At 42.1% G+C, this 72,089-nt stretch overlaps 2 long non-coding RNA genes across 3 annotated transcripts; one reads left to right on the top strand and one right to left on the bottom strand.

The window, feature by feature from the left end:
• Positions 1-32,529: 32,529 nt before the first annotated feature.
• Positions 32,530-43,647, bottom strand: LOC121831325 (uncharacterized). The gene is made up of 2 exons (XR_013049856.1): positions 43,610-43,647; positions 32,530-33,040 (listed from the first exon to the last, which is right to left on the bottom strand). It is a non-coding gene; the product is annotated as an uncharacterized LOC121831325 (long non-coding RNA).
• A 58-nt stretch (positions 43,648-43,705) lies between these two features.
• Positions 43,706-61,378, top strand: LOC121831324 (uncharacterized). Of its 2 annotated transcripts, XR_006074686.2 has the most exons (4): positions 43,706-45,120; positions 48,913-49,074; positions 53,141-53,254; positions 60,937-61,378. It is a non-coding gene; the product is annotated as an uncharacterized LOC121831324 (long non-coding RNA). The 2 variants fall into 2 exon arrangements; XR_006074685.2 differs by lacking the exon at positions 48,913-49,074 and having other exon boundaries at positions 60,937-61,377.
• The last annotated feature ends 10,711 nt before the right edge of the window (positions 61,379-72,089 follow it).

Here is a 72,089-nt window from a genome sequence, read left to right as displayed (position 1 = left end):
CATGCAGGATGTAGACTTCCTGGGAATTACATCACATCCCAGAGCCTCACAACCAACTCTAAAACAGAATGACCAGTGCTCCCATTACTTCCTGAGTCCTGAGGTTTTGTATGAATTGACTGAATAACAGGAAAGTAGCCCTGGACCACCAGGGAGAGCAGCATTTCAGGGTGAGAAGAAAGAGGCTGCAAAGGCCCTGCAGTGGGACAGAGATGAACAGTGTTCCCAGAGACAGAAGGGCAGCTAGCTGGCAGGACCAAAGAGCAGGGTGGTGACAGAAAAGAATGAGAGTGTGGTAATGGCCTAGGAACAGGAGGAGGAGAGAAACTGTCCCTTCCACATCACTGTGAAGGGCTTGTACTTACTGTGTTTTAAATTTATGGCATAGTGGGGGAACCACTGGGGAGCTTTAAACAGGAGCGGAAGGTGGCGTGGTTGAAGAATGTGGGAGGCCACTCAGGCAGTCGAGTGAAGAACCAATGGTAGAGAGCAAGATGGAAGCATGAAGGGCCAAATGAGATGACTCAGTGTGAAGAACATGCTTTCTGCCAAACCTGAGGCCCTGACTTCAATTCCTGGTACCCACACAGTAGAGAGAGAGAGAACCCATCCCTGAACACTATGTTCAGACCTCCACACACACAGCATAGCATGTATGACCCCCCCATACACACACTAAATTAACTTATTAAAATTTGATGAAAGAATTAAATTATCCTATTAAAAAATAGAAGCAAGGAGACTCCATTTACTTTCTACCTGGTGTCTTACTGAACAGTTGAACTCTGATTTCTGGTCCTAGCATTGCTGTTCAGCAACTCAGATTACCTCTCTTCTTCCATCCAGACAGACCCAAGGCTTCTTGTGAAGGTTAATTTTAATTATTATCTCGACACAATCTGGGATCATCTGGGAAGAGAGTCTCTATAAGGGATGGTCTAGATCAAGGTGGCTTGTGGGCATGTCTATGGTAGGGTTGTCATGATTGCATAATTCCACCCATTATGAGCATATCATTTCCTGGGTTTAGGCCCTGAACTTACCTGAATTTAGGTGAGAATGTGGGCAGAGGCAGAACTCAAGCAGAGCAACAAGCATGTCTGCATCCATTCTCTCTACTCTGTAGATGTGACTGACTGTATCAAGGTCTTGCCTTAACTTCCCTCAATGATAAACTGTAACCTGGACTTCTAAACTGAACAAAGCCTTTCTCCCCTAAGTTGCTTAATGTCAAGGTAGTTTCTCACACTCAGACACTCTCAAAGACTCAGTCTGTCCTACTGTTAACACTAGAACTATCCTCCCACCTGCCCAACTGGCTCTGCACAAATTAAGATAGGCTGGGTCTTCTGGGTCCCCAAAAGGCAGTACTCTGACTCACAAATATCACTTATAAATCCAAAGATGTCCTAAGATCAATGAGAGCAAAACAGGAGTTAACACTACTGTTTTAGTTAGAGTTTTTTTTATTGCCATAAAAAGACACCATTGACCATGGCAACTCTTATAGAAACAATTAATTGGGGAGACACACTTACAGTTCCAGAGGTCCAGTCCATTATCATCATGGTGGAGAGCATGGCAGCATGTAGGCAGACACGGTGCTGGAGCTGAGAGTCCTACATCTTGACTCAGAGGCAATAAAAGGTGACTAATACACTGGGCAGTAAGTATCCTGAGCATAAGAAACCTCAAAGCCCGCCCCTAAATTGGCATACTTCCTCTAACAAGGCCATACCCACTCCAACGAAGCCACACCTCCTAATAGTGCCATTACCTATTGACTATGGGGGCCTAATACATTCAAACCATCACATTCACTCACCAAGCCAGAGCAGAAAACCCGCAGTGATGGGTTTTATGAATAGATGGTGTGGTAGTTTGAATGTAATTGGCCCCCATACGCTCATAGGGAGTGGCACTATTAGGAGGTGTGGCTTTGTTAAAGTGGGTATAGCCTTGCTGGAGGAAGTATGTCATTGTGGGGGCCAGCTTTGAGGTATCTTTTGCTCAAGATACAGCTCAGTGTTTCAGTCAACTTCCTGTTGCCTTCCGATCAAGATGTAGCCAGCACCATGTCTGTCTGAGTGTCGCCATGCTCCCTGTCATGACAATAATGAACTGAACCTCTGAACTGGGGAGCCACCCCAGTTAAATGTTTTCCTTTATAAGAGTTGCTGTGGTCATGGTGTCTCTTCACAGCAATAGGAACCCTAAGACTGATGGGTTGAAGGCCCCAAATGTTCTTTGTCAGAGTGGTTTGGAGGGTCCTTCACAGATAGAAGAGTCATGGGAGAAGTTGCCAAGAAACTGCCACCCAGCAAACATCTCCCTATCTTGCTGGCTGGGATGAAGCTGAGGCCTATTCCTGGGCCATGTGGGACCTGCTGGCTGCCAGGTTCATTCGTTAGTGGCCGGACATTGAACATACAAACTGTGCAATTTCTGTGTTAAGCACTACCTCCCAGCCATAATGAGGGCTCATAATTATATTTTATATAAAGCCAGCAATACACTGGCACAGAGTTTGCAAAGGGGCCCTGATTATGAACTGAGCTGAGGAATCCATAGCACAATCCACACAGCCCCACTATACATGTGGGGTGGGTAAGAGATTCCCCTCCTGGGGACATGGGCTCCAGGAGACCAGGAAGGATTTCTGAGACTGGTTCTTCTCCAGGATAGCCTGATGAAGCCACCAGATCTAGGAGGAAGCGAAGTTTTGAAGTTTTCATTTTCTCAATCTCTCTCCAACTAGGTGATATTTATATAAAAATACATAATATTTGATACTGTTTTTGTTGGATTTCTTTATGGCAGCTACCCCCTACACCTAGACTTAGTGATGAAATAATAAAGGATGTTTAGACATCTGATATGAAATCTGACTCTAAGTTGGTCTCTAGAATAAGATCCACTGCTAATCAGCTAGGTCACTCTGACTCTTTTTTTACACATCATCTCTCAGAGCCTTGGTTTCCTTATCCACAAGGTGGGAGTAGCATTTTGCTAGCTTGGTGCAGAATTGTTCTAAGAATAAAGCAAGAGCTGATTTAGGCTTCATTTCACACGTTTTGTAGATGTTTATTCACTTAAATCTATCAACAACATTCTATATGGATACTGAAGGGTTAAAGACTAAAGACATTGGTTGGAGGTCATAGAACAGGTTAACTGAGGAGCCTACATTCAAGCCTGGGCAATCAGAACTCAGTTCTGATGACCTAGCCTGGTACCTGGGACAGAATCAACCAATAAAGAATGGTGATTCTTGTCAGTTCATAAACTGCAGGCCAGCTGTGCATGGATCTTTGTTGCCCTCAACAAATCTAGAGTATGATTCATGGTCCTTATTAAAAGGAAGAGAGATTCCTCTGAGGAACTCAGTACAGGGGAAGCAATGCCTGCTACCCCAAGAAGCTGGCTGCCTAGGCTGTGGAGGAGTCAAGTGCAATCATTCCATGAGCATACAATTGAAGTAGTAACAGCAGGAAAGTGACCTGGGGAGGAAGATGAGAAATCTAGACTCTAGTTCTCAGTCTATCATAGGCTCCTAAGCAAGGGCAGCTGTCCTCTAAGGCATGCCAATGCCAGTGTGAGCTAGCTCTAGAATCCAGATGGAAGGAATAAGACACAAAGGAGAGAAGCCATGATATTGTTTGTGCTGACACATGGCTTAAGCTAAACAAGGAACTTTGGGTCCCCCTTTGGCCCGGATTCCTTCTCCTGGTCACTCCCCATGTTTGGTTGGTCCGGTTCCTTGTTCAATGCAAGAAACCATGGTAGACACAAGATCAGGGAGCCAGGGTCTCCAGACCAGTTAAAGCCCCCTTCTGGCCTCAATTTGTCCCGTGTGTAAAATCCGGGAGGTCAATTAAATTTTAATGCCTCTAACATCTTGAAAATTCAATGTCCCCGAGACTCAATTCACCCATAGCCATAAATTAATATCCTCAGGGCAAACAATTTCATTTAGGTCAAATGATTCCTTGCACATAAACACGAGAGAAATAAAGACACCCCCCATACACACAAAACACATAACACACACACACACACACACACACACACACACACACACACACACCCCTCTTCTCTCTCTCTCTCTCTCTCTCTCTCTCTCTCTCTCTCTCTCTCTCTCTCTCTCTCACACACACACACACACACACACACACACACACACACACACACACACTCCTGGACACTCTTAGTGCTTATAGAACCCACCCCCACCTCAGTCACACACAAAGGCACACAGACAGTCAAGCAGAGGCACAAACACCTGGACTCTCTAAGCTGCTCCTTCCCCCACCCACTCTCTTGTTCCCGCCCCCCACACACACCCCTTTCCAACTCCCCTGCTGGGAAACTAAGGGGGGCCAAGGCTTCCACTGTCAAGTTACCTAAACTGATGGACTGGTGCCACCCAATGGTCAGGATCAGAAGTACATCCTTGGTTTCAAAGACCCAAAAGGGATTGGACAGAGCCCAGGGTCATTCAATCCATCTTCCTCTGTCTAGGGAGGCAGTGTCCAGAACTGCCCTACATAGACCAGGCTGCCTATGGTCATAAAACTTTTCAAAGGTCAGGGGATTGTCGCTGACACTCTGGGAGGCTTTGGGCCAGGCTGGAGCCTAAAAATATTGGGTGCAAACTGTGTGCTCAGCACCATTCTAGAAGCTTTATCTGCAGTCTCTTTTTGATCCTCACACCTGCTGTCTTTGCAGGGTATGTTTTACTGTCTCTGTTTTAAATAGCTACAACCAAGAGGGGTGACTCGGAGACACATCTTCAGTTCTGCCTGATCCAAAAGTCAATGCTCTTTTCAGTAGCCACCTGGTCACCCTGAACGTCAGGTTTGTCATCTCTACATCTTGGAATCTATTCATTCATTCATTCATTCATTCATTCATTCATTCATTCATTCATTCATTCCTCTAGTGAGTGTTATGGAAGATAGGATCCACGTTAGAGACAGAATTCAGAGGGGCACCAAGGTAGGACTTTACGTAGCTCCTAGTCTTCAGGAACCAATCAGCCCCGTGTCTCTCTGAGTCCCTGAATAGCTCTTCTTGGCTAAGTTGAATAAAAGCCCCCAGAGAAGTCTAAATGGTAAAAGTGAAGAAGCCGCAGCCTGGAGTGGAAGGCATCCAGCCCGTAGAGGAGGAGGGCTGCCAATGTACTTGCCTAAGGACCCCTTGATGCACATTCTTTCAGTCTGGGACTGCCCGAATCCAGAGCCCAGACACATTCCAGGAAAGAGTGGAAGGAACCGTAGTTATCTGGTTTCAGAGCACTGACATTTGCGTCACAGGTAAGAGCCGGAAGCAGAACGGCACATCCAGTGCATAGACGTGGTTTGTTGTTCTGCCACCTGTGGCTGCTGGAGCCCAACTCCAGCCTGTGTTCCCGCTCAGCTGCTCCTCCACTGAAGGCCTCCCAGATTCCTACCACTCAGGCTCCAAACACTCCAAAGTTCCCCAGCTCCTGATCTTTGCTTGATTATTTTTAGTAATTTCTGGAAATAGAACTAGAATAATAGAATCCTAGTATGTGAGGTACCAGAAGAAATCACAGTCCAAGCTGTGTGGAAAAAAAAAAAAGAGGCCCAGATATAAGGACCTGTCCAAGATATGATATGGCATAGTACCACACAACTCATTCCATGGACTAACTGGGTGCAGAACTCACATCCACCTTTCTAGTGTGAGAATCACTTTCTGCCTTTCCTCTTCATCCTTGTAAAATCAGACCGTGATGGGAGTCTGCATCGATTCTAAGTCATCTTTTTGCATTCCCTTTCCTCTCCAGTTCTCCAATCCAAGTGTCACTAGAGTATAAACCCCCTGAGGACAGAAAATGTCTATATTTTATCTAGAGTCTTAATTCTGACACAATGATTAATTCTAGTGTGTCAAGAAATGCTTAATCCTGGCATGTACATATCAATATTGGGTGGATAGATGGAGCTATAGATAAATGGAAAGAAGGGAGGGAAATAAAATGGAGGTACTGAACATCTATACCTACATTTTACCTAGTTCTTCTGTCCCAGATTACCCACACAACCTTGCCTATTATCCAAAGTGGTGTCAGAATGCCTCATTAAAAAAAACTGATTCTCTTCTGTGTGAAAGTAGCATTCAAAACTGGACCTGGTGGCACAGACCCATCATCCCAGGCACTCAGGAGGCTGAGACAGAAGGGTCACAAGTACATGACCCATCTGGGCTATGGAGTGAGTTCAAAACCAGACTGGATAATTTGGTAAGACCCTGTCTCAAAATGAAAAGAAAGCTGGAGATATAGCTTTGTGGTAGTGCTCTTTTCTAGCAGGCATGAGACCCTGGGCACACTCCTAAGCATCACATACAAAAGGCATCTGAAAGTTTCCCTACAATCTGGCGGGTAAATTGGGTAGCTTTTACCATACGTAACAAGGACATCAAAGCACACATATACCCACCCTGAACTCCAGGAAACCTTGACAACTCAGCATTCTCTGAATACAGCAGATATGTCTTCAATCTCTTGGTATATTCTTATATCCTCAAATTCCTTTCTGCCAGGCTCAAAGTCAGTTAAAACCCCCTCCAGCCAGCTAAACTCAGTTCAAATGCCACCTCCATGGAGCCTTCCCAATTCTCTGAGATTGCTATGTTCAGAACATGCCGTCTCTGGGCTTTGATAGGCACCATACACCCCTCGTTCTGTCCTTACAAAGTGATCTTGTAGGATTTTCACCTGGGAATCACGGTTGGCCATTTTCTGCCCAACTCTCCCAACATGCTCTCAGCTGCAGAGCTGACACATGAAGTGCTTATTCAGCGTCCCTTGAATTGATGTTCCTCTTACCACACCATATGTTCCAGTTGCCCCTGAGGGTTCAGTTATATTTCATTCTAAAACCACTTAAGTTACTTCCTAGATCGTTATAAACAAGAGCCCTTCAGGAGCTGGACACAGTGTCTCCAAAGAGCCGCAGCTTTAGGGCAAGGACAAACTAGGGCTATAGAGCTAAACACAATACATAAGCAAACAGATACCCTTCACACCAAAGGGAACCTGGGAAATTAACTAGATCTAAATTAACTAGTATGAGACTTGAAGAACCAAATTCTGAACAAGATTTTTTATCTTGCAATTGGAGTTGTATATCGAAGAATAATATTACAGGAGGAAGTGAGCTCTCTGGCCATGCAGATATCCAAGCAACAGTTGCAGACAAGCACTGAGGAAAAATCAAAGGCCTTGTGAAATTAATGGGGAACCACAACAATGGTCAGACCATGATTCAAAAGGCCCAGACCTGTACCAAGCATCTATGATTCCATCAGATCTCCAACAGTTGCCCAAATGATGTATCAAAATCTGAGTTGACTTCCATTGTCCATTTCAACCTTTCAGTTCAGTGCCCTCATCCCTCTCTTACCTCAAGACCTTTGTTACCATAGAGGTCTTTATTGGTAAAAGATCATTCTATAGCCTTCTTCAATGCTTTCATCCCACACTATGGGTCACTTGGGTCTGGGTAGAGTTTTTATACACACCACCTTCTCAAAGGTCCTCCCAGCATGATAGTGGTCCCTGTGCCCACAGAGGGTACTCGTTCACTACAATTTCATTTCCACTAGTTTCTCTCTTCTCTTTGTTCATTTCCCCTCCCCCTCCCCCATCATGTACTGATCTCTGGGATCACTTTCCAAATAACCAATGTTTACCCACATTTTTGCCTGAATGTCTACATTGGGGGAACCTAGATCTCAGAATCTGTGTTGGTGGACGCAATCCAATCTTCACAGTGACAAGCCAAAAGTCAGTGTCTTGTGATTACTCATCACTAGATAGGAAATCCAGTTTAACCTTGGGTACAGGACAAACTCGAATGAACTTTTTTCAACACACGCACAAAAGTTGCTCCAATTGCATAGTGTTGAGAGTCTGCTCTCTGTAGCAATCAACTTAATGATCCCAAGATGAGAACAACCTCAATCACCCAGGTAGTCTGTAAGTCCTTTCTCAAGTGTCTGTGAGGAATAAACTACATGACACAGGTAAAGGCAGTGTGAAAGAGATGGAGCTTGGGATTATGCAGACGCAAGCCAAACAATGTCTAAAACAGCTGTTCTCAACCTGTGGGTCATGACCCATTTGAGGGTTAAATGACCCTTTTATAGATGTTGCGTGTCAGATGTCCTGTGTATCAGATATTTACATTATGATTCATAACAGTAGCCAAATTACACTTATGAAGTAGCAACAAAAATAATTTTATGGTTGGGAGTAACCACAACATGAAGAACTGTATTAAAGGGTCACCGTGTTCGGAAGGTTGAAGACCACTGGGCTGGTCTAAAAGCATGAAAACTTGGAGAAGCAGTATTGGAGTCTCCTCTAGGGCTTGTGGAGAGAGCCCAAGGCTAATGGTAGTGTGTGGTACTGGATTGTTAGTTTCCAAAACGACATGGGGATACATTTCTGTTGTTTTAAAACACCAAACTTGTGGTATTGTCTTACAGCATGTCTGAAAAAAATGGATATAGAGGTATTATTGTCCTTGTTGGTTGATGAGGCAGGCAATTAAGAATCAGAGAAACACAAGCTACCCAGAGTCACACAGAAAGAGCATGGTGACGCCAAGATTGGACCCAGATCTTGCCAACAGCACAGGAGCCACTTCTAACTACCACAGCGAGGGAAATAAGTGGGACGATGTGTCTGGCACTGTGCCAAGCACATGATGAACAGTGGGAGGCTGTTCATTTACTTACTCTATTGAAACTCTCTCCCCATTTGCCATCCTATCCACTGACCATTGCTAGGTGGCCGAGAGCTAGTTGGATAACCCAGACCCTGTTCATCCTTAAGCTGACATATCATCTTTCTTAGAGTGGGCTTCTGCCTGTGATACAATGGCGCACATCTAGAAGGTTCCTAGGGATCAACTTGTCGGATAAGTATTTCAGCACCATGGCAGCTGGTGGAAAAGATAGATTGGAGCCTGTGCCTGGAGTTAATGTCAGTCGGAATTGAAGATGTGCCAGCCTCATCAGGACAGATTCTTTAATTAACCTGCTAATCCTGTCAGGATTGGGTTCACTCTCTTTCTCCAGAAATGTGTTATGTGTCTCTTCTTTCACCACTTTGTCATGTGTTCTATTTCAGACTCAAGGTGTCCTTTAAGGCAGCGCTTTAAAAGACTCTCTGCCCTCCAAGTCAAGCTGTTGGCAAAGTGGCCCCCAAGCATTCCCATTGCGGAGCCATGCCTGCTCTCCTCCAGCACCCGCCCACAGCAGAGGAGCAGTGATCTCAACACAATGCAAACAGTGATCACAGAAAAATACCGCATGTCTGTCCCTTTCCTGCACATTGCAAGAGATGAAGGGGGGGAAAGACCCTGATAGTACAGGCACCTGCTTTGGGGGAGGGGCCATAGAGCAAATCTGGTAACTATAGACTTTCTCAATAGTTGTGTGCTTGTGCAGAAGCCAGAAGACAACCTCAGAAACTTTCTAATTAGAGCAGGCTAACCCAGGGATCCATCTGTCCCCTCCCCAATATGCCTTTTATGCCCACCTATTTTTTTTTACTGTCGGTTCTAGGAATCAAACTCATGTCCTTGTGCTTGCTTGGCAAGCATTTTACCAATTGAGCCGTCTCACAAGTACAGAAAATCATAGTAATTTTAGGACCAGAAGAGAATAAAATCAGAAGATTGTTTGTGGTCTGGGGAATCAGCTCAGGATCCCCAGTCCCAGACTCCACTCAAATGGCTAGACATAGGAGAAACGAGTACCCTCTAAGTCCATTTTCTGTTGGTATATATAAGTGCTCTACAATGATTTATAGTAAATAGTGAAGTCATTCAGTTCATGGTTCTGAAGGCTACAAAGTTCAAGATCAGGCAGCCTCATCTGGTGAGGTCTATACTAGTGAAAGACATACAGAGTTGACACATGGTATCATAGAATACTTGATCTCAGGTCTCTCCTCCTCAGTCACTTTGGGTTAACACTCCACCCTTATGGCCTCATTTAACTTTAATTACCTCCCAAGGATCCCATTCCAAACACCACAGCCAGATTAAATTATCAGCCCCTAGTCTATCACCACAGACATTTTTCAATCTGGGCTTTGATTGAGACATTGAAAGTCGAATCCTTCACACTCTAATAATCCATTTACCTCATACCAAATGGGAAAGTCCCTATGGAAAACCACAATTTTCATTAAATTCTTTGCAAGCCCTAGTGTTCCACAAATGAATTCTGCAGCAAAAGCAACCCATTTCCCATCTTTAGAACACAAAAAGTTAATGAAGCGGTGGTGGCGCACGCCTTTAATCCCAGCACTCGGGAGGCAGAGCCAGGCCGATCTCTGTGAGTTCGAGGCCAGCCTGGGCTACCAAGTGAGCTCCAGGAAAGGCGCAAAGCTACGCAGAGAAACCCTGTCTCGAAAAACCAAAAAAAAAAAAAAAAAATTTCGACCAGAAATTTTATTCCCACAAGTTTTTCCTTAAAACATCAGATCTGGTTGTCCCTCGGCTGCTGGAAGAGGCTCATAGAAAGAGAATGGATGGGAAAGGAGACATTATTAAGATGGGAGCTCAGATAATGTTGCCTTTTAGTTGAACAGGTTGTGGTCTTTTTACTTCATGTGAGAGCTTAGGAGAGGGGACGTTCGCAGTTTGTTTTTCCTGTACACGCATTTAGGGAAAGACTCTTTCAAACCTTCATTTAAAATGGTTGTGAGTTCCAAGGATTCCTCAACCAAACAATTGCCTGTAAGCATTGAAGCAAAGCAAAAACTAATTCTCTCTCACACATGTACATGTACACACACACACACACACACACACACGTGCGTGTGTACGTGTGTGTGTGTGTGTGTGTGTGTGTGTGTGTGTGTGTGTGTGTGTGTGTGCATTCCACAGAACGAAATGATACTCTGGAGATTATAAATGTTTCTATATGTGATGAATGGGTAGATGAATGTATAAACTTTCCTCTCAAAAGATATCCTTAGCTGTACTGTACTAACTTCTTCCTTTTGTCTGCCCAGTAGACTGTGTTGTAGAAGAGAAAGCTTCTAAAACAATCCAGTGCCTGGTTCATTGAGAAGGACACCAGAAACCTCAGTGACTTCCTGACAGAAAGTCACACAATTCTAATTACGAAGAACATCAAATGCCAAATAAGGCATGGTCTACAAAGCAGAAAACCTGCCTTCTGCAGAATACATCAATCTCCTCTAACTAAAGAATACCCCAGATAAAAGTAGATGAGATATTCAAGAACGCTAAGTATGGTCTTGAATTATATTCAGAACTGAGCCAAAGGGATGATGCTAAGAGAGAGAGAGAGAGGAGAGAGAGAGAGAGAGAGAGAGAGAGAGAGAGAGAGAGAGAGAGAGAGAGAGAGAGAGAGAGATTATTGAGATAATTGGAGAAATTTGGAACAATGTCTACTCATTATATCAATGTTAAGTTGATATAGTGACCTTGATCTTAATCATTTTATTAGAGTTGCATGAAGAAATATTCTCAGGAAGCTCAGTGACATGTTCAGAAAGAAAGGGGCATATTTTTAGATTATAAAGGAAATGTGATAAAACATGAGAAATGATTCAAGTTCAACTGGAGAACTTGAATCAGAACCTTGAAAATACTCTTTTACTATGAAAATTTTTGGTTAGGTTAAATTTATTTCAAATTAAATCTGCAAATAGCTGAAGGGTAGCCAGGCAAATCATAACCAGTTCTACCTTGGACTTCCCACTGGTGCCTCATTCCCTTCCCTTATCACCCCCACAACCTCCATTTAAAAAAAAATCACCACTCCAAAATAGAAAGAGCAATTCTGACACCACTAAGTGAGCAAACATTAAAACAAGGCAGGAAATGCCTGCTGATGCTCTTTAGGTGTGTGGTTTGATAGGCAGCAGAGATGCACAGAACAAAGATATCAGCTTCCTTTGGCTGGGAAGATATATTCTTCCTTCTTGATAGTTCATAAATATTTAAGTTTAGAGAATATCCCTCAAGAAGAGATTATCCATGGAATGAACTATATGTTCTTTCCCCAAACAGTCTTCAGTGTGTGTGTGTGTGTGTGTGTGTGTGTGTGTGTGTGTGTGTGTGTGTGTGTGTATGTGTGTATTTAATCAACCTGGGCCCAAAGTATCTACCACCTTGCCAAACAAAGGGCCTGAGAGTGTTCTGGATTTGGAACTCAAGTTCACTCTCTACCATGACAAAGTACCCTAGCCTGGGCTGCTTATACAGAAGCAACTTATTGTCTCAAAGTTATGAAGGTTGGGAGACACAAGCCAAGATGTTGCAGTGTTGGTCCTTTCAGCATGTGATGGAGCAGTTAGACTACACCTTTCTCCTTAGCTTACAGATGGCCTCTTTCTGTCTGTGTATGCTTTTTCCATTATCTACCCTCTGCACATGTCCCTGGATCTAAATAACCATCTTCCAGGAGGTTCACATTGGATTCTGACCTGCCTTAATGACAGAATTTTCATTTTATGACCTCTGTAGAAACCTTATTCTTAAATAAGGTCACCAGTTAGATCTTTAGCACATAAATTCAGGGAGGATGCAATCCTAAACACAATGCCAACTATGAGCTGGACTCCATTATCATGTACCTGAAAACACAAGGTGCTCAGTATTCAACCATGCATATTGACTAGCCAAAACTCTGCTCTGATCCATTCCAAAGACACAGCTTCATATTCCAGACCCTACACACAGAAGATAAACCAAACATGACAGACATCTCATAAGCAGTCAGATCAACTGTTTTCTGAATTGTTAATGTCGTAAGTCAATTGTTAATGTTGGAACTGTGGGCAAACCTTGTGTTGGTGACTTCCTGTTCCTGTGACAAAGTATCTGCAGTAGACACCAGGGAGAAAGATTTATTTTGGCTCACAGTTTCATAGCTTTCAGCCCACATTCAAATGGATTGAAGACAAAGGAAGAATATTGTAGCTATGGGCTATAGCTAGAAGCTCACTTCATAGCTGCCAGGAAGCAGAAAAACAGAAGGGGACAACAGCAAGATCAAGCCCCAAGGACACACCCAGTCCCCTACTTTCTCCATTTAGGCCCCACTTCCTAAAGTTTCCACATCCTCCCAAACAGTACTGCTGGCTGGAGACCAAATATTCAATAAATTAGCCTGTGGGATACATTTGTTTTCAAAACATAAGACCATTAGCACTTGGAAGCTATTGTAGTCTTCCTAGTTATAGTAATAGAGAGGAAGAAGACAGAGACCCAGAAAGAGAATTACTAATACATGGAGGAATAGTCACTTTTTTTCTCTTCCCTGTGACAAAATATCCTATAGATTCAATAGGGGAGAAAGATTCACAGCTGGGAGAGCATAAGAGAGTTTATGGTGGTAAGAGCCTCTGTCCACAACTACTCACAGTCAGCAGATCTAGAAGCCAAGAACTGGGGCTAGAAGCAGAGTGGATCTACAACTCAACAATGACCCTTACGTGCTCCATCAGCCAGCTAGCCCTGTAACTTACAGTTTCTCCAACCTCCTCAAACAGCGCCACCAGCTGGGGTCCAAGTGGTGCAACACATGAGCCTGTAGAGACATTTCACATCCAAACCCAGCATGTGTGATGGGCATCCCACTCTCTATTAAGGCCTGCCTTGGAGGGAGACTGAGAGATTGCCTCGAGCCTACTGCTCCTTCAACTGACTTAGATCCCACAGGCCATTCATAATGGGGCTTTTCCACACTCTCAGGGGGTGATTTTAGGGGAATTTCAAAGGTTGTTATGAACCCAAATGTTTTGTCTTACATCTTGTAGCCATATGCACATTTCCAAAGAGAAATCAACTCATATGACAAGTTGATAGATTTATGATCAATCCAGGTTATGGGTAAAGAAAGAGATAACAAACTAGCAAATTCTCTTTCCATGCCTCAATATCCTAGAATTTTTCTTCTCTATGGAAACAAAGACCTATGCTTAAAGACTCCAGCTGCCACGGTGCTAAGAGACTTGACATCTTCAAGATTTGAAACACAATCCCAACTCTAAATTGAGCCTTAAAATAAAACCCAGCCATCTACTCAAGAGCATCAGAGTTCTGCCCCAGTCCTGAGTTCGTAATAGGCACTCAACTAAAGTCTATACTGTGTTGAAAAAAATATACCTTCCATTATGATGCATTTCCTCATTTTTCTTTCATATTGAGAGTGACAATTTCCATTTGTGATGATCAGCCACAACATACATGCAAATGTGCTAAGTAAAATTAGGTGTAGCTGAGCGAATGTCTTTTAAAGACATTCTGCATCCTAAGCCAGCGAGCGGAGAACGCAGGGAATTATTCCTGCTCTCTGTACTATATGCAAATGCTCAGATTATAGCTAATTATATTGTTGCAAAGCAGAGCCAAGAAACTGCTGCCATACTCCCAGTCTCCTTGGGGAACATGCCATGAAAAGAACTTTTTTTTTCCTCCTTTGTAAATTACACTATAATATAATTGGGTCTCACTGTTCATGTAACACTTCTCTCAGGGATAGCGCAGGAGAAACGAACAATGTCTTCCTAAATCCCTGTTAAGATCATTAAATGTGGGATCACAACACACTAGCAAGAACCCAAGTCTTCATGTGTCACAATAATAAAATTGGGAATAGAAAAAAAGTGACAAATTACGTCATATGTTTTTTTTTCCCTGTTACAATGGAGTCCAAGGTAATAAAGTGTTAATGAATTCGGCCCTGCATCATTGGCATTGTGAGAGAACTTTTTTTTTTAAGTTTTTACTATATTGTAGGAAAAATTGTCCTATGCTGTTAGGCAGCTGTTTGGAGAAAAGCTTTGACAGTGTGCAATTGACTCTATTTTTACTGCACTTGCATGCACACTGTTAGGATTATATACTGTACTATGTTCCGCTTTTCAGTTTTATACACAAAGAAAATTTCTCTTTAGACAATTTGGGTTTGGGGACAAACTAGCACCCAGCTTCTTCCCTTGGACAGCTTGGCTGGAATTATTTGAGTCATCACCAGAGTTCACTGGACAGAAAGGACCTCCTAAGATCAACCCTCTCATCCTACAGAAATCCACTTCTGAAACATACACAAAAACCCATCTAAGTGGCCTCAGTAGTTCAAAGAGGATTTTTCTAGGAAACAAGACTTTACAATTGTGGACAATGTGCTTTTTCTTGTTCTTTTCTTTCTTCTTCTTCTTTTTTTTTTTGTTGTTTCTTGTTTTGCTTTTTGCATTCACCTTTCTCTGTTCAGTGGCCCTTTTTCCTCTTTGTCCCCTGACGATACCAGGGTGCACCTTCCCTTTCAGCATGCTGCTTACATGCAGCAAAACACTTGGCCTCTTTATTCCTAAGATCATACAATTTTGTGCATTTTAAATTTAGCTTTATTTCTTTTCAGAGTCAAATCAATATTTCACAGAAGCTAAATGCTCTTCATGTGCCTTCCTAACTCTTGACTGCAGATGTGTCCTGTCTCATGTTTTAGAAGCGTCACCACGGTGCATCTTTTTAACAGTCAGTGTGTCAGGGGACCCACTCACCAGAAAAGACAACGACTACAAACAACTCATACTGCCATCTGGCATGGTCTGCTGGTCATCAGCTGCAGCACAGACCCTGCCTTCAGGAGCAGGGAAGCAGGCTTGCCACCACCACTGACTGACTGCATGACTTGAAGCTAGTCAACTTCTTAGGTCCATTTCAATTGTACCAACATAGGTAGTTGTAAGGACTACATGAGAAAATGCCTTTAAGACCTAACCAGTACACCCATCCACAACCCCCGCCCTCCTGCCACACACACACAGTAGCCACACAATGACTGCTACAGAAGTGATGATCGATGATGGACAAGGACCTAAAGCATTAATTTTTTAATAAAAAAAAAGAAGAGTTAATGCTCTTGTCTTAACAAACTGTAAATTAATTCTGACTCTCCCACCCCAGCAGTCTTTATGACCTTTCCTGTGGCTAAGCATATTTTTTTCCTGTAAATCTGTGGCTGCTGCCAATTGAGTATGGGAAAATGAGAACTTGATTTTAAAATACATGTGTCAGTGTCACAATGTGAACAAGATCATTGAACACCCCCACCCCACTCCCCATCTTTCTCTATCTCTCTGCCTATCTTTCTGTCTGTCTTTCTCTCTCTCTCTCTCTCTCTCTCTCTCTCTCTCTCTCTCTCACACACACACACACACACACACACACACACACACACACACACACAAAGAAACAAACAAACAAAAAAATGCATAGCCCAAATGGATCCTGTGAGTCTTTAAGAAAAGAAATAAAGAAATATCAATGTACCTCAAATTATAGGTGGTCATGTGATAAGGTAAAATGATTATTTTTATAATAGGGATAATGCATTTAGCAACTTTTCTGTTGCTGTGATGAAATCCATGACTAAAAGCAACCTGGGAAAAGAAGAGTTTATTGGATCTTACAGTTCCAGAAGGCTAGTCCATATGACAGGGGACAGGGAAGGCATGGCATCAGGTAGCTGGAGAAGGAAGCTTAGAAATCACATTTAGCCACATTTGTGAAGCAGAGAGAATAACGCAAGATTATAGACTCTCCAAGCCCTCCCACAGTGTTTTGCTTCCTCCAACAAGACTCCAACTCCTAAACGTCCATAAGCTTTCCCAGTGCCACCAACTGGCACCAACAGAGAATACACGAGCCATTATACATGGGAGGTATTTCTCATTCAAACCACCACAGATACCAATATCTACAATTTGCACACAGTAATGCCACACACTCTTCATATGTACTGATGGTAGCTGTAAAGGTACCAGTAAGCCATGAGCCACATGGCAAAGTATAGATCTATCAAAATGGGTTAATTTAAGATGTAAGAGCCAGCTAGCAAGAAGCCTGAACCCTTAGGCCAGCAGTTATAAATAATATTAAGCCTCTGTGGTTATTTTATAAAAGGCTGTGGGACTGTGGGTGAGAGATTTGTCCCGACCGAGGGCCAGGCGGAACACAGAAAAACTTCCAACTACAACTGATAGTATTACCCTTTGAATTAGCCATACAAGATAATACTAAGATACATTCTGTATGGATAAAAAGGATAAGGCACAAAGAGGTTAAAAAAAGCATAGGATTTACACCCAAGAAGTCTAGCTTAGAGAACACAACTTCATTGTTTCTATGACCTAACTACTTACTAAAAATTACTTCTGTGCCAGGCATTCCATGTTCATATCTTATTTACCCAGCCTTGTTTAATATCACAGTAAATGAGGATAGAACCCAGCTCTTAGCCTACCTGCTTCCAAAGCCATGTTGGCCTCTGCAATATGCTCTGCAATTGAATGGTAGGTTTTGGAGGAAACTCTAAGTGACCATAGTAGAATGTTGTCAGTTAAATGTGCTAATACCCACTCACACTTGTCTCACATTGCTGGAAGACACGAGACATTAAGTACCTGCATCTCAAGAGTTTGGTGTCTCTGGGTTTTATCGTTATATGAATTTGTTGAAACTCTCTGATGGAAAATATCACTCAGGATCTACACTCCAAACTTTCCCCTCATACCCCTAGCATCTAACACAGACTTCAGTACATGACCCCCCCAAATGCCATTATGGGAGCATTTTCTATGACATTTAAAGATCTGAGAAATCTTTGTACCCAAATTCTCACTTTTTGTTCATGCTCCAGTGATAGCTTCAGGAAGACAGGACCTTGTCACTTTGCATCAACAGCAAAACTCGCAGAGCAGCAGAGACAATGTCATCCTCAGGTCAATTCTAATAAGACAAATTCAAAATCAGGAGGCTATGTAGTTCCAGTATCCTGGCAATTCTACTGAAGGACTCTTCAAACCAGCGAGGGATTACATGACTTTAACCTGTGGCTTTGATAATAGTCTTATCAAATTTGCTCTTAAAAGCCTTATAGCATAGCTATTACCTTGGTAATTGTTCTAATTAATTCTTCTAAGTGCTCTTCCTGTCTTTGACTATGATCTTTTCCTTCCAACCTTACTATGACAGACACAAAAGGTCCCATGATCACCAAATCCATTTTCTTTCCTTCTGGGAACAAAGATGGATAATATTCACATCACTTTGCAATTAGGTGGTGCCCTACCATGGGTTCTGGCTAGGCTGCTATAACAATGCACCCTAGGCTTAGTAGTTTATAAGCAAATGCTGTGTTAACAGTTCTGGAGTCTGGGAAGTCTGATACTAAGGTGCCAGCAGATTGGTATCTGGTGAAAGCTTTTCCCCTTCTTCAAAGATGGAACCTTCCTTCTGAGTCCTCATGGGAAAGTAGAGAGAGGTATGAACAAGTTCCCAATGGCTTCCTTTATAAGAACATTAATTCCATTGATAAAGGTTGAGCTCATGACCTAATCATTTCATAGAGTACTCATGTATACTATCACATTGTGGATTAGAGTTCAACAAATGCCACTTGCACAGCCACAGTCAAACAATTCCATTCCACCCCCGGCTCCCTCATTCACAGCCTTCTCATACTCAGGATGCATTTACTCTAACCCAATTCTCATTCCAGCATCAACGTTGACATCTAAGTCAGAGACTCATCTAAATATCAACTCATTCCACATAGAAAGACTCAAGGTGGATTATCCTAAACTCAACTGTTCTGCAAAAATCAAAGTGTTTCCCAAGTACAATAGTGAGACAGATATAAACCAGACACTCCCATTCTAAGGGGAAGGGAACAAGGTGAGAGGGAGGATTGGCAGGGATGGAAGAGGCAAGTGTTCCAAAGGAAATTCATGAACAATTGCCAATACCCTGGAATCACAGGGCTTGAGAACCTTTTTGTTAACCCTGTGGACACCTTGGATGCCCCCCCTCTAAGATCATTTCTACAGCTCTGCTAGGCAAGGTCCACACAGCAACTCTCAAAGGGTAGGTTGGGAACTTGGGCTCATGGTTCCTCAGACTGGCTACAGAGTGATGACTCTACAGTTCTGGATCTCAAGGTGGCCCCATTCTGAATCTACTCCATTTCACTTCCAGATGTTTGGCTATGATTCCATTCTTTCTCTAAAGCCTATGGACTCACTTCAGTACATCTTCTTTGAGAAGTTTTATGTGATCCCTCCAGATCTCTTAACATTTGGGCCACAATGTGTTGTGATGGGTGTTGTGTATATTACATGATTTTTAAAGTATCTCCATCCTTGAGGCCCCCGGATGCCAGCAGCAAACCCTTACTCCAGTTGTGACAATATATCCAGACAGTTTCAAAGAGCCCTTGAAGGGCAAAGTGATGCACAGCCAAGAACTACTATTCTGGATGGAGAAAGAATATCTTCTGCATGTATCCATAACATGGCAAACCCTTGTGATTCTCCATACCATAAAGTACTCCTCCAGGTGTTTCATATGTGGAAAGCTCATAGGTTAGTTACTATTTTCCCTGGTAAATCAGCTGAGAAAAAAATGTAGCTCAGAATAACTATCACTTGCTACTGAATCAGACAACTAAGAAGTGATAATCTAGGGTCCACAATCAGGTCCCCTTGACTCCAAATATTTGTCAAATAAATTCAAATGAACTGAATTGCACTTTCTAGGTAATAACAGACATCTTCATAGGATCTGAGGGCCACTTGATGACACTACCGTTGGAATATACAGAATCTTGACCGAAGTATGTTTTCATCTACTACTAGACTCTGCTGTCTAAACAAGGACCTTGGGATCAAGAACTTGAAAGCATCATTGAAGAGAGAAGTCAGCAAGCTTGATATGTCTCAGGAGGAAGATACAAGAAGCAGGGAAACTGAAATGAAGTCAGAGAATGAAGAATTGAAAGAAACTAAAGGGCTTGGAGAAGAAATTCCTTCTGAAATTCCAACCTCTGCAGGCTGCCACATAGAAAAAGTTTGGGCTTTCTCTTTGTATAGTTCCAAGAGGCCAAGAGAAAAAAAGACATGAGTTGGGGGTTAAGTTAACACTAAAGAGGAAGGGGTAGAGGGAAAAATAAAAGCAAAGGGAGATAGGTGGAAGAAGAAAAGGAGGGTATATATAAATAAACCAATGCTGGGATAAAGGAGGCAGGAGAGAGACTCTTCAGTGGTGTAGCTGCCCATCAGCTGCCTGTAGTCCTCTGAGGAACCCTTCCCTGCACCCGGGCTCTGTAAGTTACTGCAATAAACCCTTTACCCAGGCTCTGTAAGTTACTGCAGTAAACTCATTGGCTCACCCAGCTGAGCTTGGGTTGGAATCTTTCCTTTGGTCTGTCAGGAATAGAAACAGACTCCCCAGGACAGACCACATGAGAGTGCCAACATAGAGTAGTTGTTACTGGAGTGATTGTAGCAACTGGCCTTCACAGTCCTTTTGACCTCAGGAGTCCCTGATTCTCACACTGGGAGCCCCCAGGAGTAAAACCGACCTTCTCTGTGGTGCTCTCGCTCTCTCCCCTCCACTGCCCTTCACTGCTGTCTCTTCAATCTTTCCACCTCACCAACTAAAAGTCCTTTCCTAACACATGACAATAAAGTGCAAATGGTAGATATCAAGTCCCCCGCTTCTGCCACACCACCTGACCGTAAAACTACCAAAGACAAATGCAGACCGCCTACTGTCAAAATCCCCCATTATAACAAAGGACATCTGACCCAGAGCTCCAGCTGATGAGAGGGAGTGACATCTGTCCACCTGACCCTGGACTTAGCTAGGTAGTCTTTCCAGATATGCTTCCCTAAACACTGGCCAGCCCTACGTCCATCACCACCAGAAGTGAAAGAGTGGGGCTAGGCTTTTCTGTTTCTTTTTCTTGTCAAAGGACCAATGGCAGAGAGCTTCATTAGGTACATGCAACCACAGGCAACCTTCATCAGCTATCTGGACAAAATGGAAGGTCGAGAATCATCTTTGCCTAAGTTTAGTTATAGCCAAGAGAAGTTGTAGCAGAATTCTACCATTTATAGTAAATCCCTCCTTCTCACATCATTCTCTCTCTGTCATTGTCTGTACAATGATATTCAGGAAATATCTGTTTCACTATATGCCAGGCAAAGCCATATTTATACTCCTATATAGTAAACACACCCACATGTTTGAATATGAGTACTCAGACATACCTGTATATATATATATATATATATATTATATATATACAGGTATATATATATCTTAGGCTATACAGAGATATTCATCCCACAAATGGAAGCACAGATATGAATATACACAGATTTATTTATGCAAAACACAGAGCAGTGCAATATGCATATGTATATGGACACACTAAAGCATTCAAATTATATTAGAATCTTGGTGCATGCAACAGAGATTCAACTAAGTTAGCTTTACAGAGTAGGGATAATGATACCCGACAGAATCAGTAGGGATAATGATACCCGACAGAATCAAGGTGAAGAACAATGGATTAGGAATAAAACAGGGGTAGAGCTTGACCTGAGGCACAACTAAACTCAGAACCATGGCCTTTACCAACTTCATTGTCCTTTTTGGACTCTCTCTCTGATTTTTATTTCTCTCTATGCATTTCTTCACACAAAAAGCATGCATGTAGCAAAATGTGGGAAATATGGTCTTTTTCCGTATAAGAGAAACGTAGCAGTACATCCCTGTTTCTAACCCTAGATTGTGAGAAATAAAACTGCCAAAAGTGTTTTCTGGTTGCTTCATCAAAAAGCCAAGGGAAAGTAGAATTGATCTAGGTGCTCACATGTCTCAGCTAGCTTAAGACAGGTTATGCTGCATTGACAAAAAAAGTTTAAAGCCTCCATGGCTTACTTTCACAAAGACCATTTTTCACATTATATTACATGTTTATCATGAGGTGGATATGGCTTTGTCTCATGCTTTCTTATCTGGGACCTAGGATGACAAGAGACTTTTTCTACATGTCAAGAGTCTCAGGGAAGAGAGAAAGGGGGAAAAAGTGACATACCATGTAAGTGCTCTTAGAACACCTGGGATGTGACATGCATCTGTGTGTTATCACTCCAATAGCCAAAGTACATCATCTGGCCATATCTGATATCAATAGTAGGAAAGAGGGGGTAAATACTTGAATAGCACAGTCTGCCATCTCCTATCCCTACATGACTGGCTGAGAGATACTAGAAAGGACTTGCACCTTGACTAACTAGACAGGATCCAACTGTGCCTCTGTGATGGCTCTAGCAGTAGTGTTGAAAATAAAGAAAGGAGCTGTGGATACCCCCAAAGGGGGTCTTCTGGGTATGTTATACCATTATGTTACAGAAATACCGCAGATAAATCAATGTGCAAACATGCATTTAGCTCAACAAACCATACAGCCAATGTATATACATGAACACAAACATGCATTTAGCTCAACAAACCGTACAGCCAGTGTATACATGAACACAGGCTTGTTAACATCTGCATACTGATGGGGGCATGGATGCAGACATGAACACATATGTGCACATATGTACATTAATATAGGCTTGTGTATGCACACACACATATGCTCAATGCACACTTTAGCTCTGGGTCTACCCTCATTTACATAGGAACCCACATGCACATGCCACCCTCAGGCACACATGCCCACTCCAGCTCAGCAGGGAAGGGCTGCTTCTGTGGCTGGAGAGATCAAAGGCAGCTGCTCCCTCTGCATATTTAAGGAACCCCTGCGGCTTCCCCGCAGCTCTTAGCTGAGCCCCCTGCCTAGCCAAAGCCCCACTCTGGGAAATGCCTCCCACTCCCAAACTCTACCCCAGGGGGAAGAATTTGGGATCCAATCACTTCTTCCCTTAAGCTTTTAAAGACAGACTCACAGGGAGACCCCCAGACAGGCCTAGAGGACCCTAGGCTGGAAGAAAGGACTAATAGGCACCATTTACAGAGAGAACTTGCCTTCCCTGATGAGGAACACTCTTGCTGTCCAGAGGCTTAGGACTTGAGCCTGTAGAACAAGTCCAAAACAGAGAACCAAGGCCTGGGTAGTATTCCCAGCTTAACCAGTAACTCATTGGATCCAGTCACTTTCCTCTCTGAACCACAGAAATTCAAAAGCCACCCAATCCAGCAATACAAAGCCCTTGCCACAACTAGCCCTGAAGCAGTCCATACCACACCACAGCAGACATCACTAATCCATTACAGCACCCTTTCTAGCCCATTCTGGAGAAGATCTCTGAACAATTTTGCACAAAATACTATTCATTGAGATACGAAGTTAACAACATAGACACATGAGAAAAAGCTGTGAACAGCCCTGGTGTAACCTTAATATCTCATTGACTTAAGGACAGCACAGGTCTGGAGAGGAAAGACTGTAACCTACAAGACACAAATTAGGAGGTTGACATAGATGTACCCTATCTCTCATGTCTTCCCCAGTTTTTAACCAGAAGTAACAATGGGTTTCACTTATTGAGCACCTCTTATTAGCACCAGTGATGGGAAGACCACATTGAAAAGAACTTAGGGTGCCAGCAGGACTCAGGGGGTGAGAGCACCATGATTGATTACTCATATCCGTGACTGGCAGCAGGCCCCACTCTAGGCTCAGATACATTTACATGAGGCTGAATAAATATACTCCCCTCTGCTTGTAACGACCCTTACCTGTCTACGAAGAGAAACATGTCTCTATTGGGAAGGGAGATACTTTGAGATGCACCCTGGGAGGTGCCTATGTAAAGTGGCACTGCCAAGGAGGGGATCAGTCATGGGCTCAACAGCTAACCAGCATTCTCACACCACCCATGGGCCTCCACATTCTATTTCTATTGCTGATTCAATCTCTATATCAGATAAGGGCAAAGGATTCAAATCCCCCAGTTCCAGTTCCTAATGAGACAATAATACTGAAACAGCAGAATAATAACTTATTAAATATCAATGACACAGCAGCTACTGTGCTTGAATCTGCATGCTAACTCTTTCAACACTTGGTTACACACCCATACCTAAGAAAAACAGAGGCTCAGAAACCTGAGTTAGTTGCTTGATATCACACAGCCAGAAAAGGTAGGATTCCAGCTGGTGTCTGTCTGATGCCAAAGTCCTTTCTCTTTGTCCTAAACAATGATCAGATCTGCTTTGAATCAAAATAGGAGAGAGAGCTCTCTGAAGAAGAAGCTGGTATGGCTTTGAGGTGGGGCTGGGCTGGAAAGAAGGGTGGAAAGAAGGGTGTATTAATCTTCACATGCTGGTGAGGTCTTCTTCCATTGTTCGCATCTTAAGTTTTGTGCCTAATTTAAAGACTTCTAAAAATATTTATTTAATTCATTTTATATGTATAATATGTATACATATACCTACATGTATGCATGTGCACCACATGCATGCCTGGGGCCCATGGAGGTAAGAAGAGGGCATTGGATCCTCCAGGCTAGAGTTATAGATGTCTGTGAGCCACCGTATGGATGTGGGGGAATTGAATTAATTATAGGGCTTCATCTTGTTTTGTTTAAAATATATTGGCATTGAAGTTATTCTCAATTGAATGTCATCATCATAGAAATAATGGTAACAGGCAATCTTTGCTTGTCTTTATGGTAATTTCCTTAGCATTCCAAGGTCAGATGTATGAACAACTTCAGTGTTTTGTATCTAATCCAAATAAGCCTCCAGGCAAATGTGTGTCAGTTTGCCAGTTCTACCATCTTCTCTAGATCTTTGCTCAAGTTGCATGTTTCATTTTTAAATCTTTGCATCTTAACACCTATGAACAAGGAAACTGAATGATGTACTTTGGATGGATCCCATGTCCCCCACCCCGGGAGGCTCAGGCATCAACTGTAGAAATGGACGTGTTGACTTATTTACGTGGACAAGTGTCAGGACTGCTTGAAAAGAAGACATTAATACCTCAGGTCCTGTGATAACACTACAATAGCAGTGTTAGAACCAGATTCAAAAAGTACCACGGGGTGCTGTCCCCTGGCCAGGGAGCAAGCCCTGTATAGGTAGGTACCATAGGTACCATATTTGCCTCTGAAACTACGGATACAGCATCACAAGCTTCCTCTTAGAGACTCATTTCAATTTACAGTCTTTAGAGGTCCCACTAGATAGCCTGTAAGGAGAACAGCTCCTGGTTCGGGGAAGGGATTTGAAACTCAGGTCCTGAATCCTCTGGAATCACTTGCTTCATCTAGTGTAGCAGTAGCGCCTGTGCCTGCGCCACCACTACCCGTTCCCCATGTCTAAGCGAGGGGCTGAGCATTAAAGAACAGAGACAAGACAGCAGGTCATTCGACCCATCTCAGCAGAATGCCGAATGCCGTTTATTGAAGGAGGGAGGAGGCCTTAAATACAGGCTTACAGCACAGTGGGAGAACCCCAGAGGGCAGAAGTTTGCTACCAATGTTTTACATACTTGCACTCTAGCTGTTTACACCAAATGCAGGCTGCACAAACAAAGAACCTCTGGTGAGCATTCAGGAGTAAGGAAACCAGCAGGGAATCAGGATAGGGAGGACATCTGGTCAGGGTCAGCAAGCAGGGCAACAGCTACTCAAGAAATGGGGGGCCAGGGCCCAACAATCTAGAAAAGGGCTGCTAACACTGACCTCACAAAACTGGGGTGATGAAATAGGTATGCAACTGGAAAAGCCCTCAAATGGCAGACATCATGCTAATGTTCCTTGGACTGTGGCTGTCTGAACTCTGGAAGTTGTTTCATAGATGCCCCTATCCTGAAGCAGACATGTACACATGAGATTCACCAGTTGAAACAGGTCTCCTTTTACAAATCCCAAGAAGTGGTCATAGTTCAGGTGCTTAAGAAATAGACCTGATGTTGAATCCTGGCTTTACCACTAACTTAACTTTGTGGCCTGAGGTAAGATGTCCAAATATCCTGACACTTAGGACTTCTTTTTCTTGAGATAGGGACTCCGTGTGGCTCATACTGGCCTGGAACTTGCTACCTAGGCCAAGCTGACGTCAGATTCACAGAGATCCACCAGTCTCTGCCTCCCAAATTCTGTAATTAAAGGTGTGTGCTACCATGTTGATCTTCTTAAATCTTCTTGACTGTAAAATAGGGATAATAACAATGCACACACACACACACACACACACACACACACACACACACACACTCACATGCATGCACACAGGCATAAAAACTAAGTGAGAGACTATATATTCAAGTGCCCAACCCAGACTGAGGATGTCTTAGTCAAGTGTTCTATTGCTGTGAAGAGACACTATGATCAAGACAACTCTTGTAAAATAAAATATTTAACTGAGGCTTGCTGCCAGTGCCAATGATTCATTATCGCCATGGTAGAAGCATGGTACTATGCAGACATGGTACTAGAGAGGTAGCTGGGAGTTCTACATCCAGATCTGCAGGCTAAAGACAGCAGACAGAGAGAGAGAGAGAGAGAGAGAGAGAGAGAGAGAGAGAGAGAGAGAGAGAGAAAGCCACTGGGCCTGGCTTGGGCTTCTGAAACCTTAAAGCCCAGCCCCAGTGACACACTTCCTCCAACAAGGTCACACCTACCCCAACAAGGCTGGACAAGGATTACTAAGTAGTGTCACTCACTGATGACTAAGCATTCAAATATATAAGCCTATGGAGGCCATACCTATTCAAAACACCACACAAGTAAATAGTTGGGACTTAAGATATATCCCTTTCTTCTCCTTGGATATATCCCTTTCTTCTCCTTGACAGCTATAAGGAAGACTCCGGTCAATCAACTTCAGCTGTCTGTCTTCTTTTATTGTACCAGAAACCATCCAAAATGTACTAAAACATGAAATATAATTCACACATTTAACTTGGAATTCTGTGAATACAGGATGTGGGCTGGGATCATAGGATCATCTGCTGGGGTCATGGGATCAATTGCTAGGGTCATGGGATCATCTGCTGGGGTCATGGGATCAATTGCTGACCTCTACTGAACTTATTTGTCCTTGTGGCTGCATTGGAGTCAAAAAAGGCAAACTGGAACAAATCAGACCAACTGGGCCTTGAGTATCACTACCCAGCAGGTTAAGTGGATTTTATTTTCATGAGGGTAATTATGTATTTCCAATCACAGCAAGAATTTAAGTCTCCAGGCCCGTGTTTGCTAATACTTTTCTGTCCAAAGCTACCACATAGCCAAGCCAAGATTCAAAAGGAAGAGAAATAGATTCCACTTCTGGATAGAAGGACCTCAGTAGTCACATCATGAATAAATGAACATATTGGCATGGGGACAATATGTAACCATTTTTGCAACCTATCTGACAGATGAGGGCTTCTTCCAGGACCATCTGCACCCTATGACCTAGTTGCTCACCCAAAAATTAAACCCTCTTTGTGCATGTCAGAAAATTTTCCATAACTTTCCAGGGTCCCCTTAAATCAGTGCCAAAATGGTAGCATGATCCCCAGCCTAGAAGCCTGCTGAGCAGGAGACGAGACAAAAGAACAAATGCTTAAATTATCTGATGAATGTCAGATACATTAAACTAATTTATGTAATAATGTAAGCACAGTGATGGGAAGGTAATATGAGAGACATAAATTATACATTATTATTGTCAGCTCTAGCACTTATCTTAGTAGCATGTCAAAATACATCCTGATATGTTAACATTTATAGAAATGAACAACAAGTGCTTGCTCAGGGCTCCAGCAGTGAGAAGAGGGATGCCATTTGCATGTGAGCATCAGCCTGTCATTGTTTTTGCTCAGGACCAACAAGGCAAGGAGAAGAGGATGCCCTGGGGGCTCAGCTTTCCCAGAGAGCCCTGGGCCAGAATCCTCCTGGCAAGGCTTCAGGTTCTGTGGGAAACCAGGAAAGTGCATCCTCTCAGGGACACACTTGGAACTTACCAGATCTTTGATCTAAGTCAGTTTACTTCTCCAGGCCTCAGTTTACACACCTCTAAAGTGGGACTAGGAGATCATTTTTAAAAGATTGCCATAAAAAAACGAAATGATTTTGATATCATTAGGTGGTGGTGACTAATATATTGATGTAGCAATCTTAAATTTGGAAGCCTAAAGGAAGTCTGGCCTCTCCATCATGAACAGAGCTAATGTCCATCTATCATTTAATTCATTCCCTATGCAAGGTACTCTGTGATGCTCCCCATTCCCCTGAACTATCATCATCCTTATGATCAAATTACAAAAACAGGAAAGTCCCCAAAGCAACATTCCAAGGCTGGCAAGGTCTGTGGGGACTGCCAGTTAATCTTAGGTACTTTCAGGGCCTAGCCTCTGTAATACCTAAGACCAGAGTCTGAGAGACATAGAAACCTCTAGACATCAGTACCAGGCATGTTCTTGGAGAAGAGTAGGTACATAGGGTCAGACAGGTGGGAGAGCATTCTCATGAAAGTTACCCAGGGATGATAGGCCCAGGTACTGAACTTCAGACCTACTGCAATCACCCTATGGAACTCAAATTAAGGTCTGGGCCTCACGAGGCAACTCCAAAGCTCTGGAACTGAGATGAGAAGGGGGCAGAAGCTCTAGTCCTTCCCCCTACCCCTTCCAGGGTCTATGTGAGAAACCTCCGGTTCATATCAAAGAGCATATTTGAAGATGTAGAAGACCACACACACTCTCTTTCCCACAGGCACACCTCTATAGATCTAATTCAACAAACAAAAATGAATGAGCCTTCTCACACAAATAAGGAAACGGTGAAGGAAGAATTCCAGCATTAGAATGTAACCTTGAGTTCATGGACACCTTTGTAAAAGGCTATCTGTACATCACCATGTGCTCAGTATGCCTAGGTCCTTAGGTAGGATCAGAAAACCATTTGATGGCAGAGAAATCATAGTTCTCTTTTGTTGACTGTATTCTGACCAATGTGGCCATAAAAAAATGCAACAGGGTCCAGCCATCTATAACTTGTTGGCCAAGACCTGGCCCTGACTCGTGTTTTTGTAAATAAAATGTGATTGGAACACAAGTCCCACTTGTTTACCTATGCCTGATTTCATAGGACAAAGGAAGAATGGAGTGTTGTGACATAGACTGAATGGTCCTTTACAGAAAACAGAAAGTTTGTTGACCTCTGACCTGGAGCATCCTAGCATATAAAATATGCAGTCAACCAAAAATCTTAAACATTACCATAAATACTGTTCATTACCTCCTCTACAAGATGGCAGTGTGTGAATGTGTGTGTTCATGAGTGGGCTAGAGGTCAACCAGGGGTGTCATTCCTCAAGAGCCATCCGCCTTGTTTAGAGATAGGGACTCTCACTGAGAATCAAAGCTCATCAATTAAACTGGCTGGAATACCAGCAAGCCCCGGGGTCTACCTGTCTCCACCTCCCAGTGCTGGGATTACAAGCATGCTCCCTGACTCCAAGCTTTACTTGATGTAGGTTCTGGAGAGCCAACTCAGTTCTTCATGCTTGCAAGGCAAGCACTTTACCAACTGAACCATCTTTCCAGCCCGAGATGGTACCTTTTAAGACTCAGTTTCCCCAAACACTGTGTTGGTGCCATGACCTTGGACCCTGTCCTCACCAGAGGGCAGCAAAAAGTGGCAGCACACAAGAAGCAGGGTTCAGCTGTTAGAGAGGCCAACCCTCCTGCCATCTTATCTACAAGCCTCCTGACACCAAGCCGCGGTATCATTTCCCCATCTCCTAGCAAAGCTCAGCAACTGTGCCCACCCCTTGCCATTCGACAAAGTCTTTTAAACAGATGACTTTTAATAAGTTAATCCATTCATTGTCTGCAGCTCTGCAAACTGACATAAAAGCACAATGACGCCTAATTAAACTTGTTCTGTGAAAACTAATTTGTCAAACCCAGAAGCACAGTTCATAGATAAATGCTAATATTTGAAAGTCAAATTAAAGTTGAAAAGGTTTGTAATAACAGTTAATTAACTCTTGTTTTGTTTTCCTTCGCTGCGAACTTGAACCAACTGCATTGCAGGCGCCTCTTTAACATTTTGGACCACAAAGATAAAATTCAAAGCTTTGAGATACGCCTTTGATGTTGGTATTCTCTGCAGATTTGATATTATTTTAAGTCTCTTTGTTTAAAAATTCATTTTTATTATCCCTGCATGAAATGCATGGCAATTCCCCAAATAACGAGCTATCCGTGCAATTAACATCGCCGATCGACACCAGCGTTCTGGTAATTAATACAGACGCGCCGCCTCCCCAGCGAGAGCTGTGAGGGCTAGATTTTTCAGAGCAACTGTTCGTTTACAGACTCAGCCTCAACCTAATGAAAATGGATTGTGAAACTTTAATGAACAAGACTTTGCTGTCATAATAATAAAGACTTTGAAACAACGCGGAGGCCTCCGTAGCAAGCGTCTGGCACCGTGCTTGTTGCTACGGTACATCAAACCAATTAAGCCATATGATGAATATTTACACCGAGGCTTTTTTTCCAACTCTATGACATAAGATAAACTCGTAAAAGTGAGTATTAATTCTGCATCAACAGTTTCTGACATTACATCCTAGGCGAGGCACATCCACCCAGCCAAGAAGCTGTGTCTGCCCACCTCTGTTTTGTCTTAATAAATGTCAACAAAGGATTAAAACATTCTGAAATATCCAATTTGTATACACAGGTTGTAAGCACAAGAGACAGGAAATTACTTTCCTAGAGGTATGTTAGTGTGTGTGTGTGTGTGTGTGTGTGTGTGTGTATGTGTGTTTTGCTTGTGGGGTGTTTATAATGGTCCTCCCGTGGGCTGTGTCTGAATACATTCAACTGTTTGGAGGAATGTGTGCTAGTATTTCTGTGTATGGATCTATGGGTATGCCTGAATGATGGCACGTAGTCTGTACACACATCTCATTTACATATACATCTTACATCTGTATATTTATGAATATGTGTGTGATGGTAACTTTACGGATCGGTTGGGGTTTGTTACTTTACCTTGTATCCATTCAGCACCATGTACAGAGCATCCGTTCTGTCCTAGACAACATGGAGTTGCAAAGGTTATGAAATCTTCAAAAGCATCTCTTACTCAAGGAGCTCTCTTCATCAGTGCCCTGCCAGTCCCAGTGTACCAGGACAGTGCTAACACAGTGAAGAGAGTGGTCTTGGGGAGAACCTGCCGTGGTTAATTTCCATTCAGAGAAATTAAAATAGAATGCTTCGGAGGATGTTGCACTTCAGCTGGGGCCTAAAACAGAGTTATTGAGGTGAAGGAAGGAGCCAGGTGACGGTGCCAATAGGTGCCTTTATGCATATGTAGACCTGAGTGCATGTCAGGTGGGCTTTTCACAGCATCTGTGTGAACATATGCGTCTGCTTATACCTAGGTCTCAGTGTCTAGGGATAGTGACACCCCTTGTCAGCAACGCCTCAGAACTAAAACCATCCCTACTGGATTGCAAATAAACAACTGTGGCTCTGGGAGGCTGATGGTAACAACTTCGACCTGAAAGTCTGTCACCTGTGTTGTGAATCTAAGCCAGGTTTACAATCAGCCTTTCCCATTTCCATCAATGCCCATGGTCCTTACAAGTAGAGAATGGGTTTATCCTCCGATCTTGAGCATGTACTCAGTATCTAAGAAATTTTCAGACCCCAAGTAGCCAAACAATCTTCTAGAAGTGGGGTTGTTAGATAAAGCCAAGTCACCAGCTCCAGTAACTTCTAGTCCAGCTGTAGCCAAACCACACAGAACTGTTCCCACGTGCATAGATACCAGAGAGTAAATTCTGAGCCCAGCATAGTGAAAGAGGAAGAAGAGAAGGAGGAGGGGTGGGAGGAGGGGGAGGAGGATAGGGTGGGAAAAGGAAGAGGGGAAGGAGAGAAAGGAGGAGGAGAGAAAGGAGGAAGAGAGAGAGGAATTGGGATCAGGGAGAAGAGGCAGAGAAGGAGGGGGATATAGGAAGAAGAGGAGAAAAAGGAGAAGGGGAAGGGGAACAGAAAGAGGAGAGGAAAAAGGAGGGAGAACAAGAAAAGGAGGGTCGGAAAGAGGGAGGAGGAACAAGAGCGAAGAAGAGGAAGGAGAAAAGGGAACAGGAAGGAAACAGGAAGAGGACTCCATGCTGCTGCTCAGTGGTCCTCCATCTCCCATGCAAGCTGTGCAAGAGCTGTTAGAATCCACCGTCTGTTTTCCAGACTGGGGCTAGGCCATAACTTCCATACTAGGGGTCCAGAGCACATCAAGGTACAAGGAAAGAAATAAGCAAGGTCGACTGAGCCCACCAAAAGAGCTGTCCTCAACCCATCTGTGCACATGTAGAAGCTCACAGGACAACTCTAGATGTCATTTCCCTAGCCTCCAGAAGAGGGCAGTCAGTTCAATTGGTGCAGAAAAAACAGAACCCACAGATGCCTCAGCAGAAGGGAGAAGGCAGAAGCTTACTCCACAGCCATCCCTCATGAAGAAGCTTGTTCCACAGCCATCCCTCATGCATCCCTCATGAAGGTAAATCGTTCTCGCCACCCCTAGGGCCTCACTGCACAGCATCTGGTGTTCATAATGGTAACTCTGAGTCACCAAGACAAGACTGCTCACACTCAGCTGCCCCTGGAAATAAGAACATAAAGATCTGCAACATTTTAAAAAGATTTTAATGTTTAAAGGGTCAGTCTTGGACATCCAGAAACTCAGACTCGTTCATATCCACTGGGTGTCAGCAGTTTCAGAGAAGCCTTGACAAAGCCTTCAAAGCATAACACATTACTCCCATTTACAGAAGGAGAAATAGAGGCAGAGTGACGCTGAGTTGTTAGAGGACGGGAGAGGGTCAGTTCTTGTTCTTTCTGATTCCTGACAGTTTGTCCAGCACAAGCAGACCCAGAGTTCTAGAGATGAGACCTTACAGGAGATGCTTAAAATTGTCACAGCCATCAGTAGTGAAGTTGTCACACCCACCAGTAGTGAAGTTGTCACACCCATCAGTAGTGAAGTTGTCACACCCATCAGTAGTGAACTTCTCACACCTGTCAGTAGTGAAGTTGTCATCCACTGGAGCATGTTCTTCCTTTACATTCGAACAAATCCTCTGTCAGGCTCCCAGTCCTGGCTTGCCCTCTCCTCTGAGACCAGAGGGAATAGGGGAGTCTGTAAATAATGTTTAAAGAAAGATGGTCGGCTCCTGAGAATAAAACACCATAGGACATAGACTACTCAAGTATAACAAAAGTTCTTTGGGAAAGAAAAGTGGCATTTATGTTTTCCCACATGTTCTCTCTCATTGAGAAAGCACAACATCCTGAACCTCAATACAGCTACAATGTGTGCATATTAATACACATTAGAATTTATCCAGGTTGTGTCAGGTGCCTTCCTAGCCTTATCTGCTTTTTTTTTTTTTTTAAATAAGTCAAGTGAAAAAAAAATGATATCCCCTCCCCCAAAAATCAGAGGTTCAGAAAGTTGAGCAAGTTGCCCAAAGTCACAAAAAACTGAGTAGCAGACCTGGAATTTGACTGGGGACAGCTAACTGTGATTCTAATCTCCCACTGCATTATGCTACCTCGGACAGTGATTTTCCAGGTCCAAGGAGGCTAAGCCTATCACATCTATAGAAGATCATTTTAGTTTGGAGCCAGGATTCAAAGAGAGTGGGTTGTATCTTATCATGGTATACTAGGGCAATAAAGCTCCATGGCTGATGTCTCCTTAGGCTTAAGGGATGTGGACACAAAACTGGATCTTGGCTTGCTTGAAGGCAAGAGGGCTCTATTGTCTCTAGAGACTCTCATGGACTTGGGGACCCCAGAAACCAGACTCTACAATCTCTTTGCAACATCCCCAGAGACTGATCCTGAAAAACTCTCAATGGCCAGGAATTCATCTCAGTAATGATGAATTCCATCAGTGTAGAGCAGTGGTTCTCAACCTGTGGGTCACGACCCTTGGAGGATCAAATGATCTTTTCACGGGGGTCACCTAAGACCATTGGAAAACACAGATATTTACAGTACAATTCATAGCAGTAGCAAAATTATAGTTACAAAGTAGTAATGAGAATAACTTTATGGCTGGGGATCACCATAAGATGAGGAACTATATTAAAGTGTCACAGAAGGTTGAGAACCACTTATGTAGAGAGTTCTTGTTCCATAGAACAAAACAGGGGTTAAAAAATATTTCTCTTTCCAGCTGCAACCCAATAGCAGATCACTGAGTCCTTCCTCCATGGCATTCTCTGTCCAATCAGGTGGTAGAGTCATGGAAGACAAGCATTGTGCATCAGGATGTGTCCCTGGAGTCTGTTTGAGGGTTCCATCCTCCTCGATGAACTCAGGCAGGTCTCAACCCTGTAGATTGTGATGCAGTTTGATGTGACTGGGATAACCTGGCTGGCCCTTTCTTCAAGAGGAGCTGAGGAACAGGATAGCATGCTTTCTGGTCAGGCTTGACCCTTTGTTGCTCAGATCTACCAGTGTTCCATGGTGTCAGACAGTTCCTCTTTCAGTCTGCAGTATAAAGGCCCAGGGTTCCTATGAATCCTCCCCTTCAAGACCCTAAAGATCTGCAAAATACTTAGCAACTCACATCAAAAGGAGTGGAACTCAGAATGTCTTGGAGCACTCCTAATATTGCTGTTGATGTCTAGAAACACTATCACGGGGTAGTACTATTGCCGGAACGACCTCTGAGGAGCAGAACCTGGGTTCTAATTACAGCCCCATCATTAAAGTTGAGAAGGGAGAGGGTAATGGTTCTGGTGGTGAGAATCACATGAGCAACTGCCATATCTTCTATGCATGAGAGAAGCAGGCAAGTTGATTCAATTTTGTTTGTTTCCTCCGGAGTGTAGTTTGTTTTATTTTGTTTGTTTTTGAGAATTTCATACATGATAACAATGTGTCTTGAAACAAACCCACCCTACTCACCCCTCTCCAATTTTTGCCACACCATTTTTCCCTCCTAATTTCATGTACTTTTCTTTTCAACTCACTGAGACCATTAAGTGCTGTTAGCAGGTGCAGGCGTGAGTATGGGACCAGACACTGGAATATGGACAAGTTACCAAGGGTCTTATCCCTGAACAAAACTGACTTACCTTCTCCCCATAGCCACCAACTTCCACGGCTCCTCAGTTGTGGGTGGAACTCTGTGGACCCCTCTCCTATTCCCCCTGGAATTCTGGTTGGCTCAATCTTATGCAGCTCTTGTTCCAGCAGCCACAGCTGCTGTGGGCTCTATGGGCAGTGGCTGTCAGTCTGGAAAGTCCTCCACAACCTCTGTCTCTTCCGATCTTTCTGCAAGGTCAACGTTACCATTTGCTCCCATTTAACAGATGAGTAAACCAAGGCTTAGAGAAGCTAAGTAACTTATTAAAGCTGTTTAATCTGTAAATGATGGGATTAAAATCCCATTGCTGCAGAAATCTAAGCCCTACTGACCACGGGGTGGTATTTCATGTCACTAACTTGTTATGTGAATCAGAGCAGGACACTTCTCTTCCCTGGGTCACAAATCTCCACCACTTTCACTGTTCCAGTAGGCAGGAGAAAGCCAGCAGAGATTCCCCAGGAATCCAGCCTCTCCCCGCCTGGGCACACTGCCCACCACTTCCTTGCATATGAATTCACTCCTGGCTGCCGGGGCAGCTCTCAGGCTCATCTGAACATGCAAATCAGAATTAATTATTCAAGACCAGGCTTACTTTGCATACCAATTCCATTTTCTTCTGGGTGGGAAGGTTCTCACCCCTTTTAACAGTTTAGAATAATGTGTATCAGACTCAAAAATGAAAACAAAAGTTAAAAAAAAAAAAAACCTGGAGATAAAGGGAGAAGCTAATTTCTTTGGCTGCTTGCATCCCCACCCCCCACCCCCCTGCAGGGGCTGCACTGTAACTAACTGAGAATCAGAAAGACAGAGGTCCCTGCAGGCTGGGGTGACAGACCAGACAGTTCTGGAATTTTTTAGATCATGGGCATCTGAGGATTTAGCAAAAGTTTTGGAGTCCCTCCTCCAGAAAAACTGTAAACACAAAATGTGGTGTGGAATTACAGTGTGTTTTCTGAGGCACTGATGTTCAGGCATAAATAAAGCCCTGGTTACATCTGGAATGCATGGGACCAGAGTTAGCTGAAGAAGGAACACCTGCATCCTGGGTATGCCAGGGGGATGTGCCAGCAAAAGGCAAGGTACCTGAGGAGTAGCCCCAAACTTGTCAGTTGCAGTTCATCTGAACTGTTTCAAAAATCCTATGACCTTGGCTGAGAGCAAAGTGGGCAAGACCATGTCTCAGAGCCCTTAACTGGCTCACCTTAGACCATGTGCCTAACGGCAGTCTTAAAGATATCTTCAGGTACTTTCCTTTGAAAGACATAAAAATGGTATTTCTAAATTGCTCTCTTTTGTATTAACACAATGCTAAAAATAACCACAAACAAATGAATCTGAGAGGGAAAACAAACTTTTGTGTAAGTAATCTTATTTTCCTAAGAATTATTTTATATTTAACTACATGTGGGTAGGTGCAAGCATGTGTGTGTGTGTGTGTGTGTGTGTGTGTGTGTGTGTGTGTGTGTGTGAATGTGTGCGTGCTTGCATGCGTGCGTGCATGCGTGTGTGTGTGTGTGTGTGTGTGTGTGTGTGTGTGTGTGTTGGGTTATGTGTGTATGAGTGTGGGTGTCCACAGAGGCCAGAAATGGGCATGGGTGCCTTGGAGCTTCAGTTACAGGTGTTTGTGAGTCACCAGTGTAGATGCTGGAAACAAAACTCAGGTCTTCTGGAAGAGCAACAAGTACGCTTTACTGCTGAGACCTGTCTCCAACTCCCCACCCCCACTCCCAGTTATCTCTGAGTGGCACTAACAATAGATCTTATTTTTCTCTAATTTTCCTCGATGAAAACTTGTGTATTCTGGTGGAAAAAGAAATCACATAAAGTTGATTTTGAAAGTATAAAATGAAAGACCAATGAGCAACACATGACAGTTCTCTGAGAACAGAGATAACTATGTTCCATTATGTCAGTGTTTAAAAAGTGAACATGTAGGACAATCTATGGTGAGCTGAATAAAAGCAATGACAATAAAATTGACCAGAGGAGAAGCATAAGGGTGAACTGTGCCCTCACAAAGGCAGAGTACAAAACCAGAGTGTCTATGCTGACATTACTCTCCAGAACAAGTCCCACCCTGGCCCCTGACTCGCTCAGCAGACCTGGCAGTGATTCCCATCAGTGTTCTACGACATGGCTTTAATCTTCCCAACAAATCTCTTGACTAAGCTGGTTTGAGTGGGCTTGATCTTCTGTAACCAATAGCACTTAAAACACCGTGAAGTGGGACAGAACCAGTGTGTCAACCCTATGACCGAGTCCTGGGACATCTGAGTGAGTGTGAGTGACATCTGAGAAATTATGAGTAACATCTGCACGGGTGTGTTTGTGTAACTGGCTGAGTGTGTGTAACATCCAAGCGTTTGTGACATCTTGAAAGGGTGTGTGCGAGAGATCAAAGTCCGTGTGTGCAGCAATGGAATATGTATGCACAGCTAGCTGGAGTCAATAAATGTTGAAGTCTGTGACCTGTCAGTTGTAGTTTTTATCAATTTCCCCTCCACAATCTGGTCTAATACTCAGCCCAAGGGTCTCCTCTTTGGAAATCTCATCTGGGGCCAGAGCAGTTTTCTTAAGAAGCTTCTCTGCCTGGGTTCACAGACTACAGAGAAAATCAGTCAAAATCTTCTATGTCCTATTCTTCATCCTTCACGTCAGCTGACTGTCTGCAACCCTTCCAGGAGACTGGAGCCATGATCTTAGCATTGGGCCAGGATCTTAGCTGATGTTCAGAACAATCCCTGGTAAATCCATGATAGAGATAAGTATTCCTGTGTCATTGATAAGTAGCACCACTGTTTGTCAAAAAAAAAAAAAGGAACCTGTCCACACCACATGCTTAGAAGCAGATAGGATTTAAATTCATTTTCCTGACTCCAGAGTAATGAGCCCCTCTCAGTTTGTCACAGACTTTGCAAACAGCCTCTCAGATGGAGTAGTCAGGTTTTGCCAGCTACACTCTGGTCACAGTTCACTGCCAGGTTTCCATCAAGAGCTCATAGCCACTGAGCCTGCTACAGATTCAACTGGCTGCTGGCTTTCAGCCCAATAGAGCAGGGGCTGATAGAGGAAAAAAGGATACAGCGTCTGAAAAGGGTCCTGTTATGCCTGAGAAGTTTGCAGAAGTTGGTTCACTCCTCTGGTTTCTTGGGCTTGGTTTTATTTAGAAATCCCTGTGTGACAAAGCCCTACAGAAAGAACTTCACTGGCCCCGTCTTCGCAGCTGATGTCCAAGAGACCTATGGCTGGGTAAGCACTTCTTACAGTTGTGTTTCTGAAGCTCTACTAGGCAAGCAGGGGCACTCTAGCACTAGCTAGGTGTTGTGTAGCAATTTACTTCAAGATAAACCTGAACCTTGGAGAGAAGTTCTGTAGCACGAATCTTAAAGAGTCTTGTTAATAAAATCAAACCTGAAGCCAAGTATTGGGGTGAATGCTGGAGGGTCAGAGAGACAGAACAAGCCACAGCTAACCTCACCTGGCCAACTTCTCAACTGATCTTGTTTCCTCAAACTGGAAGCTTCTGTGTCCTCATCCCAATGACTCTTAGCTGAACTGTGCTGCTCAAAACCTAAAAGCTTAACCAGCCAGATGCTTCTAGTTCTTGGTCTTCATGCCTTATATACCTTTCTGCTATCTGCCATCACTCCCTGGGATTAAAGGCTCGCTTCTTGGGATTAAAGGCGTGAATCACCATGCTTGGCTGTATCCTTGAACAGATGGATTTCTTTTTTTTTTTTTTTTTTTTTTTTTTTTGGTTTTTCGAGACAGGGTTTCTCTGCGTAGCTTTGCGCCTTTCCTGGAGCTCACTTGGTAGCCCAGGCTGGCCTCGAACTCACAGAGATCAACCTGGCTCTGCCTCCCGAGTGCTGGGATTAAAGGCGTGCGCCACCACCGCCCGGCTGAACAGATGGATTTCTGCCTCTGGAATGTTAGGATTAAAGGCGTGTGCTACCACTGCCTATCCTAAGTATTTAGTGGCTTTTCTGTTCTCTGACCCCAGATAAGTTTATTAGGGTACACAATATTTTGAAGAACACAATACCACCACAAAGTTCCTTAAAGCACATGGTGTTCTAATGGGGAGGTAGTGGTGATGCATTCCTTCCTGCAGAGGACCAAACAGCTCAAAGTCTTCAGGAAGTCCCTGAAACTGACCAGTTGTACTATGCAGTAAGGATTGCTTAGAGGCACTCTCAGACAAAACAAGATGCCTAGAGGAGCCTTGGACTACCTGAACTACCTGAAAAAAAAAAACAAAAAAACAAAAAAAACACTCCAACCTGCCAAGCTATCTGTATGCTGTGCAGTGAGCTCCAGGGTTTCAGCGTTTGTAAACAGTGACCCATGTTGGCATGGGCTTTGGTGATATAGCTATCTTTGAGTCATTTCTCCTGTGAGTAACCCCTCAGCTGTATTCCTTAGTGAGACCCAATAAAATTCATTGATTCATCAATTTTGTTGTCTTTAATTGGGTCTGCCCTGTTTGGGGGAAGTAGACACTTGTTCACATTTCCCCAGGAATAGTGTCACAAAACACCAGGTAACATCAGTTAAGACACCTGATGTGCTTAAAAGTCTAGGAGTGTATTATGTCATCATTTACAGAAGCATTCAAGTGGCATTAGATGGTCACATTGGCAGCTGACCTTGTTTAGTGTAACTAACTTTCCAGTTTGCCCACCAAGAGCTAACCAGCCATAAGACTACTCAAATCAGCCAATAATAAAAGTGTACAGTAACTTTTAGGCCATTTCCCAACTCTGTCAACCTTTCTTAGGTGTAAATTCCTATAACTGAGCTTGAAATCAGATTTGGTTCCCTTTTTAGGCAACCTTTACTATTTTCACCCAGAATATTAGTTAATTTTCCTGTCACCATGATGAAACACCTAAAATATGACACTTAAGAGGTTTATTTGGCCTCATGGTTTGAGATGGCACTGTCCATCGTGGCAGAAAAGGCATGGTGGAGTTCATCGTGGTAGTTCATAGCTATGGTAGAGGCTGCTTGTATACATCTTGGTGAGTCAGGAACAGAAAGCTTTAAGCCAGAAAAGGGGCCAAGATCAAAGTCCCACTCTTCAAGTGGTCCAATCCCTCTAGCTATTACCCAACTTCTAGAGGTTCCATGATTTCCCAAAACAGTATTACCTCTAGGGAAACTTCATATTCAAATCCTAACAACAGGAATCAAACAATATGAATCCTTGACATGTCACTGTGAGTAAATTCATCAGAATCTTTCCTGGGAGCAGGACTTCATGGGAATGAGGGAGGGGCATATATAGAACCTGGCTCAGGTAAGACCCAGGTAGAAAATGCAGAAATACAAAGGTGGAGAAATTAATGTTCTGGAGATAATCTGTACCACACTTCTTTTTTCTCAAGGCTGATCCCTACACATTCAGTGCAGCGATCCTTTCAGCCAAGCCCTAAAACCATATCTGTTGGGGAAAAATGTAAAGACCTTCATAGTTATTAACTCTTATAACATTTTTTTCCTGCTCTTGGACTCACTTTTTTATGCTAATAAAGCAATTCATGGGCTTAGAATATGACTAAAATGGCCAAGATGAATAGATGCCATGGTCAGATAGTAAGGAAAATTACCGAAGAAGAAGAAGGAGAAGGAGAAGGAGGAGGAGGAGGAGGAGGAGGAGGAGGAGGAGGAGGAGGAGGAGGAGGAGGAGGAGGAGAAGGAGAAGGAGAAGGAGAAGGAGAAGGAGAAGGAGAAGGAGAAGGAGAAGGAGAAGGAGAAGGAGAAGGAGAAGGAGAAGGAGAAGGAGAAGGAGAAGGAGAAGAAGAAGAAGAAGAAGAAGAAGAAGAAGAAGAAGAAGAAGAAGAAGAAGAAGAAGAAGAAGAAGAAGAAGAAATAAATAAATCCCAGAAGATCATTACTTTGAGTCATTGATACTAGTTTAAGAAACATTTTTCTGCCCATATTATCCATAACTATTTTCAGTGGCTTTTTCTCACTTAGCTAAGAAACCATCAAATGAAAAATGGTAGATTTCTATTAAAAATAGAAGACAGAATCCAAGCACCACTGTTAATGAAGTGGTTTTAAAATATATATATTCAATCAAGAGTAATTGAGGCTGGGCTTTATAAGTCATGGAAAATTATAAACTACAGCCACTCTAGGGCACGACTGACTATTAACATTGTTTTCACATCATTGCCTACAGAAAGCAGCTGGGCACTATGCCACCAGGGAGGTGCAACAGAATGGCCTCATTCCCTAAACAGACTTACAAAGAAGGGGACAATCAGGTGGGCTGATGAACCAAACGTCACTGGATAAAGTTTTGACAAAGAACAAAGTAGAACTGTCTCAAGAGCAAGCTATGAAATGGCTTATACATCAGAGAAACACTTATTGGATATATTTATTAAACATCTATTTTGCATATTTGCATCAATCATCCCAGTTAATTTAATTCTAAAAAACTACTATATGTAGCCCATTTTATTCCATGTCCATGTAAAGGTAGAAAGTGGAGTTTACAAAAGACAGTGTCACAATGAATCCAGGCCAGAGCTACCATTTAGTTTTCTGCTCCTGGGGTGCTTTCATGGGCCCATTGGGTGCTAAGTTTGCTGTATAATACCCAGCCATAGCTCACTAAGGCCCAATCAATCCCAGTTAACCAAAATCTCTGGTGCCTACCATTTTCTTTAATGTATTTTCCTATTTCACTCAGACTGGAAGATAAAGCTTTCTATTTCAAACCAGGTCATTGACAAGAGTGAGGATGTGTCCAGATAGCTCATGTTGGCTGATGGAGATGACATGGTGAATTTGAATATTTCTAAGATGATGTTACTTGGAGAAATGATCTGTTTTAGAGCATCTCTACTGCCCAGGAATGTCAGTGGTTTTCGAAGGAAGATGGGAACCTACAGATCACGACCCTGAGTGTCTAAGTTGTCTATCCATCCTTTTCCATTCTTTTTTTATTTTCTTTCCCTGCCTTTCTTCTCCCTGTGTTAGATCAGAACCTAGAAAGAGGCAGAGACCTGGCTTGGCTATAGGCTGATACTAGAGTAAATCTTCTGTTCATCCTAGTAAATTCTTCTTATGAGACTGCTTCGTTGTCGTATTCCTCCGTGTGTGTGTGTGTGTGTGTGTGTGTGTGTGTGTGTGTGTGTGTGTGTACCAATGGATGTTAGTGTGAAGAACAGAGGTAAGTTTCAGGTATTGGTCCTCACAAGAGCTGATCACCTTGTTTTTTTTGAGACACGTTCCCTCACTGGTTCACAAAGCAGGCTAAACTAGCCGACCACTGAGCCCCAGTAACCTGCCTCTTTCCATGCTGGGATACAATGTCACCATGTCTGGCTTTGTTTTAACATGTGTTCTAAGTATCAAAGTCAGGTCTTCATATTTGCATGGCAAGTCTTTTACAGACTGAGCCTATCTCCATGGGTCCCCCAAATTCTTTTAAAGAAGTAGAGAAAAAAGTTAAAATTCTATTTTAGGTAAACTGTATGACTTATACTGTTTTGCCATAGCTGAAAGCAGCACCATATAAGAGAAGGAAATCTGAACCAAGTGACAAAGGAGCCAGCTTCAAATTTACCATTGATTACCGGTGTGACCTCAGGGTGCTCATTAACCTCACTAAGTCAATTTCTTCAACTTCAGGGGGAACTAATGATTTTCATTTACTTCACAAGATGCAAAGATTAAGTCACATAGTATGAAAGCCTTTGGAAGGTTTCAAATGCTACAGAAGCCACAGGCTTGTGACTTGTCCCAAAGAACCCCATGTTGGATACATGCAATTCCCAAATATCTGTACTGGAGGTAGAGCAGCATGCAAGAGCAACAGCCTTCAGATCAAATCACTGCTGTTCCCACGGTGACCTGTTCCTTACTACATGGACACCCTGGAACAAATTAATTAGCTTCCTGATGTCTCAGGCTTTTGTTGGTGCTGCTGCCCCTGTTTGCTTGTTTATAAAGTGAAATAGCAGCACTTTGTAGGTATGTGTAGAGAAGACCTCACTTGTAGAAAGGGCCACAGTGATGATTTTCTAGTGAATGTCTCACCACAAGATTTCTGGACAACAGCAACAAGTGGCCCGTGTTTAGAGTTTGCTGTTTTCCATGGTGTACCCTCATGGCCTCAAAAAACTTACATTTCCAATATGGTGCCACTGAACAACCCATGGGAAAGGGAGGCACACTATATGCTTGTAAGTCAGCCTGCACCAGAAATCTATGTGAAGGTACAGACCAGATTTCTAGCAACTTACTGGAAGTATCAACAAGTGTTCTGCCACCTTATGCTTGTGTGGGCCCTGTCTTCGAACACTCAGATGCTGAAGCGCACGCTGAAGCAAGCTTGAGAAAACAAACCTACAAGATATCCTGCTAGACTAAAGGAAAGAAAGGTGGTTGCTGGGGGAGGGAAAGAAGGCACAACCGGTGCTTCTGTGAGGACCAAGGTGGACACGAGAGGAATCTCATGAAGGGGGAGAAACCATCCCCCTAACACACACACACACACACACACACACACACACACACACACACACACACACACACACACACACAAAACATCCACACGGTGAGGGTCCTGAAATTTATACTCACTCTCACTGTCATGTAAACACTCCTCATTCCATCATCACCTAGGTAACTGCAAAAGTGCAAGATCAGTTGCCTGGCAACAATGTCTACATCTTTACTCCTCTCTGTACCCATGCACCATGACCATCAGTCACACTCCTTTTGGGGGGTTTTGGTGAGTTTCAAACACATATCTCTACTGCGGCCCCCAGCCTGGAACCAAGACCAGGAGCCGTTTTACCATGTTTTGAGAAACCCACACTTCTGCCCACAGAAGACTAGCATCAAAGACAAAGAGCTCGTGGCAGCAGCCAGGGACTTGGAGTCTAGGTCCAGTTCCATATTGAGCCAGCTGTTGTGGGTCTCAGGAAGGTGTCTAGACTCCTCTGAGTCTGTATTTCTTCATCAGCCAGATGCAGATTTCCCGAAAATTTATACAAAGATTTTCTTTCTTCTGAAAAATGGAGGATTATAAAGCGTTCTGGGTCTCCACACCAAGTGGTCTGTGGGTCCATGTATAGGATGAGTTCTCTGGAGTGTGTGAAGTCCAAGAGGGAGACTGGCCAGCGGTGCTGGCATCAAATATATCCTGAGCCTCTCCAGTGTTCTCCAAAGCCAGGCTGAGACTTTGGCACCAGGAAGCCCAGAGAGAAGTGAAGACAAGCCTCTTCCAGAACGAAGCAGGTGACAAGTCCTAATGGATTCTGAAGAGGGCTTGTGTTCCTGCCCTTAGCCATTGTCCAGCCATTTGTAGCCCGGAATCCTTCCCAGAAGCTCTTTCTCTCAGAAAAGGAAATTGGCAGCCCTGGGAAGTGAGCAGCTCTCCGCTTGGACTTGATTGGGGACCAATTTGGGCCTGTTAGCCGAGCCTCCGGTATCATCTCAGCCAATTACTGGCCCAGCCTGGCCTGCAGCTGGCTGCTCCCTTCCAAGCCGGACACTTTTATTCCAGCAGAACAATCCCCTGCTCCAGAGCAAAGAGACCAGGGTGACTGTGGCCCATTAAAAAGTATGTCCAGAGACATAATTCACTCAGTAAGATAATGGAGTAGGCAGGGCTTCACCTGCAGCTTTAATTGAAAAAAAAAAAAAAAAAAAAACCACCTCAATAAACAGACTTGTGGCTTTTGGGTAATAAGTATGGGAATTTACAAACTCTCCTGGCTATTGGGCTCTGATGACTATTAAAGTTCATGTCTGGCAGTGGAATTTTGGCCTGATGGACTAAGTTACTCGGCCTCTGCCAAACCAAACAGGCTGGCAACCAGAAGGGAAGCCTGAGGGATAGAGCTCACGCCGCCCATTTCTCCAGGACTCCAAGGGCTCCTTTGGACTGGGCTACCCACAGATCAAGACCGGCTGCTAAGAATGTTAGTGCTCACCCAAAGATTCGCCATTCCGCTCCTTCCTTGGCTCTGTAAAATACTGTTCTGGCAAGTTCAAATTACAAAGACCATGCACACCTGTGACTCCAACACTGTGGGGCAGAGAGGCAAACCCTGGGAGTTTCCTGGCCAGCTAGCCACACTGACATGGTGAGTTTCAGATTGGGTGAGAGATCCTGGCTTAAAACAGTAAGGTAGAGAGCAATCAAGGAAGACAGTGATGTCTTCCTCTGGCCTTCACGTGCATATCTATGCATGTCTGTGTACACATACAAACATTTAACACACATGCACATTAAACTAACAAAAAATAAAAAGTAAATAAAGAAGAAACTAGCCCTGACATCCACTTCCTTCCAAAAGTCATCCCCCTCCAGGACTGCAAGGGTTAACAGCACCAAGCTCCTTCCACTATGGCAAGAAGCATCATTTCCTTGCATTCTCTGCTCCCAGTTTCCAGTTTCTTTTCTGTCTCTTGTCTGGGGTGAGGGCACAGTTTGGGCTGCTCCTCTCTCTACCCCAGCAGCAATTCTCTTCTCTTGTTGCCTGGTGCCAGGGGCTCACTAAGAGCACGAGTCTTGTTTCCTTCTTCCAGGCATGGCCCTTCTCTGTAACTCCCGAGGACTTACTCACGGGACTGCAAGCGAACCTAGAACACAGCCACTTGAACATCAGAGTCTCCTGCAATACTATGCAAGTAGCTACAATGTAGAAGCAACCTAGGTGTCCAGCAACAGAGGGATGCATGCAGAAAAGGGAAATTGGTACACAAGTGCAATAGAATTCTTTTCAAACATAAAGAGGAAGACAGTAATATAATTTACAGGAAAATGGATGTGACTGGAGATAATGATATTCAGTGAATCGAGTCAACCTCAGAAGGGCTAATACATATTTTCTCTTGTTTGTTGGCCATTTGTATTTCATCTTTTGAGAACTGTCCATTTCATATCAGCTGACTCTAACATCCTGTCCCCGGGCTAGTGGCCCCCTCCTTCATGCCCCATGCTCTAAATTCTTTCTACTTTCCACGGCTATGGCTTGGTTACAGGTACACCTATTGGGGTACCTGCTTCCATCATGGCTTGGACTGAGTACTGCAAAACAAAAAGGAACCACATTCCCTCCATGTGCTTTTCTTCCCACAGGCCATATGAAATGCATTGTGGATAATGATGACCTAGGAAGATATTATACTTTAAGCCATAGAGACTCCTAAACACCCACCTCACAGAACTATAACTTAACTGTGCTGCCCTGGAACAAGATAGACCCAGCTCACTGAGTCTGGGTCCCTGAGACAATTATGGGAAGGGACTTGGCCTTCTCTACTCCTTATCTACAATCCTTCAGACAGGGTCATATAAATGCAACAACTTCAAAAGCATGAGCTTATGGGAGAGGAAGGGAACACAACTTTGGTAATCTACACACATTTTCATTATTATTAACTCTCCGTGTTTTCAAAGTCTCACATCGTCTCTCTCGGAGTCTTTCATTGACCACAATACAGTGCTTAAATGCAAAGAAGAGGTGATGAAATAGGAATCCAGCTGAGATTTGAGAAACACAGCAGGAAGTAACAGAAATGTCCCCAAGTTATACATAGTGTAACTGTGGCCTAATGTGGGGTTTCCCAGAGCATTCTCCTTAGTGTATGGTCAAGACTATTTAAGCTTCAAGATAAAGATAACGAGAGGAAATGATAATGTCACATTCATACAAGCAGAGCTACCAATTCACAACTATAGATGACATAGTCTTAAGGATAGGGAGAGAGTCTTCCACATAGCATGGGAGCAGGTGGCCATTTATCTTTCAGCAGATGAACTGGCAGACAGGGAAAAAGGAAACCTGATCCCTGCATTTAGAAAGTCCATCATCTACTGACAGCTTAAAACCAGTAGGGCTGAAATTAGCCTTGTAAACCTAAGTTCAAAACCAACCAACTGTACAACGTACCCTGGGACCTGATTGAATTCTATTTCCATGAAGTCTCAAGATCTCTATTTAGCCTAAGATTCCCAGCCAGTGACGCATGTGCTGTAATCAGTATCTAAAACAATAAAACCTCCCCTAGCAGGAAAAGTACTCAAAGAAGCCCTTGGGGTCTTAGTTAAAAGGCCTGGCTTATGTAATAAACACTTACTGTTTTAACTGGGCACCTAAGAACATCAAGTGAGAGATCAGGTGAGCTGCAACCCTGACAGTCATCAAGAGGATCCAGGTCAGCAGAACTGAATAACACTTTAGTCTCAGAATTTTCCAAAGTATATACTTTCAGATATTTCTGGATATTTTACCTAGAAATTATTACTTTATAAATGTCTTCACAATGAAACTTTCAATGTGATTCTTAGAAAGGGGATCAGACATGTATCCTGTCTTAATTGTTTCTCACTTATTTGATGGGAACCATTTATCTTTTCTACCAAACCCCACTCGGCTCTCTGTAGAACACCATCAGGGATGGAGGTGATGGGAATCCTGTGAGCTTTCTACAGAGCTGGCTGCTCTGTTGTGATATCACCAGCATCTAGGACAGAACCTGGCAGATAAGGTGCTTGGAGAGTAGACATTATGTATAGAACTGAGCCTGCTATCCTGAGTTCAGGGATGACTCTTCATAGCCTTGGACCTATACAGATACTCCAAAGCCAAGGGACAAGGAGTTTAATGATGCCTCTGTTTCCATTACCAGGATCCAATCAGAGATCAGCCCAGAACACAGGGACTTCCTAGGTGAACTCAGATAGCCCATATGTGCACCTCGAATGTTGTATAAACTGTGCTTCTTTGTGGACAGCCACATTCTCTTGCAATGGCAAACAATTTGTGGACCCCATCTCACAATTTGAGGTGACTAACAGCTCCTAACTACCCCAAAGTCACCGTCACACAGGACATAGCATTTTCATCTGAGAGTAGCCAGTGTTTCAAACAGCTCATATTTTGGACAATGGTTTAACAGGCATGCTCATGCCAATTTGCATTTCCAATAGTCTCCATGAACAAAATCCTGTAACATTCTGCTGTTTCTGGGCATACCCCATTAAAAGTGCCTGAAAATTATAGAAATTATTTTATCATCTGCATTAATTTCCTCTTGAAACATCTCAACACATCAACTCAAAATGAAGCATCAGAATTCTGCAGTTGCATTTAAATATGTTAATAACCACAGGTAAACAAACTCGAGGCTGAAATTGTCCACAAAGAATAGAGGGCAGCTTGTTGGAGGTTCACAAACACAATGCAGTATAATTATATGCTGAGACACTTAACCTCAAGAACACACGGAAAATTTACAAAGATCAATTGCTCATAAAAAAAAGAAAAGAAAAAAGTTGTTAATCAAATGAGAGAGTTATCTAGTAAATGGTTAGAAAATTGATGGGAATTCCTTTGATAACACCATTTTGATTTGATTAGTTGTACTATTTTTATATCTTTAGTAAACAGAGTTTGATTAAACCATAGAGCTCTTTTACTGCAGAAATATTACAAACTCATTAGTGGCGAAGAAGAAAGTCTAGAAGGAAGATTCAAAACTCATTTTTAAAAGCACCGCTACAAGCTCTCCTCGTTCTCTGCTTGTATTGAGAGGTCAAAAGCAGGCCTCCCGAGCAGCTCGGGCTGGGTGGGATAAATAAGGCAGGTTACTGAAGGCAAGTGAGGGGCCAAGGGGCCAACAGCATCGGCTTCTTCAGCAGTCTGTCTTTTGGCTGGAAGATTGATACCTGGGAAATTAGCCCTCTACTCAGGTTCTGAACCTCATTAATTAAAGAATTTAAGAATCAACTCAAATGGAAGCTGGAATACAATTTTATTAGAATTTTTAAAGAACAAATCCCAGGGCAGGCAAGCTGGAAAATTTTGGCAGCTTCCCAGGTGAGGAGAATGGAAGAGAGATGGAAAAAGGCCATGCCATTTGCATTGCAGGCATAAGATCAGCCACACAGAAGCAGGCAGCCACGTAGTGGGAGGAACGGTTCAGAGACAGAGGAAGGAAGTCCAGAGTATCAGAAGGAGCATGCTCATGCTCTGGCCAGATTCCAAAAGAAAGAGACAGGAAGAAGGAAAAGTAGCATCTGACTCAAAAAGGTAGGTTGACTCAAAAATGTAGGTGGACTCAACTGAATTCTAATGACTGCTCGGCTTGTAAGGACCTCACTGGGGAGGAGGGAATTCTGGGAAGAAAGTTAGTATCTCATTAGAGGAATAATTACTATCTCTTTAGCATGGCTTACGGTGCCAGCTTCTTTAGAAGTGGTTCCTTGGCCAGGTGATGGATCCAGTACAACTGGAATGTTAGCTTTTCACCCAGGTCAGCTATTCTACTCTCCTGACAGATTGCTGCTCTAACAAGATGGCCATCTGTATCTTTTCTTCTCCCTGTAGCTGCCAATGTCCAACCTGCCTCTTCTTACAAGGACACTCACCACAGTGGGTTAGATTTCAAGATCTGTCTCCAACTACAGTCATATTAGATAGGGCAGGGAGCTCAACATAGGAATTGGGGGATGGGGCACAACTTAATGCTAAATCTCCGCCACCATTTTGAAGAGTGTTGCTTCCTTGCAATAATTACTCTCGAACATTCACAGGATGCAGACCTGTCACCCACGTCAAATCACTAGCGATCCTGTTGACATTCAGCTCCTAAGATGTCCCCGCCCCTCACATAGATCCCTACAGCAGCTTCTTCCCTGACCTCTGCTGACAGGAGCAGCCTGAGTGATCTTCCACAGAAAAGTCTTACAGCTGCCTCCCTGCTTAAAATATCTCCTGGTTATTTAAGTATCCAAAAGTTCTAAAACGTTGTCAGCTATATTTATATGTATTTAATGAAAGGAAAGAATCAAAATATGCAAGTATGCACTTGTAAAGAGTTCTGTGACAGCATCGTTTAGAGAAGACAAGCCACCTAGATCCGGTAACACACGAATACAAAGCAGGTGAACAGCCATGTATTAAAGTAGCCACAGGGAGGCTAAGGCCAGGGAATATTTACAACAATGAAAAAGGGGGGGGGAGGTCTTGTCTGTTAAATTAAAATAATAAAATCTGAATAAGTAATGATTTCTGTGGATATACTTTGTATTATTTAAAGAATAATTAAATGTAGTGTGAAAATCAATTATGTAAAGATAAATATCAAATTTTTTCCCCGATTGGGTGGGGTTAAAGCGAATTTTATTTGCTTCAATTCTTTAATAATGTATACTGTTTATATTATTAAGGCCTTAAGTTTTAAAAGCAATAATTCTGACACTTTCTCCATCATCCCAGACATAAATTCAGGATTTTGAGCATGTTGTCAAGAGCTTTGGTACTCAAGTCAGACTACCGTTCCCACCTCCTCCTCCTCCTCACCACTCCCTGTTCCCCAGGAGGAACCACAGAGATTAAATAACTAAAATGAGTTTGTAGGCATTGTATCCTAGAGCCTAGAGACAAACCAAGTGTGGTTCAACCTTTAAACCCTGCAGGCTTAGTTGTAACTGACTTCCTGGTAATGAATAATACACACACACTCCTTCTCCATGCCATCACCTTGAATGTTCAGATCTTAACATAAATTTGCTTGCAAGAGGATGAGCATTAATACTACAGCAGTTATAGTCAGACCAGTTATATTCAGTCTTGATTACTTTTTTAAGGGAAAAAATGTTTAATATTTTATTTTTTACATGTGTGTGTGTGTGTGTGTGTGTGTGTGTGTGTGTGTGTGTGTGTGTGTGTGTGCATGGTGGGTATGTGCACATGAGTGAAGGTACCTGTGGGGGCCAGGAGAGGATGTCAGATCCCCTGGAGCTAGAGTTATAGACAGTTGTGAGACACCTGACTTGAGTGCTGAGAACCAAACTTTGGTCCTATGCAAGAGCAGCAAGTGTTCTTAACTGCTGAGCTGTCTCTCCAACCCCCTTGATTTCTTAATTTGTGAGAACTCCACAAGACCTCAAAGGACTCACCATTTTCCCTGTCATTCCTCACTCACTACCACAGAGTAAGCTTGGACTTTTATATATTTAACATTTACTATTCCTGTTTGTGAAAGAAATTCCTATGTGACAGCAGGTATGAAGTAGACGTACAAATCAAACATCTCATGATAATGAATTACAAATTCATTGAAAGACAATTGCTTGATATACATATAATTTTACTATCAATTAAAGATGGATGTAAATTTGTTTCCTAATGAGATAGGTGTGCTTTGTTTATTTTATGCAAATATTAAAGTATGACTGAATATTTGATACCACAAAATGTAGATCATCTCTAATGTTTGTAAGGCTGTTAGATATTTTGATCTTATAATCAGTGCTAAGAATACCTCTTTGGAATAATGTTCAAATGGTGCAAAATGGTGGTAGGATATTGAGTGCCATTCAAAACTGCCAGAAATTCTGTCCAAATCCCAAGCCAAAACTCACTGAATGATTTTTTAAAAATGAAATTCAAGTCAGCAATTCAAACAAAACTTTTTAAAAATCAAATATTTTAATATAATGCAATCCCAATATATACTAATTTGATAATTATATCCTGAGGGATAATGGCAGAAAAATATGTAAAGACTTTGTTTTCTGCATTTAGACCATTATGATTTTATTGGAAAACTTTGTGTGTACAGTAAAAGCTCCTCAATGTATAAAATACACTAGCTCACGTCTGAGCTGAGCTGTTTGGGGCAGCTTTCTTTGACATTGGATGGTGTGACAGGCTGCTCAATGCAAAGGGCACATGCTGTGTTTTCAGAACCAAGGCTACAATGAAATCACAAGATGCTACACAGGCAGTCACTGGTAGAAACCCCTTGAATTCATTACAAGGTTTGATTTTTGAATTAATGTTTGGCCTTTGAACATTCAGAAACCTTTTACTGTCTCCAAAGATTTATAACCCCTGCATCCAAGTGTGTGACCCCCCATATGGGATCATAGCCCACAGTACAAGAAACTGGGATCTAAACTGCCATATCTTCCTCCTGGACCAATGAGATGTCACTGAGCACATGCTTAATTCAACTGGCATGTTGTAGCAAGACTTGCTATTGAGGAATAAGTTCATTGATGAGTATTCTGGAGGAGGTTACTTCTCCACTGCTTACAGATGACAGAGCAGTATCAGCCCATAGCACTCATCTTGAGTGGCATACTATGCATTCTTAAATAACAGTGTATTTCTTCATTGAATCAGATCATGCATTCAGTATAGAATGTTATATGTCCTAAACTAAGTGTATAATTTGGTAGCATTTTATTTAAAACACTTGTCTAGTTACTGTCTGACACTTGTCTAGTTACTGTATGCAAATATATGTTTTTGAGTGTCCATAAGGCTCCTCTCATCCTTCATGTTAGAGATAAGCACTATCCTGAATTCCATCGCAACAGATTAGTTTCCCTGTTCTTGAACTTGAAATAAATGAATCAGTCCCTGTGTGCTACTGCACACAAGGTTAAGGGTGTGATAGTCATCCATATTGCCACACACACAATGTTTCATTTTTTCCCATGGCCCTGACTTTACATGTCGTGCTTCCCCGATTCTGTCTTTGCATTCTGGTCTTTTATCCATGAATATGCCAGGCATTCTTCAGGTGAATACTTCTTCATGCATTTTCACTGTCTCTGCCACTCAACTCTAGTTTGTGCTCTAGATTTAAGATTTGCCCTTCCTTCCTTAATTAAAGTTTTTCCTGACAACCCCTGCCTTTGCCTAAGGCTAGACCAGTTTCCTCATTCTTCTCTCTGCTGACCACTCTCAGCAGAGACGATTTTTTTTTTTCTGAGAGCACGAGTCACACATGCCCCCTGTGCTGGTGACCACCACACCCCATCACTGTAGCGACTCAGCTCTTTCATCAACAAAGGAATACACAAGAACAGTGTCCAGCTCAGAGTCTGGCCCACTTCAGCCCACAGGCACTGTGCTTTCAGCCCTCCTCTTCCCTTTCATTATGAAGTCTGAATGCTACACAGTATGTTCTCTGCCCAACAATGCCCACCCTGTAGAGAAGGCCCAGGAGAAGCCACATCACAGTTGCTCTACATGATGATTCTTGAAATGTTTGGACTAGCAGTGAAGGTCTAGGGAAGGTCTGTCTCATACTTCACAATGAACTGGGGCATGTTTTTTTTTTTTGTTTTTTTTTTTACAGAACTTCCAGAAAGAACCCCCATGACAACCACTAAGAAGAATGTGAACAAGGATGAGCAGAAGGGGAAAATAAGGATGAGAAGAAAGAAAACCAAACGCTGGCTTTCTCAGGATGGTGAGATGCTGTGAAACTGACTTCTCTGTACTTTGATTTCTTAATTCTCTGTGTGTAATATGCTTTGTGTGCATGGTAATACAGTGTTAACTCTATGAAAACGTCTCTGCCCTGATGTACAATGACGCATAAGGAACTAATTGAAATGTATTCTATCATTGATACACAGGGGCAGTTCCCACAGCCTAGGGAATGAAGCCTTTCCCTAGACAGCCTGGGGAGAGGCAGAGAGAACACAAACAAAAATAACCATGGGTCAGTCACCTTCTCAGATCATAGACTAACCAGAGAGCATGTGCCCAAATAAGTCTGTAATTCCCCACTAGCTAGGGATGCTCAGAAAGAAAGTTGCTAGGTCTCTAGAGACAAAAGTCCCAAGTCCCTGCAAAGATTTGACAGCAGTTGGCCTGGCCACTGCTCTAGGTGGTCTTGATGTTGCCCACTTTAACTCCCTTCCTTGAGCACATCAATCTTCATGTCGTCATTTTCTACCCTTCACCACCTCCATGCAGAAGCTCCCAGTCTCAACAATTGGACTTGAAACCAGCTCCTGTAATTAAGCTGAGCACAGCTCTGATCTGAGTTGCTCACGAGGTCCTGCATCAGAACCATGCCCTCCCTGGCCCTGAACATTTTACATTCATTGATAAGATTCAATGACAACAGAGGGCCTTAAAGGCAGTGTTTCTAATTGGAGTGGCCTGTTCAAAGCCAGCTCTAGTACTATCTGCATGATGCTGACCAAACTTGTGGGCATCTCCATGCCCAGGCTTACATTCTGTAAAATGATGATGTTGATCAAACATTCCTACCTCAGAGGTCAGCAGGGGGGAGCAGGGGGCTCACCTGTGCTAAACACTCAGCAGCCTGAGGATGAGGAGGACTCTTCTGCTCTGTTTCTGTGAGGAAAAGAGCAGAGCTTCTAGAAATCTTTTATTGACTAAGATTAGAATGAAAACCCCTCAGATCTTGGTCCTCCACCACCTGATCTAGGAATTGTTCATTAATTTTTGGTTCTAGAAGCAGCAAAACAAATTTGCATCTTTTTTTTCCCTGGAGAAACCCCAGAGGGACAGTGAGAGGCAAAGTGAGAGAGGGGTGGAGAAAGAACAGTGGCAGAGAAAAGAGAGGGAGAGAGAGACAGGGAGGCAGAACAGATTGAAACTGCCAGCCTGGCAGCAGGAATGAAGCCTCGGAAAAGATGCTCACTTGCCAGCTGGGTTTCGCCAGCTTTTTTTTTTTTTTTTTTAAATTTTCTTTTCCATTTGTGTTCACACTTCTCCCTCTTGTGGTTCATCAGAAAACCACATGTGCTGTTCTGCGCTCAAAACTGGTCAATGCGCCTGGCTAAGGCAAGTCAGGCAAAGACAACTAGGTCAAACGCTGCTTGAATTACAGAATGGGGAGAGGAAGCCAGGATATGTGCTATACACCTCCCAAGTCCTTTTCCGAATGTCATGTGATCAAAGAGAACCCTCCACTCTCATTTTTAAAGGGAAGAATAGCCCCAAGAGACACACACAGCCAAATCCTCTGAGGGAGACCCCCAAGGGGCTTAAGGAGCTGCTGGGATAGAGTCATTTCAGGACAAGTCAGCGGAGAGACAGATGATATGTACAAGCAAGTCCGAAGGAGAACTGATCCTCTATTGCTATACTTACCCCACTGAAGCCAGCTCATGCCAATTTGCTACACTGTCACTGACACCCAAAGCACCCCTTCTTTAAAAGGTTGGGTAAATGTCACTCTTCGTAATGCCTTCTGACAACTCTTTCTTAGGCCCTTACCTCTAGTGGATATGTGCTGTCTCTCCTCTCCCTGCTATGCCTTGTCTCTTTCCATAATGCAGCCCCAGCCTGCTTGGCTTTCTGTTGGAATTATGGCTGCCCTCCTCTAGGGCTAAAAAGGAAAAGCCTGGCCTCTGTGCAGCTCCAGGGATCCAGCCTCCTGTATAGAAGGTATGCATGCACATTTCGTGAATGTGAGTCACCCACATACAATGTCTCCATTCCATGACAGAGGGACTAGGAGACACTGTATCGGAATGCAGGCTAATCTCAAAAGGCACTGAGACCTTCCCCTGAGAACTCTGCAAAGACAGCTATCTATGTTAAACCATAGCCCACCTGCACTTAAATGATCCCTGCAACTTATCTTCAAATACTTCAGGAAGAGGCAGGGAGGGAGGGAGGGAAGGAGGAGGGAGGGAGAGGGCATACAGAAGAGAGGGAGGGAGGGAAGAAATTGAGGAGTTCAGGAGAGATGAAGAACAGGAAGAAGAAAGGGGAGAAGAGGCTACAATGGACAGTGAAATCCAGCTGCAGGATACATTGATGCCCATATTCATTGAAATTTTCTTCATATCTTTCTCAATTTTGAATTATTGCAAAGACAAAAAGTTAAAACAAATGTAAAATCAACTGTATTTAAGATGGCTTACAAGTTTAAAAGTATTTAAGATGGCTTACAAGTTTAAAAGTGAAGTAAATACGTGGGTAAAAAATAAAACCAGAATACAAGTCAAAATGAGTTTTCCATCCCAGAGCATAGGTGGGCGTTAGGGCTTACAAACTAAACATAACTGAGTATAAATTCTGTGAGTGCATATTTTTCTAGGAAGACATTATTTACAGCTTTTATTAAACATCACAGGTTTATTAAGTCCCATATCCCCCAAAAGTGTTAAAATAGTGGCTTACAGAGATACAAAAGAATTACTATTAAGTATTCAACAGTTGGAGAGAATAGACTGAACCAGTCTTACAGAGACAAGAAACAGCTTGGAAAGCATTCAGTTAGGACACTCCCACCCCATCCACACGGGAAAGGCAAGCCCAAAGAAAGGTCAGCAAGATGGATTCCAACAAATGTAGCATGTATCACTGATTCCTAAATAACTAAGACCACAATGATTTCCTTATGTCATGGGGCTTCCCTGTCTCCTAGAAAAGCCATTCTGTAAAACATTACCAGACAACAATGGCCATCTTGTCAGCTCTCATAGACAAGGCCATGCATCTTTATTTGAAACCAGATGGATGCATTCTCACAGGGCTGATTGCAAAGGAAGCTTTGTAGAGGGGGGGTTGAGGCATATCACAGGAACCACAGATATTCTCAGCTGTAAGATAGATGGAGCAGACCACTAACTAAGATTGATGGATGGTGCCAGCCCTGGCAGGCCAAACACAATGCTGGGATGGCCAAGTGGGGGAAGAAAATTAGTTTGCAAGATTAGAACATATTAACACAAGTCAGACAACTGTCATGTCACAGCTCCTCACCGTAATGCTGATTGGCAGGCAAGCATTTCTGATTCTGATGGCCATGGAGGCGAAGCGTCTGCAATCTGTCTCGCATGACATTCCACCGGCTGGCAAGTCCCTGCTGCTGGAGAAGTCAGCTTTTCTTAGAAATCTCTGTCCCCTTGGGTCTTGTTTGGCAGGCCCCAGGCCAAAGGTACATGGTGAGGTGGGACAGGGCAGGGTAGATGTAGTAGCTATCCATGGTTTCAGCTGCCAAGGGAGGCTTTCTCAACTTCGTTCAACAAGTACTGTTGGACAACTCTCAGACCTGGTACTAGGCTGGGCAGAGTAGAGAGATGCAAGAGATGAGGCCTCACATCACCAGAGAACCCAGACCTAGATGTGTGGTCAAGTTCAGTAATGAAGCAAAGCAGGCCAGTTTTAGTAGTGGTCCCTTGGTTAAACCTTGTCTGGTTGATTCCATCTCAACTCCATCACTCCTCTCTGGACCCCGCAGCAGATAAATCTAGTTATTTTCATTAATATTAAACTAGAAGAGTTGGAAATTCAGTCATGACTCACTGAGACCCAACTCCTGAGTGGTACTATGTAACTGGTTTGCACTGTTGGATATTTTCAATATGGGTCTTTCTTTTGCCTGTTTTGTTTCGAGACAGGGTTTCTCTGTGTAGCCCTGACTATCCTGGAACTTACTTTATAGACCAGCTTGGTCTCAAACTTATAGACATTCTCCTACTTCTGCCTTCCAAGTGCTGGGATTAAAGATGTCCTCTACCATGCCCAGCTTCAAGATGGATCTTTTAACTGGTAGGATGAAATAGTAAATATAAAAGAATATTTTGTTCAAGTGTATGTCTTAGTGAAGGAAGGATAGGTTATGTTTGCTATGGCAACAACTCTAAAATGCCAGTGGCTTAACCCAATCAACACAGGTTTCTCACCTCTATAAAATCAGCTGCTGGCCACCTTCACTCAGTATTAATTCTTCTTGGGCCAATAGTTCAGAGATCCAGGTTGCATTGAGAATGACTGAAGTAACACCATCTTGTGCTGATCATACTCTGACTCCATTTCATGTCTACTCAGAGTGTCCACTACACTTTTGAGCCCCTAACACTCTGAACAGTCATGTCCACCTTGGCAACACATTTAGGACTTTCCATGACCCTGACCATGGCCCAGATGTATAACCAAAATAGATGCTTGATGTATAACCAAAACAAATGATACAAGGTTCTCATGACCTATACCTGACAAGGATGTCATTGTGGTTTTTGCCTTTATAAACACTTGTACCCCTGAGCTTCAGTGCCATGAGTTCTTTGGGGCAAAGGCTTGTGCTAGTCACCAGCTAATAAATGACTCTAATTTGGCCTTATATGCTTGGTGGTCTGAAATTTTCTTGCCTGGACGATAATACTTTGTCCTCCTGGCTCCTTCATCTCAGGAGAAGGCCATGGGAGTAAGAGTCACACACACTGGCTCTTTCATTCTTTGGTCCAGAAGTCACATGTGCACACACATCATCATCTGCACACATACCAAGTCTACCTGGTGCTTCTGAAGTTCATTGGCTTAAACCAATCATATGACCTTATCTAACTTCAAGGGGGTTAAAACTGGGAAGAAAGGGGTTGGAAGGTGAGAGAATGCTTATGCCACAGCATGCTAGCACAGAGCAAACAGTCTTACACTCATGGAGCTTAAGAAGAAATTAATATTCTTATGTGTGTTATATGCACCTCTCTGACACCAGCCCTCCCTCTTCCAGGATTTCAAATCAGAAATAATCATCATCTTGAATTTTATCTCTTCTTGTCTTAATCATTTTAGCTACATGACACTGGTCCTCTAGGCACCAGGTTACTCAGTTTTGGAAGTTCACATCAATGGAAAATCACAAGGTATTCATTTTGTGACTTTACTTTTTATTCAGCATTATTAAAATTTATTCATTTTTTTCTGCACAGTTGCAACTCACTTTTTAGTGTTTTCATAGATTTCCACTGGGGGACTATGATAATCTCCGTGCCCACACCTACCACTGAATGAAGACAATGCCCATACCTAATGCTGAATGGAGGACTACGATGCCCACAAAAACTATTGAATGAAGGGCTACAATGCCCATGCCTACTGTGAATGTAAGACTACAATGCCCATACCTACTGTTGAATGAAGCAATGCAATGCCCACACCATTGGGCTATCTTCAAGTTTGGACATTACCCAGATATTATGTGCTGTGCACATTCTTGTACATGTCTCCTAATGAACTTGAACAAAATTTTCTCTATAGGAAGTCATCCAAAACAGAATATGTGAGGTGTAAGTCAGACATTGGTAAATGTGTAGATCTAGGCATATTTTGATTATACAAAATAGCAGCCTCTAATTGATTATAAAACAAGCAAGAATAAGTTAAACACAATGATTCTCTAGCAATAATTGATTGAAGATATATCTTAGGGTACCTGTAATTTTTGGAAATCTGGCAAATTTATTGTTTGGTTTTTGGCCTCTATTAGTTAACCATACATCATATATTTCCAGGATCGTTACCAGAAGGAAATAAATAAGGTAAAAGTGTAAGGCAAAAATACTCAATTTGAAAACAGGCAGGAGCTAAGAGAAAAGAAGAAAAGATAAGACACACAGAAATTACAATATAAGGTAATAGATAGCTACAATATAAACATAAAACAACTGGGCCCATTTAAAGACAAATATAATTAAATCATTTTTTTAATTGAAGTGCCAACTGTGACCAGAGAGTGTCTTCAACAATAACATTGGGTCCCCAGGCACAGCCCACGAGGGAGATCAACAATTAAGCTGCCTGTTTATGGCTCTTCTACCTCTTCAGCTGATGCTATATTTATTTCTTGAAACCGGTTGCACTTTTCTGCATTTGTGCCTGGACTCTAAGCATTTACACACCACTGAACTTATTTATTTAAATGTTAGCTCCAACCCAACTTTTCAAAACATCTGGTTTCGGTTGCCACTTACAAAATTTTCTCATGAATATAGTAAAAAATTAACTTCTTTTAAAACAACAGAAACCACAACACCCCAAAACTATGATAGATGTTTAGATAGATGTGAGAGATGAGTAGATGTGTTGTTTAACTGGCCCCTGGGTCATGAGAAAAAACGAATTGGACATTGCTCGGGGGCTTAGGCCTAAGCAGTTAGATGGAAGGATTGTTGCCATCTAAGATGAAGATGACTATAGGAACAAGAACAAGATGCTCGGGGAAGTAGAAGAGCATCCAGAAAAGGACTTCTATCTCATGAAAAGTAACCATTCTCTAAAGGTCTGTGAAGAATTTCACAATGAAAAAATCACCACTGAAAATCTAAAGATCATCATTCTGTAAGAAGACCTCAAGGTTAGTTTACTATACAAATTCACCATGATGATTCATAAAAGGCTGTGAGTCTAGATAGTCGATAGCTTTCTTCTGAGTAATCAAAGAATAACATGGCTCTAGAATTCCGAGTAGGATAACAGCAAAGGCCGCTGCACAACTGTATCACAAGGTGAGCAGTGTTCCATGGTGCTGTGTTCAGTGGTGGAGTGCCTGCCTAGCATGTTAGGAAAAGCCATGGTAATTCATAACTGTGACTAATTGAACATTTAATAGGCTAGCTTAATATATAATAAACAAAGATTTAATCAAAGTACCCAATCCAAAAGGATTACAGCGTATTCTGAATATCTGAGCACCTGGAAGGGAAAAAAAACTGTGTTACCATACTGATGAAATAATGACTGCTAATGATATATACATATATACCTTTGAAGACAAAATTGCTGGCATACTGAGTGGAATATCATTGTTTCACAAGCAGTGACTGTTAATTAATTGGCATATTTTATTATAAGGAATTCAGATTCAAATGAATGCAAAAATGTAAAAATTGCAGATTACTCTGTACTTATCTGTATGAATAGCAAATGTCGCATTTTCTGTATCAATTTGAAGTTAGCATTTGTAGATATTTAGGGTAAACCTTACTTTTGAATAGCATTCTAGAAACTGATGTAATCAGGAAACCTGCCATAGTATATAAGCTACCCATGTTACCACACCAACTTCAGCACCCATGACAATTTCAAAAGGGTTAGGCTGGGGTTGCAATACTGTTCGAAAAAAATCTGTATTTAAAATATAACATGGATATACCCTAAGTTACCTAAGGTAACACACCAGTCCTGGCAGAACAACAAATAGTGTGAGGCTAAAAGAATTAATTTCTTGATATCACAGTGACTATTACCTCCACTGTACCACCCTTCTGGATGCTGAAGACAGACACTTATTCTAGGCTATGGAACTGCTAATATTCCAAATCACTTTTTAAAATCTTCTGCTTCAGAAGCTCTCAGGTCTGCCATTTTGATTTTCAGATTCCTGAACCTAATGATGCCAACATGAGAAGAGTCCGTGGTCCTTACTAGTTAAGGAACACCTCTCTTAAAGGGGACAGTCTCATTCCACTCCTTGGCCAGCACCTGGAAGATGGCCACTGTGTGTTCCATCGTGTGTTGAAAGATGATCCAGCAGCCGGAAAGAATTTCCAGGTTACACCAGTGTGTTTCTGTTTGGGGAATATCTCTGTTCTGACATCACTGGGCGGGCAACTTAAGGTTTGGCCAAGATTTAAATAAAGACTGGGGCTCACACCATCTTAAGCAGTTGAAAACTCAGGCTGGTGATAGCTATTTACACATGAAAATTTAGTTTTTAACAAGGGAGTCTCACTAGAAAAAAAAAACTACTCTTAAGGGTAGGCTGCATGTCCAGCAGTAGATGGCCAACAAAAAGTGGACTCAACAGTGTCTTTGGAGCTTCCTTGTCTCACAGTGTCATGTCTGGGCTTAGCCTTTGTTGTTGTTGTTGTTGTTTAATTTTATTTTATTTTATTCTTATATATATATATATATATAAGAATTTTATTCATATATATATATATATATATATATGTTGCTTTTAGACTCTAAGGAGATAATAAACTCCCTGAGAGAGAATAAATGAAGCAACAGCTTTGACACCCTTGCTATTAGCAGATGGGTATTTAGACCATAAGGAGATAGGACACAGGCAGAGCCTAGTGACCTCTCTGAAGTAAGATGGATCCAGGATTAGGCAGACAGGATCAAAGAGCTCGATTTTGAGAGAGAACAGGGAAGTGGGTGGAGATCTGAAAATTAGGTTCCTTTCAAGGTTTTCTTTAAATATTTCTTAATATGGACATATAAGGAAATCACTTAGGGCTAGGGAAAGAGAGATTTCAAAAGGATTAAAGTGAAAATATCTGGTGCTCAAACAGAGCTGGAAGTAATATGTCCTCAATAGCCAGAAGAGAAAAAAAAAATCTCATATTATGTGGGGACTAAAGGGAAAAAAGCATTTCCTAAAGAGCAGGAAAGATATATCCACAAACTAAAGGCTACTTTGACTCTCCCAGGCAAAGGTGACAAGCGATCCTTGAAAGACTATGTTCAAACCCTAACACAAAATTAAAAGGTGTTTATAAGAACACAAAATAACCCAGCACTCAAAAAAGTAAAATCCACAAGGTTTTGTATCAAAGCAATACTAAAGGGAACATAAAATGAGGCCCTAAAAAACAAACAAAAGCAACCAATGGAAAATGATCCCCAAACTGCACAGGTGATGGGATGGCAGAATTAATTAGAAAGGTACAGAAATAACTTCAGTAAAGACATCCTGAATGTTCATGAAGGTTAAGGCCACTAAGAAATTGGAGTGATGACAGGACATGATCTACAAATTGATCATCTAGAGGTAGAAAGTAGGGCCTATGAGGAGAATTTATTGGTTGGGATCACTACAGATTTGATAATGCAACAAAGGACATACGTGAACTTGAAGTCATAGCAATAGAAACTCTCCAGAACAAAGCACAATCTTAACAAAGAAAAAATACTGAATAGCGTATGAATGAACTATAGAAAAATATCAAGCAGCCCAGTTTGCATGTGATTAGAGTCTTTGAATGAAAGAAGAATAAGTGGACCAGAAAAAAAGAAAAGAAAGAAAGAAAACTAGTTGAAGAAACAATGCCCCAAATCTTCTCAATAATATTTGATGAAAATAAACGGAACCAAGAAACTGACAGGGTCCAAACTGTAATATTCACCAACAGAAGTGTCTAGTTAGTCTTCTACTGCTGTGATAAATACAGTAACCAAAAGCAACTTGAGAAGAAAAGGGTTTATTCAGTCACCTAGGGAAGTCAGGGAAGGAACATGGAGGCAGGAACTGAAGCAGATACCATGGAGGAGTGCTGCTTACTGGCTTTCTCTCCATGGCTTACTGAATCTGCTTTCTTACACAACCTAGGACCACTTGCCCTTAGGACTGTTTCATTTTTTTCTTCCAAGCATTTCCTGTGAATGACTGCATTGTCTCTCACTAAATCTGGGTCAACTTTGAACTTCTCTTTTACAAGTTTATATATCTAGTATAGAACCAGATGAAGACTTCCTTTTATTCCAATAAAATATTGGTAGAAATTTACCTATTATCTATCCCAGTGCAGTCTCATGAATGATACTCAAGTAACATGTTCAGAAATTTCATATCTGTATCAGTCAGGATTCTCTAGAAAGATAGAATCATTGAAGTGTATGCATGCGTGCATGCGCGTGTGTGTGTGTGTGTGTGTGTGTGTGTGTGTTATAAATAGATTCATTAAACTGACTTACAGAATTCACTCTGGCCTGAGTAGTCCAACAATGGATATCAGCAGACTGGAGAAGTTGAGAACCTGGTGACAGCTCAGCCGACAGGGCTGGATGCCTCAGTACTCCCAAACTGGTGCTGAAACCCTGGAGGATTCCTAGTAAGCCATTGGTCATCCTCTATGTTGGCAGGCCAAAGAGGCTGGGTTCTGATGTCATTGAAGGCAGCAGTGACAGGATTGATCTATTAACCTGCAAGGGACAGTAGGCAGAAAAAAGCCATCAGCTCTTCCCTCAGGCTTCATTATATCTAGGATGTCACTGAATTATGCCATCTACTCTGGGGGAGGGTCTTGCCTCCTCAGTCAATCATTTCTAAAATTGTATCCACAGACCTGCTCAGAGACATATCTTAGCTGTCTAGACCCAATCAAGTTGACAATCATCTTAGTATCATTTCTGTAAAATGTTCTCACACTTGTACTCATAGCTGTAAAAAAAAAAAAAAAAAAAAAACAAGAAATTTCCTGATTATATACTGTATACCATATAAATCTTTCTTTTTTCCTATTTAATTGAACATTGTATTTGACTGGAGCCCTATGCCTATTTAATGAATTGCTAACATCATATTATATCCAAACATCATATTTGGATATAATTAAGTTAAATTGTGATATTTCTCTAAAAATTTTATTGCATTTATTTTTTATTTTTCTATATCACATTTATATTATAACATTTTAATAATTATAATTTGGTATATTTATATCTTATTGTATTTAATAATTTTATTATATTTAAGGATTACATTGTGTATTAATATTTTATAGTATTTTTCTATTTTAATTTTACTACCTTTATTTATTTTTATACGTGTGTGTATGTGTGTGTGTGTGTGTGTGTATGTATGTGTGTGTGTGTGTACAGACATGCATGTATGGTGGTCAGAAGACAACATATAGGAGTTGGTTTTCTCCTTTTACTATGTGGAACTGAGGTCATCAGGCTGATGACCATTGCTTTTACCTGCTGAGCCAACTTACTGACAATTACTTCTATTCTTTATATAAATGACACAGAAATACTTATATTCAGCCTTTGAATGTCAAATGGAGTTTTAAAGTACACCCAACGATATTTTATCAAGGACCATGGTCTTAAAAACTTCATCCCATCTTTGATTAGGATGTAGTGTAGCATCGCTTATTAGTTGTATAAGGATGTAAGGTTTTTTCTTTTATTTTGAGCCAACATAACATTTTCATATTCACCATGGAACTGCTGACTGGATTTCACTGAGTTATACACAAGCAACTTCATAACTTATACTATAATTGTTCTGTTCTTGGTCTTGCTCTAGAAGTCGCTAACCTATCCATCCCTTTTCTGAAAATAAAAATAAAACTTGCTTTTGAGTAATTTCCTTTTCTGTCTGTCTAAAAGTCATTTTGTGACTCAACCTCTATATTCTGGATAAATATACTCCAGTGCTGAAAATCAAGCAGGGGCTGAGTTCTCAAGCCAGTTGGTCCCTGCTCATATTCATACCCACAGGACCTTCTAGCTCATCAGAACAAGCCATTTCATTTCCATTTTCAAAGAATTTCATTTACTTACAAGTTTTAAGTTGATTTTTTGATGACTGAGATATATTGCTAAAATATTAGGACACATGAAAATGAAAAATGTATGTCTGAAAAATTCTGATGCTATCAAAGTCATAATTTTCATGAATTATAAACTAACATAAAATAGAAAGTGTAGGCAAAACCATGAGTTAATTCTTGGAATGAGCTATTAAATTTGCAAGCTTCTGATAATTTTGAACAAGGAATATATTTTTTAAAGGCCCAAATTACTGCAAATTAGTAAATGGTTATAATCCAGAGGTCTTTTGAATTCCAAGAACATATCTATAGCAGTCTATGTCATTTACACATTATTGTCATGTATTTTCTTTCTTTTAAAATTTATTTTGTGGCATATGTATGTAGGATGTATGTGGGGTATGGCTGTGCGTGTATGTGCATTCATGTGTGTGAATGAAGAGGTGGGTGTGACATGGTATGCTTGTGAAGTTCAGAAGTCAACCTCAGATGTCAGCCCTCACCTTCCATCCAGTTTGACAAGATATCTTTGTTGTCAGCAAGCATTCCACTAATCTTCTAGCTCCATCTCCCTGTATCAGTGTTTGGATCATAGACACTCATACTACAAGTAGAGGTTTTGCATAGGTTTTGGGGGTTTGAACTTAGCAAACACTTTTCTTCACTGAGCCATCTTCCTACCCAACATTATTTTAATGTTATTTTTCTTAATTCACAAACACTCTTGCTACTTACTGTCTCAACAGTGATCACTGTTGTCTACTCACATTCATATATTTGTCACTTTATCTACTTTTCATTCCTTATTATATCTCATAATTTCCTTCAAGATGACATTTCTTTCACTTTAAATATACTCTTAATATGTGATTGGCAGAAAAATGTCCACTCCTAAAGACACCCATACTCTAATGTCTAGAATCTATCAATAGATTATATTGTATGCCAAAAGGGCATTTACAGGTATAATTGGGGTTATAGTTTGGTACTGTTCTACAGTATCCAGGTGGGTCCAAGCTCCAGGCAGGTCCAATATAACCATAAAAGGCTTTGAAAACAGAAAACTTTCTCTGTCCCTAGTGAAAGACATGCACATGGAAGAAGAGAGTTGCAGGAAGTCTGAAAATTATCAGCATGAAAAAAATGTCCCAGTCTATTGCTGGCTCCAAGATAGGGACACCTGGGTCTAAGAACCAGAGAGAGGCCTCGAGGAGATGGGGCTGTGTCCAGGTGCCAACCAGCAAAGGAGGGAGAACTCCAGACCCAGAGATCAAGATTACACTAAAAATTGTAATGAGCTTATTACTGGAGTCTGCCCAAAACACAGCTCACAACAGCATGTCACTTCAACTCCAGAATATCTGATGCCCTCTGCTGGCCTCCCAGGGCACCTGTACATATATGGCAGATGTCTAGAAAAACAGATACACACACACACACATACACACACGAAATAATAATAATAATAATAATAATAATAATAATAATAATAATAATAATAATTTTTGAAATCTAAATTCACATTCTTGTCTTTCTTAGGCAACAATAAATTATAGCAGCAGTTAGAGGTTCAGGTGGGTATGTATCCAGTTCACCTCAATCAAAGGCATCTGAAGGATCATAGTCATCTGAACTATCTCATCCTGGCTCAGGGCTCCATGTTTACATCTTTATAAACATCCACATGGATTCAGAGAAGCAAGTGGGATTTGATGATTCTAAAGAGACAACTAGGTAGTAAATTTGCACCTAGGGGCCAGTGGACCAAGACCTCATGGGATTTTCTTTCTTTTTCTTTTTCTCTTTTTTTTCTACACAAAGGACAGAGCAATTGCTAAGCCTGATCCTGAAAACAAGGCCTTTGTTTTGTGTGGTTACCACATGGTCTCGTCCTCTCTCTTTGGAATTTGACAAGCAAATTGGCATTTGTGTTTCTGAGACTGTCATAGAATAGTGATTGTTAATTATACCCTAGATGTCCTGCCTCATTCTGTCATGGATGTATTATGCTAAATGTGTTTAGTGAGCAAAAGATCTTAAATTTGATTTCAAGTTGCCTATCTCAGCATGCCAGTCAGACCCGCCCCAGGTCAGAGAGCTCCTGAGGGGGCTGCTGGGAGTTCTCCTGCTCCATAATCCATGGTTCTAACATAGACCAGGAAGTATTCAGAGGGTCCAGCAGATGTCAGTGTGAAATCTGTGAGCCTCTTCTGGCTGCATATTAACATATCGGATTACATCACCCGTTGCCCTGGAAAAGATCCTGTATTAGCTTCAGAGACAGTAGTTTCCACAATAATCTATCCCTCTAAATGATAAAAAATTCTGACCTTACATCTCAGCCCCAAAGCTGGATAAGAGATGCAGTCACCATGTTAAAGAAACTTCGAGGGATGAGATGTGAGAATAAGGTATCTGTCTCCAAAAATAAACCTACTGATGCCCATTGTCTGGCTTCCCATGCACAGCCCCTCTTAAGTTGATTCTCAGCACCTTTGGTCTAACCTGGGAAGCTGTCACTTGACAGCCATAAACAGTCAGAGTTTTAAGTTATTCAGTGCTTTATAATTTGCAAGTAACATTGCCATACCAGTCATAGGTATGTCGATATTCCTTTAAATTTTTAATTAATTTTAGGATTCTTTGTATATTGAGAAAAATGACAGAGACTATATAACAAGTATCTGTATGTTCAATATCTAGATTTAATAACAAGTGACATTTTACTGTGGATGCTGAAGGTCATTTATTTTATTATTAATGAAATAGTCTAATATATTCCTTCTAAGTCCCTTCCCCTTCCTCCTCTCCATGGGGTAGACATTACCTTCAGGTTCATGTGTATCACCCCTGTAACTGTTTTCTCAGACTGATGTCACAAAGCATTGCAAGCTGCGTGTCTTTAAAAATAGGGATGTACCATCCCATGTTTCTGGAAGAGTTGAGATCAAGGTATTTGGCAGGGTTGTGGTGGTTGATATTGTCAACTTAACAGGATCTAGTCTTACTCAGAAGGTAAGACTCAGGGTATGTGAGGGGTTATCTACATTGAGTTGATGTGGGAAGACCTGTCCTAAATGTTGGTGGCACCATTCATTGGCGTGAAAACCTGAATTGAACAAAAAGGTGAAGGTGAACAAGCCCGCATTTTCTGCTCTCTCCTTCCTGACTATAGCCACGACTTGTCTCTAGCTCCTGCTGTGGTGACATCCCCATCATGACAGACTGCACCCTCAGACTGTGAGCCAAAATAAGCCCTTCCTTCCTTAGGTTGCTTTTGTCTTATAGATTGTTACAGAAACAAAGACAATAAGTAATAGAAGAGCATATTTCTGAGGCAGCTAATGTCAGCTCTGTTCTCACTGCTTCTAAGCTCCAGGGACTTCCTCAGCTGGGGCAACAAAACTCCAACTTTGTATGATACCTTCTTTAGGTATGTCAAAGCTTCTTCATTTTATAAAATGCCTATCATATTTGATTAGAGGCTCAGCCTACTATGATAGGACCTCAAATTAACTAATTACATTTACAATGACCTTAAGGTCACATTCTGAGAAATTTCACCATGTGAATCTCAAGGGGATATAAGTCAACCCATACTACCACCTTTGTGTTAATGTTTTCATAATATATAATTTTCTAACAACCATACTATAATATATACTGCATTATCAACTTTGGCATAAATAGCATTGTACTGTGCATATTTTTCAAAACTTTCTCTTTTTAACCACAAATGTATATTTTTGAGATGTATCCATATTTCCAGCTCATTTACAGAGTTTTATCATGTGACTTCACCACCATCAATCTATTCTCTATAATGAAAAGTGAAATAACTACACAGTTCAAAACAGCACCCAACCAGAATACTAAAAGCAGGTATGTTAGGCTTAGGTCACAGGAGCTCCCTGGTTTGGGCCCTTGCCAAGATTGTGTAGCTCTAATTGCATTTCACAACTTTGTAGCTTTTGTGAGTTCAGGCATCATAAGACTTGCTTATTACGGAAGTTCCAGGCAGCAAGAAGAAAGCCACTTCACAACTACAAGATGCTGTTAAACAAGGAAGAGGTTTTCATTGATGAATAGATTTAAGTGTGGGTTTGAGAGCATCTCTGGGATCTCAGCTGAATGCCCCAAGCCAAAGGATAGACCTCTAGGGAACAAGTAGGAAACTCATTCCCTTGACCTCTAAGAGGGTCTTTAAGGAGGAAATTGATCCCACTTTTGATCATGAGTTACACCAAGCAACAAATTTGCAAAGGAGCTAATAAAGCAACTGGATGCTGTAGCAAGGCTTCCAGGCCCTCCCTGAGACATGCCTGTAGCTAGAATTTTCCTGTCTGGCCCACAGACAGGATAAATCTCTGTCACCCACCAGTCCCACAGCTACTCAGACCCAACCAAGTAAACACAGAGACTTATATTGCTTACAAACCGTATGGCCGTGGCAGGCTTCTTGTTAACTGTTCTTATATCTTAAATTAATCCATTTCTATAAATCTATACCTTGCCAAGTGGCTCATGGCTTACCAGCATCTTCACATGCTCCTTGTCATAGTGGCGGTTGGCAGTGTCTCCTTTCTCTGCCTTCCACTTCCCAAAATTCTTCTCTCTCCTTGTCCCGCCTATACTTCCTGCCTGGCCACTGGCCAATCAGTGTTTTATTTATACAGAACGATATCCACAGCACACGCCCTATGACCTATCTGCTTGTCTACACTCTCTGCTGCCCAGGGTTGTTGTCATGGTGCCAGAGAGCTGGGGAAGTGGAGTAAGTCTCAACCTGAGAGTCAGAATATGTGGCATGTCTGAGGTGGGCTGCTTTAGCCCACAGCAGAGGTGAGGTCCACCAGTGCAAGGACCTGTGGGGCTTCCTGGGATGTGATCTCAGACAAAGAGATGTCAATGCCATTACCCAGCACCACTTAGACAGTGATGTAACACCAGGGTCTGAGTTCCTTCATGCTTTTCTGAACCTAAGGAACTGGGCCTTAGAACACCAATGCAAATCTCACTCCCTGAAGAGCCTGTGAGAAAAGCCCATGGCATTCCAAGACACTGAATGCTTTAGGAAAATACTGGATAGAATTTGTTTTCTAGAGGTCAGGAAGGAAGTTGGAAATGAATTCAGGAAAGATAACCGCTTTCATTGCCTGCTGCTCTGACCAGTATAACTCATTCAGGGCAAGTGTAGAGTACAAGGGAAGTCTTGTTATTGACATGGACACAATCATGTCAAATGTCAAGGACCCCAATGCCTCAGATCCATGGGAGTGGCAAAGCTTTCCCTGGGTGAGTCTCAGATGTCTGAGTGTGAATGATGAGAGTGTGTGCACAAAATGTCTGCTGTGATTTCTCCCCCTGGATGTTTGCAGCCTGAAGACTGCTCCCTTAGAGATTGCTCCTAAAGAGATTAGCTAAATCTATCCCTTGATCATCTGTATATAATAAACCTACTTCTTTGTTTATATGTATGCAATAATGCCATCCCCTTGTTCAGCTGTATACAATAACCTCACCTCCCTGTTCAACTATATATAATAAATATGCTGAGTTTCAGGGTGCTGTGGCTTCTCCATCAGAGAGCTAGTGCACCCAATCCCAGCATTTCTCAGTACACATGTCTGTCCTTTATTCATTCCCTTGCTGCTGATAGATGGGTCAATCCCTGGAGACATGCAAGGACACACCACTGAGGAAATGGCTCAGTCAGTAAAGCTAAATCGCCAGAATCCATGTGAAAATGCCACATATGGCAATGCACACCTATAAAGCTAGTGCTGTAGAGGCAGAGACAGGTGGACCCTTTGCACTTGGTGCCCAGGCAGTCAAACTGAATCTGTGACCAAGAGTGATAGAGGACAACCAATATTAGTATCTGTCCTTCATGCACATGCACACATGTGTATCCCCCACACCATATACCAAACATACAAACACACAAACAAATAAAAAATAGCTTATTCAAAATTTGGAAATTCTCTCAAAGGCCCTTTGCACAAAAGTATCAAATAAAACTCAAGTTGTGAGTTAGCTGGTTGTGTGATATGTCCTCCAGACAAACCATCTAAATGATCTCCCCCAGGTGGACTATGAAATGCTTTGGAAGTCTAAGTTCATTATTAAATCTTAACATGTTGACGTCTAAAGAACAAAATCTTTGAACACCCTTAAAATTAATACCCCCCCAATTGCATTCCTCAAAGGATGTGTGGATTCAGATAAATTAAAACCAAGCTGGGAGCACTGAATGGAGCACACATCCCCAAAGCTGCTCTTTATTCAGCCTTCCCTGAGGATCCATACGCAAGGAACCTCATCCATCTGCAAAGTGACTCTCAGCTGCCATCAGTGGTCACCAGGCCCTGTAGTGAGAAGTTCTATTGTTCTACTTGATGGTGGATTCTGCCTACACTGAGACTGATTCAGTCTCAAGCTAGAAAGGAGAGATGAAAACATCAGGTTTACTGTGTCCATAAACTGATAAGAATCTTGTTTCTGAATGATAACAAAATTTGAACATAAGCACACTAACTTGATGGATTTTTCTATGGACTTCCAATTGGACTCTGAAGTTTCCTATGAAAGTTTCAAATCATCTTCACATTCACATATAAATATACCCTCTCATTTCTGTTTCCATCAGTCATGTAGAGCCCCCCCCCCACAAAAAATCTCTGTAAGAAAACTGAATAAAGTCACCATGAAGGAAATAATATGATTATGAACATAAATAGAATCTCTACAAATGGGTCAGTGGAAATGTCTAAGAAAAAAATATTACAACTGTTATCCAAGTCTTTTGGTGACTTGAAAATGGAATCAAGAGTGTGTGCTGTTCCCCTTGGTTTGCTTTTGGCGCTTTGTCCAAAGTTAGAGTAGAGAGAAGCCATTTGGAGATTTTTCTGGCATTAATCAGGAGTCATCAAGGGCTTCTGCTTTCATTAAGCTATATTTCACTCCCAATTCCATTCTCTCTCTCTGAAATAATTTTTGTGTCTACTTTGGTTAATTTCAATAAGTAAATAACTAAAGACTGTGAATAAGTGAATATATATTATTTAACTTAGAATGTAAATTATTTTTCTCAAAAAAACCTTGGAATTTACCAAAATATATTTCAATTTTTAAGATTATATGTGATACTTGAAGTATATATTTAAAAATCCAATTAAATGTAGGTGTGCCAAGGACAGTAATCATCACCTTTGGTCAAATCCAGTCTACTATTACTAGTTG

This window comes from Peromyscus maniculatus, chromosome 1 (assembly GCF_049852395.1).
Source record: "Peromyscus maniculatus bairdii isolate BWxNUB_F1_BW_parent chromosome 1, HU_Pman_BW_mat_3.1, whole genome shotgun sequence".
NCBI classification, from domain to species: domain Eukaryota; kingdom Metazoa; phylum Chordata; class Mammalia; order Rodentia; family Cricetidae; genus Peromyscus; species Peromyscus maniculatus.
Note: the sequence above shows the minus strand (reverse complement) of the source record. Positions and strands in the feature narration are given on the sequence as shown.